Genomic DNA, 72,089 nt, shown 5'->3' with positions numbered 1-72,089 from the left:
AATAAATAATATTAATTTCATAATTTTAGGGCGAAAAATCGAAAATTTATTATTCAATTGATTTCCGATTAACATGGATTCAAGTCTAGGTCATAAAAAATTAAAAATTTATCATAAATTTACAATTTTTATGGTGGTTTTTAATCATAGGTATCTAATTAAATTATAATTAATTATGAAAATCAAATTAATTCTAAATTATTCTAATTTTCAACAAATTAATCATAATTACAAATTAGATTGCATAATTAACAAGGCTAGGCATTCAAACTTGTTAAACATATACAGTAGGTCAATCAAAAATTCAAGATTTATCAACAAGAATCGCAAATATTTAATTTAACATCTTAAATTTACGAAATTTTGCATTCGAAAAACTAAAACCTCCGTAAAGTCATAGTTAGGCTTCGAATTTGAGAATTCTGGGTTCGGCAGAAAAGCACTATTTTTGTCAAAATTTTAGAATGCCTTTTACATGCGGAATTGACACAAAAATCACTCGATTTGGATGAGTAACGAAGAAACTGCCGAAAAACTGCGTACGTATAATTAAATAAACGCAATTTGCAATTAATTAACAATTACGAAAATTAATCACCCCTTTTAATTCTTGCAAATTTGTAATATTTAACCATGTTCATGCAATTTAGATTATGAAAATAATAAGAGGCTCGTGATACCACTGTTAGGTTATGATACATATGACAATTCATAAATCATGCGGAAAAACCATAAAGCCAGGAAAACATATTATTTACACATAATCATTTAGCATAGTTTAGATGCATACTCTTTGTTGCGTGCCTTCCCTAGCTGCGCCCGAACCGAACAAGAACAAGTCTTTAGGACTCCAAGTGTCGTCCCTCCGTAGATAGTCCACAGCACGTCCGGATCCGCCTTAAGATTGACCAACTAGAATCGCCCTTAAGGTACTATTATTTTCGGCACTTTATAGGCAAATGTGTGACTGAATTTTTCTCTAAAAAACTCACTTTGAATACTTGAAAACTCGTTGTAAATATGTGACCCTAGGCACTTATTTATAGAGTTTATGGAAAGGAATTATAATCCTATTAGAATACAAATCTATTTAATTATAATCCTACTAGGACTCTAATTAAACAAACTTTATCTATTAGGATTAGATTTAATCATATTACGAATCCCGGTAGCCTTAGGATTCGAGTAGCACACACGAGTGGCACACAAGCACCGCACACCCGCACGCAGGCCTTGCGGCCCACGCCGAGCGCACAGCGCAAGGCCCACTATCGCAGCCTTGTCCGCGCGCGCGCCCAAGCTTCGGCTGGGCCTGGCTTTTGCGCTGGGCCTGGTCGTATGCTTGGCGTGTGGTTGTTGCGCTTGGCTTGCTGGGCGATGGCCCGGCTTCGTGCTGGGCCTTCGTCTGGCAGACCTCGTCCGATGCTAATTCGTACGATACGCTTCCGATTAAATTCTCGATTCCGGAATTCATTTCCGATACGAACAATATTCAATATTTCCGATTCCTGAATCAATTTCCGTTTCGAACAAATATTTAATATTTCCGTTTCCGGATTTATTTTCCGATTCCGATAATATTTCCGATTCTGACAATATTTCCGTTTCCGGCAATATTTCCGATTCCGGCAATATTTCCATTTCAAATAATATTTTCCGATACGTACCATGTTTCCGTTTCCGGCAACATCTACGACTTGGATAATATTTATATTTCCGATACGATCCATATTTCCGTTTCCGGCAATATCATCGTTTCCGGAGTATTCATTTCTTGCCTGTGACGATCTCAGCTCCCACTGAAACCAAGATCCGTCGATTCCGAATATCCATAGATGGAGTATTTAATGCCTTTAAATACTTGATCCGTTTACGTACTATTTGTGTGACCCTACGGGTTCAGTCAAGAGTAAGCTGTGGATTAATATCATTAATTCCACTTGAACTGAAGCGGCCTCTAGCTAGGCATTCAGCTCACTTGATCTCACTGAATTATTAACTTGTTAATTAATACTGAACCGCATTTATTAGACTTAACATTGAATGCATACTTGGACCAAGGGCATTATTTCCTTCAAGGTCGACGCGTCCACACCATCTGGACCGGCGGCGGCGGGCTTTGGGGCTGGCTGAGCAGAAGTTCCCTCCTCCTGGGCCGGTGGTTCACTTCCTCACTTTCGGCGTCAGAATCCTCGAACACGGGAGGAGGAAGACCTTGTCACTTAGTGACAATGATGGCACCTTGCTTCTCAATCTGCCGTTCAAACTAGGCAAAAGAGAAGTCCTCCATGCAGGCGTCCCAGGCTCGGCGAGTTCTCTCCCTCGTCTCATCTGCGGCCAGCTTAGCCTCAGCCCTGACCTTAGAAATCTCAATTTGAGAGGCCGAGACCATCTCCTCAAGGTTAGCCACCTGTTTCCGCAGGCCCACGGCTTCCTTCACCTTGGCTTTGGCTTCTTGGAGGAACGATTGGGCAGAAAGGGCTTCAGCATTGAGGGTTTCAATAGTAAGTACTTGCTCATTTATTTTGACCAAGCACTGCTTCTTGTCACTCCTCAGGACGGCCAGCTCTTTTCTATGAGCCTCAATGGTCTCCTGCATCTCCAGCCGAACCTTCTCCACCGTCGCCATGGCATAGTCGCCGGCATTGGTGGCCCGATAAACCTGCCGCTGAAGCTGACTGGTGACGTCAGCTCGCCAGCGCTTAAAGCCCTCAGCTTTAATAAGCAGCTGCGAGAAAAATATAAGTTAAGAAAGGATAATGACCACAAAGTACAAAGACGAAACGACAACAAAAGTTGGACGCATACATCCAGGAGAACCGCCTGCATGGCCCCAAACTGCGCATCTGCCGCCGCAGGAAACTGCTCCACATACTCCTTCGGCACAACCTTAATCACCAACGAGATAATCTTAGCCTTATCTCGGGATGAGAAATGCCGTGACGGAGGAATGTTGCGAATTTCCTCGTCCAGTGCCGCCTGCCTGCCAGAAGCTGCACAAAAAAGAGACAGGAGTTTACAAGAGTACTTAATTAAGAAACAACTAAACTCGAGAATCCTAACACCTACCTGGATCATCGCTCACCCGGTGACGAGGCGCTTCTGGAGTTTGGGCCGCCCGAGCCGTTGGCTGCTCGTCCTCACCATCAAGGATCTCAACCGGCGTAGGCGAAGGAGCTCTCTTGCTGGGCCCGGCTCCTCCTCTGGTGTCCCCCTTCTTGGTCGAACCCTCTGGAGGAGGAAGCTGCCGCAGAGGAGTCACGACCATGGGAACGACCTCGACAGGGGAATCAACCGATCTCTCAGCCACGTCCTCCTTCTTAGGATGCCTGATTCCCGCCTTAACCTTGGGACTCTTCCCCGCAGTAAAGGCGTCCTTGTCCTCAGCCTTGCGCTTCGGGCCGACCTGACTCTTCTCGCCCTTCTGCAATAACAGAACAGGTAACATAAAGGAAAATGCCGAGCTATATACCAAAGCTAATAAAAAATAAACAACTTACTTTTGCCGGGGCACCTCCAACGATCCCCTTCAGCTTCTGGTCAACCATTTGAGTCAACCACTCTTTGGTGCTAATTCCTCCTTTTTCCTAGGCCGAGAGCTTAGACATGGCAACGGCTGCAAAAAAGATTTTTATACCTTTGTCAGTTAGCAAATAATATCTAACACAAATAAGCAGTAATGCCTCGATACCTTGGTCTAACCCATGATCTAGACCAGCCGCTGCTAGAAACACTAGATCTTTGAAGTGAGAACATGACGGGAGCCAGGATTTAGGGATGTTCAAGTTCTTAGTCTGCACCGTCGCCAACTCAGCCTGAAAGTGGACAGCAATCTGATCCCACTCTTGTGCCGTTAAGGCCGGCAACTCCTCATTTCCCCCAGCAAAGCGTGGCTCCAACTGCCAATGGCTAAACTTCAGCTCCGCCACCTCGTCCGCGGTCCACATAACCACCCATCTCATTCTCCAAAAATGATGTTTTGACGGCTTGTCAAAGGTAGTAGCATACTCACCCTTGTTAGCCAATCGGAACCAACCTTCGGCTCCCTTTACCTTCCGAAAACGCACCAACCTAAGAAAAGTATTAAAAGACGGCCTCAGGCCCAACAACTCACACTTAGCAACGTACCCAAGTACGTTCGTCCAAGAATTGGGTGACAATTAGCAAAGTCCAATGCCGAACCCATCCAACACTTCCTCCACAAAAGGATGGACTGGAAATCGTAAACCACTCTTGAAAGCTCCAGCATACACAGAAACTCACCTGGGCCCACGTCAAAAATAGTGGACGCCTCGCTTTCAGGAAATCTCATCTCATAACCGGGGCCGGTATTCATGCCAGCGGCATAATTCTCCCCATGTTTCTCTAACCATTTTAACCACTTCGGATCAGCCCAATCTGATCCGCAGAAATTTGAGCATTCTCCCCCTGTACACCTCCAGCAACAACTTGAGGCACTCCAATTGCCTCCTCTTTGGCCTCTTCACCCACAACCTCGCCGTCGCTCTCATCTTGCTCCGACTCCTCGAACGAGTCGGCGGGTTGCCTTGATGGACCAGCATCTTCCATCTCCTCCATCCAAAACTCATCAAAGTATGTAACTCCTTGACGAGAGCTTTTAGCCTCGCCTGGCGGAGTCCGACTTATTTCCCCCTCCGGCACTCTGATGGATCTCCCCCCTGAGAAAGAAGGGTCCATCTGCTGACCCCTTAGCCGCAAGTCAGCAATGTTTGCCGTCTTTTTCTTCCTCGCCATCGTGTCCTGCATAAGACGCAATGGGAGGCCGAACTTAACGATGGGCTTAAAAAATGAGGGATATTGGTGCGGCGCAGATTAGACCACCATATCCAGAAGTTCTAACCTTAACGGCTCAAGAACCTTAAACACTGCCTAAAATAACGGACGGTGCAAAAATTGACGAATGACAAAGGTAATGCAAAAATTACTGACACAAATAAGATTACAGACGAGATAGTTAGGCAATTACCTTAAAAAATGTCGGAGATAATGGCGTCAAAATCAGGCGGCACATAAAGGAGACGGAGGGCTCGCACAATCCTTTTTCGTCCTAAGAAATCGGTGGAGTCAAAGAATTCGTCAGGAATCTCTCTGTAAATTCTCTCTCTAGAAATCAAGGAGGTTGATTTTTGGAAAGTAAAAATCGAAAATTTTACCCCTCTTCCATATATATAGGGAGGATAGAATTGGAAGAGTCGCCACTTGGCGCTCTCTCTTCGGTCCCAAGAACCTGATTGGGAAATCAATGGTCAAGAATGGGTACTATATAAGCTGTTTTACTCTACTACCCTTCTTGAGGGGCAAATGATGTGGTAAAAATACCCAGCCTGCGTGGCCCAATCACAGGGTGACACATGGCACATTTCAGCAAGCAAAATACCTAATTTGGCAGCCACTTAGGAATAAGCATTTGATGATGTATGACTGAAATAAAGAGTACAAACTTCTTAAAGGCCCATAGCCCAACATAGAGAATATTATGATAGTGACACTTGTCATATTATGGTAAACTAGCCAATCATGTGAAACCTTCCTAGGGTTTTCCCACAAAAGGGGGAGACTATAAATACACTCAATTCCCAAGGAATTGACACAAGTTCCTAGATAGAGAAACACCCTTCAATTTCATATAGTTAATGCTTTCTTTTTATTAAACACTTCTTCCTTAAAACCCTAATCTTACTTAAGCATCGGAGGGAATATTCCTCTGGGAATATTCTTGTTTTGAAGGAAAGCCGCCCGACGTGGACTGGACTCGACTCTAAGTGGAACTGGATACCTCCTCGTCATCAACCATTGAAAAAACTCCCACAACAGAATCAATACCTTTTGTTTCTATGAGTCGCTCATAAAGAAACATATATCTATTCTTGAGTTTGTTTGATGTAAACATTAACTCCCACTGGGTTTGACAACCCTAGATATATATGTACTGAAAAGATGTACTGAACCGAAGTTCAATCCTTATGACATCTTATCCTAAGCTTTGACAACTTTGTTTAGTGTGATAGTCATTTGAGAGTATCATTTAGAACCTATATAGGAAAATTGTCGTGATTATCGTTAATCGAATAGATTCCCATTTCTCCATTTGGACATACCATATTATTTTGGAGCTTCAATTGTCATATTGCCATATAAACAATCTAGATAATCTTTCTTGGCTTATGCAAACATCACCTTGACCCAGCCTAGATGTTCCAAAATTCTTGCCAAGTTGATTTTATACCCTTTTGTGAATCGCATTGAAGCATTTCACATATTTCACGTTGAGTAAATATAGCCATATTTTCTCAAATTCTTGTGAAATAGGTAAGTCATAAAATCTATCTTAGGCCCATGAACTTTATTGTCTAGAAAATTCTAACAATAGTCCATTTCTATGTCATGTTCAACAAGCAAGACCCACGTGTCTTAAATTAACCAACTTTCAGAAATCCATGCCATGGAATCTTAGAATGTTGTCTTGTTGATATGGTCATATGATATTGCCAAAGATATGTGGAACGCAAATCAAAATGTTTTATTTGAACCTTCTGAAATTTGAGTGTGAAGAGATTCGTTTGTTTATTAATCAATCATATGACTCAACCCTTAAATGACCATTTCATTCAAATAAACACTCAACGAATGTTTTTGTTTACTTTGAAAGTGAGTCTTTCCGTTGTCCAAACATAAATTGATTATGATGATTAATGGAACGTAATACCATTAAGTTCCAGCCTTTATAAGGACTTTAAAACAAACATGATGACCCTACAATTAATGTAGCACAACTTTGCTTCATTTCCCGCTTGTAGGTCAATAACCAGCCTTAGCTCCCGAAATTTGAGTTCTTAACAAGAGTTAGAACCTCAAGCGGTAATCTAATACCATGGGAGTTTATTTGCTAAGTCGTTTCTCTTTAACATAAACCTTTAGGTAGAAATATAATATCTAAATTCATTTCTTTTGTTCCATTTTCCTATCCTTTCTAGCACGTTTTCTTATAGTCCAAAAGATTTTACTCTTTGCTTGATCTTCTTACTCTGTTATGCTTACAAAGTCCCTTTCTTTTATTCACTTTGAATGACAACATCCAATGAGTCTAATTCATTATCGAATCAAAAGAAAATTGGTCGTTAACCATTGGTTATACATGAGTCTTTAACTCAATACTTCATTATTCCAAAACTACCCAGTATTCAGAATATATGAGGTCCAATTGGTCTACCATTCAAATTTTAGTTTGAAAACAACCATGAAGATCACTATAAGAAAATAGCATTCAAGATACGCTCTCACTCTCCTTTTCTTTGAGAATCACTCTCAAAATTAGTTACCAATTGATCGAGGAAATATCGCAGTTCTATTGTCCTAACGCAATAAAGTTGAAGATTTACAATTCTACAAAATGAACTAGCAAAGAAAACATTTATCATACTTTAATAACTTGAAATAAAAGCATTCATGCAATCATCAAAGCTATTAAACATTTCATTCATGCAAAAGCAAAACATGGTCCAAAATGAATGAAACGATTCCAAGACCCTAAAAGTCCTAAATCCTTAAGCAGCTTTGCCATGTCTTAAGTATTTTAATATTCTAGGTAAGCAAAACCTATTGCTAGTAATCTCCAAATTACTCTTGGTTAATAAATTAATACCATAATTTATCCCATTACCACAACATAATGCTATTGTTGTTTGAGTTGAAACCAAAATCAACGTGCTCCTTTGGGACGCCTTACCATCTAAGTCAACTAATATAGCACCTCGCTATAGCGTAAACCTACTACGTTAGATCCTTAGATTTTTGTAAGTGCTTGATTTAAGAGGCAACTTTTGAACTCAATATTACTTTGGACCTTGTTGTTTCTATGTTGGTTCGATTATTTAGTGAACTAAATCTAATCGAGCATAAAAACAATGCATTCATGCATAATATACATTCATTCAATATATAAAAGCATAAATAAAATTGGTGAACTAGTATGGCCCAAAACTCTTGTCTTAAAGCATCCAATCTTCTTCACCATCTTGTTAGCTTGGCATCGTCTTGAATCTTCATTCAACGCTAACTTAAAGTTCTAAACTAGAAATACTTGAAATAATAAAAATTACATCAAAATTTCAATGGTTCGCAGACCATATTTAAAACTTTACATTCAAAGATAAAACAGTTCGCAGACCGTATTTAACTATCCTAGAATGGCCATACTAGTCACTTGGAGTACCTGCATTAATTACATAAAATATACATTCTATGCATTCACCCATTCGTATGCTAAAACGAATGGACCATATTAATTATGCAAGTATTTACGTGAATTAATTAAAATTCACGTTCACATAAACGCGTCCTAAAAGATTAATCAATTTCCAAATTATTAATCCTTAGACTTTATTCTAATTAAAATTTAATTTAATTAAAATAATGCGACATACGAAAATAATTAAAATAATTATTTCATTTTTAATTTCATTTAGCGGCTCCCACTCAAACCAATAATTATTTCGGATAATTAATTATTTCAATATTAAATTAAACTCACGGCCCGGCCCAAGTTAAATAAAATAATTATTAATTATTCCGTTAGCCAATTTTATTGCAAACATAAATGTCAAGCCCAACGAAAAAATAATAATTTGTTTGAGTGCAATGCGGGCTAGGCTTGCGCCCAGCCCAGCAATGCACGCTTTGTGTGGCCTACGAGCCACACGAGCAGCTTCCCATGCCCCCGCAGCCAATGCCCCACATACCGCAACTCTCGCTGCCACGTGCTGCTGTATGTGTTCGACGCCGCGCAAGGCAAGGCAGCCCTTGCTTGCTCGCAGCTCGCAAGCCAAGGCCTGCCTGCCTTGCTCGCGCCCCTCCTGGCCCAGCGCGTTGCTGCGGCTCGGCACAGGTGTGGCAGCCCGCATGGCACGATGAGCCACACGTCCACCCCATCCTCGTGTTCGTGCCTTTGGTTCGTGCCTACGGACCAACTAATAAAAAAAAATTAATTTCACGAACATTTGCTTTAAGTTATTTTTCACAAAATTTACGATTTTTATTTTCGAAAAATAAAGACTTTACGATTTAATTAATTTTTAACAACAATCCAATTTTGTTAAATTCATTAAATCTAGGATAACTTAATTCAAATTTTAAGAACGAACAATTTCAACTAAAAATTTGAACTTTTAAATAATCGAATCTAAAACTTTAAATCGTTCTAAACATTTAAATTTCAGATATTTACGAATTTGGGTTAAGTGTTGATTAAAATTAACAAATCTAATCAAAATTTTAATCCAATAATTTTTAAAAACTGCCACTTTACATGAAATTATATTCCCTTTCCCAATGAACCAAATTCCTAGATCCAAATTATTTAAAAAATCAATTAGCGATATAAAATTTACGAATTTGGGGAAAGCAGAATTAGGGTTTATACTTATAAAAAATGGCCGAATTTTTACCATAATTATAGAATATACCCAACAGCATTGTGTCAAAATTTCAATCAATTTCGAGTAGCTTAGGTCGACCAATTAAATGAAAAACTTTCCGAATTTATTAATTTTAACACGAAAATTAACAAAAACGCCCAAAAACACATACTTTGAGGCCTGTTTGGTTAGAAAAGTCGAAAATACGAAATTTTTTGAAATCAGAACCTATTACGCGATTCATCCAATAATCCATAATAATTCGAAAAAGTTCAATAAAAATTCCAAAAAATTCGACAACAGAAAAAACAATAAATCATGCTAAAAAATTCTTTGAATACATAAAGGTGTGGGAAGACATGCACGCTTCTGCGAGCAATGCTCGTGTTGTAATGCATACGGGTTAGAGACGTGTACTCGAGCGATGCAACGACTGAGAGGGAGTCGAAAGACCGGTGTTTCCAATTAATAGTCCAATGACTTCCCTTTGCGGATGTGGAAATCAATATTAAGTAAAAGGGGACTAACTAGGTGGTCGTAGCTGCCTTTTTACTAGATCGTGGAGTCGCCGTTCAATTTTCAACGCCATTAAGGAAAACTGACAAAACCCGGTTATTGTGATACGCAAGTAGCAACCGACACTCAGGCTCACGTATTTCATCACAACGGCCTTAGGTTCCCTTGTGATACCTGGTTGGGAGATCGCTCAATATACATCCACAAAGTAGGGAATCAGGGTTGGGGGTATATTTACTAATACGGTGAGTGCCCAACAGTAGCCCATGTGACGATCCTTACTAGTTAATGCATAACAACGAAAGGGACATGCCTTATACTACATTACTAATCTGTATTGATTTTAATGCACAAATATTAACTACACAACGTCAAAAGAGTGATTTAGATTGGTTATAGGTGCTTAAAAATAATCATATTTGTGCAGAGATTATCTTATTAGGTGTGATTAATACAACATATTTATGTGAACAATTTATATGGAGAGGAAAGCAATAAAAATATAATTCACATTGCAATATAGATTAGCCTATATTGATGTTCTCAAGAACACTTACCGCTTGTCTTTTCTAGATCTCCTTTTGAGCTTAGATCTTCCTGGCAATTGACTGAATATTCCCGAATCTTGGTGCTATTCCTCCAGAATTTCCGCTTAGGTTTTCTTGGTTTAGACTAGGAATCCGGCTATAGCCTAGACTTTAAATGAGATGCTTTGAGTGTTCATGCGGACAAAGGTTTGGTTAAAAGAGTTAACAGGGCCATGCTATTACGCGTAGGGACGTGTTTAAGCTTCGGTTAATACTCAAACTTAGGGTTTGGTGACTATTTGGTCTGGAATTGGTACTGATTTTGCATAGGTTTTACGCCTCTATTTATATTGAAAATGGTGTGGTAAAGATAGAAATCTGAAGACTTAGAGGTTCGCTGAAAATGAAAACCCAGCGCAAGTATTTTCTTGTTCCTGCTTGGATAGCACTGGAATATATTGGTGTTGGCCATGCAGCGTCAGATAGGCTTTTATCCACGTCAGCTTTAGAATATTCTGGAACTTTATCTGTTACAGTGATTGGGTGGAAATCAACTAGCAGCGCCAAAAACGAATGGCGTTGGGGGTGTAGCGGTGGACATTAGTGGCGCTTTCCATCTGCGCGCTAAAAACTTATAGCGCTGGTAAATTATATTCACGCGCGTTCTAGATCCTTCCGGTTTATTCCGAAATTTACCTCTTTCTACGGACTTAACTCTTTTCTACGGATTAATCACTTTTAAGAGGGTTGGTTGGAATGCAATTCTACCCCTTAGTCAATATCTATCTTATTCAATTACTACATTTAGTAACAACTTGGAATGGCGGTTAGTATAAATTGTAGTTACTATAAATGAAAATTTCGATTCAAAGATCATTTCAGTCATCTTCAGGATGCTCGTTACTTACTCGGGAGAGTGTTGGCAAGTAGTCCCGATTTCATCATTGAACTTACCGCTTCTGGCCATGGGTCAAATGTAGACGTCTACATCGACACGTGCAACAATGATAAACAAAAATGCTTGTGGCACACAATTAAGGAGTGCGTAGTGAGCGAGAGGAAGGGCAAGACAACAACACATGTCGAGCGATCGTTGCTACGAGAAAGGACAAGGTGGCGATGCCTCGTGGCATGCTAGCAACTACTATGGGCGAGGACGGGTGCCATGGTGCGTGCAATATGTGCAGGTTGTTATACAGCGTTGTCCACACTGCGATGCCGTACAAGGCATGCGATGGCTAGAGGATTCTATGCAGATCCCATGGCCTAGCTCGCATAACCATGCACACACATGGTAGTGGCCTTTGATTTGCTGTGCATTTGGCTTATGGGTGAGCGACGAGCGGGGCTTGTGGGCTTACGATTAATTCTCATAATTTAATTTTAAGATTTTAATTATTACGGCGTAACGATTTCAAGGGAGAAACATAAAGTTTTATATAATTATAATATTAACATTAAAACTTTGAAATATTATTACCTAATATTAGTCAACCTAAAGTCCCCAATTTGGGGATTATATGAGCATTAAATTTTAATTAAATTTTGATCTAGAAAGACAATTTTGTTTTAAAATTAGTAAAGCATATAATGTTGGCTTGAGTGGGAGCATTTGAACATATATGAATTAAATAAATTAAGGATTACATGAATTAATTAATTTAATTAGGATTGACTACTCAATTAATTTTAATAAGGTCAAATAATTGGTAAACTGATTTGCCTTAGTTAGTTTGTGAAATTATTACGTGATGTGAAATATGTTCTTACTTGCTTTGGAATATCTCCTTGATAAATGAGCGGATGAATGATATATATTATATATATTGATATATTCTTTGCAGGTTTGTAAGTGATGACTAGTATGGCCCAAAATATCTAGGATAGTAAATATAGCTTGCGAACCATGAATTCGAATGTAAAATATGGTTAAAGTACCATTGTTTCTACTATGAATACGGTATGTGCATCGTTAGCATGTTTTGATAATTAGGCTATTTATTTCAATGCAAAGGAATATTTTGTTGAAGATGGCGCTTCCCATATTGAAATTCAAGAATGAATGTTCTATCCCATTTTCAAAAATGAGTTTAAAGTTGAAGTTTCAAGATGAAGTCGGGCCATATTGGATCACATTTAATCTTATGCATTTATTTATTTATTGTTTAAATGTTTGTATGCGTGAGATTGGTTTAATGTTGTTGATGCATGATTAATATACTTTGGTCAATTATCAAACACTTTAAATTAATTGAAACAAAATACTTTTTAATTCTTTATTATTATTCTTCCCAATATTACTCAGGTTTAATACCGTATCAAGCTTTCCAAAAATGTTAAACCCTAAGAATATATCATTTCCATAACAAAATGATTTACTCTATTACGTAATTATTTGTTGCCATTACTTAAATTGTGATTACGTCATCAAAAAGGATTCTAAAATATTATTTTTTTTAGCATAGTATTTTTATTTAAAACAAAAAAAATCATGCATAATTTATTCTTATAAATGCCCCTCCTTATGCCTAACCAAAACATCAATCATTTCAAAACTAACAAAATCTTTCAACCTACCTACCAAGTTTGAGAACAAAAATAAACCAAGTATTTTTCGTCCTCGAAATGGATAGAAAGAAGGTTAACCTAACATACATAGAAAATTACTTTGATAGGAGAGCCACATGCGCAAGGAGAGCGCAAGGATTGATAAAAAAGACACGAGAAATCAATGTCTTGTGTGGCATAGATGCTTGTGCCGTTGTTTATGGACAAGACGGTCAAAAACCTATTGTGTGGCCTTCATCAAAAGCGGAAGTTACAAGGATATTCTCCAATTATGAAAGAAAATCTAAAGTAAATCAATCTGAAAGGTTTTTGAATCAAAAAACATTTTCGGATCAAAGTGTTAAGAAGGAAGAGGAGAAGCTAAAGAAGATTCAAAAGAGTAAACGAGAGATTCAAACGGAGAATCTTGCGACTGATATTATGAATTGTAGATCTAGACTCGAGCAAGTCGCACCTAACGACTTGAAATACTTGATTTCGGTGATAGAGAATAGATCAAGGTGTATCCATAACCGTATAAGGGTCGTGGAAAGAGGAAATAACAATAACAATATTTCTCTTCCTCATAACCCAATTGCTAAAGATGTCGACACTTCCATTTTGAACCCCAATCAGTTTATTGGTAAAGAGGCGATGACTGGGATTTACGCTTTCATGAGGCAGGTGGATTCACATATGGGAGTTGTATTTTAGCGATTCACCTCATTCCTTGCTTGTTTAGTAGCTAAAATGAAGATCGTGGGATGATGCTTTGTGGGGTGTAGCATGTTGCAAGTTCTAACATTTTAACACAAACCTTTTGTTTGTTATGTATCTTTTCTCTTAGCCTTTTTAATTATTTCAAGCTGAATATTTTATTGTAGAATTATTAATACTTTTATTGTTTGGATTGTTATGGCAAGTGAAACAATAATTTTCTTCCTACTTTATGTAATTTGTTTAAATTATACATCTTTGAAAAAATATATATTTTCTTACAAAATTCAGTATATATATTTTCGTCATAAAGGAGCGACTATTTGAAAAGATGTTAAGACAATAGAAAGATATGTATAATATAAGAGGTACGATAAAATCCCTAGTTTTAGTAACCCATTGAAACAACCTATATATTCTTATTCCATAATTTTAAATTTTTTTACGTCCATGGCCTTAAAAGACAATCATATAATAAAGAAATTTGTTTTTCCTAAATATATGCAGTGTTCGATAGAGTATAAATCTTATAACATAATGTGGTGTATGATGGAGTATTTATTATTTGGAATGAATAGTACAATGGGGATGAATTCTAATATGGAACTTACCTGTCAATTATGTATATAATAAAATTAAACGGAACTTATAGCAATTAGAAATAAATATTTTGGGAGTGGGATGAGGCCACAACTGGAATGTACCCGGAACCGCCTCCTCGACTAAGAAGTTGTAGATATATAACTTCTATCTCTCCACAACTCCCTTATAAGTGGAAAGGAAATAAGGGGTATAAAAAGCAAGCAACATCAATCGAGTAAAGGAGACCCAAACAACACAACTTAGAAAATGTATAGTTTTTCTCTAGCTTTAGCCTAAGCCCGTAGAATTTCCCAAACTTTATAGCCTAGCTAGGTGTAGAGTATCATATATTAGCATTTTCATGTATTAAAGAACTCCAATTTCCAGCGCCACTTTTTCAAGCATTCAGCCATGGAGGTAACATCCTCGTGATTTAATGTTTGTTCAATGTTTCTTTACATATCAATGTATGAAACTTTTCATCTTTACGTATTTCATTTCTCATTAATTGTTACTTGTTAATTGATGGCTTCAAAGTGGTAATTTTCCTATGAACTTACTCGTTCACGGGCGAGGCCGCCAATATTAAGAGGTCAACCATCCCCAAGGGCATACCCTCAGGGACCTTAATCGCCCTACAAGAAAAGATGATATTGCTTGTTTGCTGTTAGCATCAACAATTATAAACCTATTATGCGTGAGCCTTTCTTGAGTTCCTATATGAAATCAAGTTCCCAACAATTATTCTCTAACTTCCCTCAAAGTTCTTTCTTTTACTTCTAGGCTTCACTAAAAGACTTTACTTTCTAACTCTTTTCTCAAGCTTCACTAATTATATGTTTTGTTATACACACAAGAACTTACTGACATTATTACATAAAATCCCCCTATATAATGTTTCACTCAAATTCTTAACTGTTAATTCCCAAATGCAGTTGACTCGATCCTGAAATACCTCCCAGTTACATAAAATAACGATAAAATTTATCACTCTGATATGTTGGACATTCGAGATTTGAAGAACTATTCCCTTGATTCTATTAGAGGGGAACACTTGAGGTTTTTGACTCTTTAGTTTCCCCTCTGTGAAATAACTCTACTACCCTTAATTATTTTTGTAACACCCCAAATTTCTCCTTTTTTTTAAAAAAAAACCACCATTTAATTAAATAAAACCAAACTTGAGAGAAACTTAGGAGTTTTACTGCCACGTGATTACATTAAAGGCTAACTAACTCAACTAATGCAGCGGAATAAATCAAAAATAGTTCTCTTTACTATATAATAATAATTGAAATAACAAAAATGTATTTTCGAATTAATTCAAAAACAAAACCCTAAAGAAACCAAATCTTTAAAAAAAAACCAACTTAAATAAAATCTTAACTAGGTGAAACTCTCCATTAATTCGGTATTTAAGCAAACCACATCGTCACATCAAGTTCCTGAAAACTGCTCACCAAAAACGTAAACAGGGCCAAGCCAAACCAAACAAGAAATACGGGTTATCGAAAGCTAAGTACGAATATATGCAAGACATGTAAAACATTTATTTATACTTGAACATACTTTCATAAACCAATTTGATTCAAACTTTCATAATTGAAATCGTAGGAGATTCATTTTTTTTAAATTAGAAACTTTCCTTAAATAGTAACTTTTCAAAAGTATAAAATTTTAAGAATACAAATTTTCAAAATAGAAACTTTCCAAAAGTGGAAACATTCCATGAATAGAAATATTCCAAATATATAAACTTTCCAAATATAATAATATTCCAAAAGTAGAAACTTTCCAAAAAAATAGAAACCTTTCAAAAATAGATTCCAATTAGAATATGGAAATCAAGCACCACTTCTTATCTCCCCTTCCTTCCTAAATGTGCACACTCCAAGCTAGTATTCCATCACAAATCTATGCATTGGGGTACTAACCAAATAATATCAACAAGTGACCCTAAGCTTACACAACAAGTGATGCGTATGAACAAAAAAGTTCCACGAAAATCCATTCCATTGTGAGACTTTATAAAAGTACAATGATGTCATGAAAGACCATACAATTCCAACCATATGATAAACCAATAATCATCCTTTTATTTAATCCAACATATTTTGAAATAAAGATTTAAAACTCAACAAAATCAAACCAAATATTTTGAAACCACTTGAACAAATACATCATCATTTGAAAATCAACCAAATTATTTAAAATTTTGAAAATCCTCAAACAATTCAAAATCGATGATTTACAATTTCAATTTGAAAAAAAAATTCGAAGTTAATAGTCAAACCATACTTAGATTTCAATCATATAATAATTTGGTCACATACATGTACCTTGATGAAGTAGCACCTCAGACAAAGAATAATTTGATCCTGCTACAGATCACTCACGAGTTCTTAACAATTAATAAATAAAAACCCTAATTAATTCCTGATTGAACAATTAAATTAATAAAAATAAATCTAATGGGCTTAAATTTAATTCATGAGTTATGCATGCATAATAAAAATATTATTAATCATAATTTCGAACTCATGGTTTAAAAATACACTTTTTAAAATTTCGGCATTAATTTAAAAGAGTTTAATTAGTAAAAACTGACCGTAAAGAGAGAAGGCTTTGATACCAATTGGGGTATGGAAGTCATGACACCAAGAGGTAGAATTAGGCAGCAAAGATTGCATGACGGGGGTTTGTGGTGGTGATATTAGGATTTTAGGTAAGAAGTTTTTGAACCAAAGAGGGAGAAGAAGTTTAAGAGTGGGCATGAAAAAACTTTCAACTTTTGGTCTGAATAACAATGAATGAGGGAGGGGTATTAATATTTGTAGGATTAGAGTTAGGGTCAGAATGGAACCCTAAGAGATAGAATCTAAGTTGGTGTTTAGGCTAGAATAGAATTTTGAATCTAGTCAGGATTGCGGTGATTTTTGGTTTAGAGTAGACTAATTGATTTTAAATATAAATACAAAAGATAAATTCACTAAATTTTACACAGAGTCTTGAATAATTATTTCAGATTTATCCTGAAAGTTTTAGAATTTAGCTTGAAGAATTCGGGTTTCTAGGGAATTTTGAATTGGTAAAACTCTTTAAATACAATTTTAAATAGAATTATCATTAATATCTTATCATATAAAATTAATTTTATAAAATAATAAAACATAATTTTCGGATTAGTAAAAGAATTTAAAGTTGAGTAAAACTCTTTTCTTCAAAATGAATTCCTAATAGAATTAGGAACTTAATACCAATTTAAAATTAAATAAAATATGAAAATAATATAATAAATATGATTTTTGAAAATAATATTTCCTCTAAAAATATTTGAATGTTTTCCTGCCAAAAATATTAAATACTTTCTCTCCAAAATAATTTAATTTCAAACATATGTTGAAAAATGCATAAAATGATTAATAAAAGTTCCTAAAAATATGGGATATTACAATTCTTTTGTCGCCTTAATTAATGTTAAATTAGTATTTGGGCCCAGACGATCGATGCCCCTGATTATTATTTGCACACCAATTTATTATTATACTCTTTGATGAAATTATGTTTGAATTTTTTTCAAAAGAAAATTATCCTATATTATATTAATATTAACTTTAAAAAGATAACATCTAAAAGGTTATAACTCAATTGGATAAGCTTTAGTGTTGAATGGAGGTAACAGTTTCGAATCTTACACAGGCCATATATTTTTATTTTGTAAATGAAAATAGATTGATAGCATGGACTTATGGATTGAGGAAGAGCACCATGATAGAGGTATTTTCCGTCGTTGAATGAAACACTCCTTTATCAAACAAAATTTATAAACTCCTAACTAACCGGCTATATTGACTATAGCGGCAAGCATAGGGATCGTCCCAAGAGAATGAATATGTTTCACTTTTCAATCTAATGCGTTCAAAAGCAAATTCGAATGGAAAATCAATTTGTGTATGAATTAATCTATTGAAATCAAACTAAAAGTATGAAAGATGAACAAGTAAAGAAATTCTAGAGATTTCGGGAATTGGCTATGGAACTTGAATTTGGGGAAGGACAAAGGCTAATCACACAATTACGATGCAATGACTTGACACATAGGGGAAAAACAACTATTGACACGCTCGCCACCTCTCGGATAGAGCGTGCTAAGTCCTCTAGTCTAGGAAAAGCTCTCGCATGATCCTAAAACTAGACAACTCGCAATTGAAACCAACTCTTCACATGCATCATAGAGATTCACAATGTCTTGCCAAATCAAAATGAAACACTCCAATCTAACTTAGTTGAACTAGCATTTGCAACTACTAATTCACTAATCATGGAATTCCTAGCATCAAATCATAATTTAATCACATCAATAATCATGAATCATCCTTCAATTTTCCCCAATTCAATCCCTAGTTTCATCCCAAATCTCTAGACTAGGACTACTCAATAAGCATGATTAATATCAAGATTAAACTAAAACTAATCCTAATCATGAAACTAATTACAACAATGAAACTAATTGAATCAACAAAATTCAGAAAATTCAAATACCAAAATTTGGGGAAACATCATCAACATTCAAAATATGAAACTAATTCTAGAATTCAATAATGAAATCAAAGCTTAAAGGAAATTAATGAAGCATTAAAAGAATGAAAGAACAAATTAAAGAGAAAAGTAAGAATTATACCTTGAATTATTGAAATTGCATCAAAATTGAAGAGCAAAATTGAAGAACAAAACTCAAATGAAAGAGAAAAGAAATCTGAAATTTAGTGTTTGAATCAACTAAGAATTGAACAATTTTAAGCTAAGAATCCGAATCCTAACCTCTAATCTAATCCCTAATCTAATTCTATGTCTAGAATTCTAATTATCAAAATCTACAAAAATGAAACTAACTAACTACGTGAAAAACCCCCCCGAAACAAAGCTGCGAATTCTCTTTTATAATAGCAAACCCGCGCATCTGTGCGATCGATCAGAGGGTATATTCTGTCGCACAACTTCTTGTTTGGTCGCACAACTTCTTGTTCGGTCGCACAACAAAAATCAGTATCTACTGTAAACATTCTGCCCATCTGTGCGCCCGAGTTCTGTACCACGACCGCATTGTAGCTGCCAGTTCTGTTGCGCGCTGCTGTGGTTGTTCTGATGTGGCTGCCTGCGCTGTTCTGCCGTGGCATAGCTGCTAGTCTGCTCGTGCACAACTGCTATTTTGCTCGTGCATAGCTGCTGTTCTTGTGATGCTCGAGTGCTGCTGTCAAGATACTTCAAAGGGTCGTGTACAACAGCCTAAGGACTGCTGCAAAGCGTGTACAAGGCTGCTGTTTGTGTTCGTGTACATCAGCTATTCGTGTGCACTGGAGCTGCTGTTGTTGTGGCTTGTTGTTGTTGTTCGTATGCAGCAACTTATGGCCTACAAGGCTGATGGGCAGCACACACATACAAGGCTCGTGGGCAGCACACACACACAAGGCTCGCTGCAGATTTGCAAAGTCTCGTAGAGCAAATTAGCAAATCGCAAAGCACGTTATTAAAAATCGAAAATCGTATTATTAATTCGTTTAATATTTTTACAAATCGTAAAGCATATAATTCGTCGACAATCATAATGACACATTATTTAACACGTTAATACTCGAAACGACCCTTACGCAACGAGAATGCGCACAAAAGGCACGTTTAGAGCAAAAACGACTCAAACATGCGCAAGACGTGAAAATGTTACGATTAATGCAAAAATGCGATAAACGAACTAAAAACGATAAAACTAAGTAAAAATAATAATAAAATGCTAATAAAATGAACTAAAATCCTAAGCTAAGAGCGACATAAATGTCGCTCATCAAACTCCCCCAAGCTAAACCTTTGCTTGTCCTCAAGCAAAGCTAGAATGAGAAACGGGAAGGAGAATGAGCTTAATTATTCAAAATCGAAATTACGAAAATAAGAACTACAATAATGCACACTAACTCACTTTCGTAGGAATCACGGTTGCATTTAAGCACATGCAACAAGCTCTTTAAACCCCACAATCGCTCATGAGGGCGAGTGGGATCTTGCAAGGGTTTCCAAAGAGAATCACCCATAACTCTTCCAAAAACACAATCAAGGCAAGACCTCACTAGTAGAAAAACATTTATTAGCGACTATGTCTTTGCGGCGTTATTTTGCATACGCCTCAAAATAATATCGTGTATTAGCAATTAGGTGTATATGACCATTAATTGACGGTGTTAGTTTTAAAGAAAACGCCTCGAACCAATATTAAGCATTAATCTGCGGCGTTACTTTCCTAAACGCCTAAAACTTGTTAGCTTTTGTTTGGGAAAACAAAACCTAGGTCTTATATTTTCTGATTCAATATCCCTTCTTTCATCTCCCAAACCCTCTTCTTCACTACCTTTTCGCCGCCCTCTTCACTCCCTTCGTCCACCGTCCCCGCACCAGACAACCACCACACTATCTCCTCCAATTCCCCCTCTCCCCTCGCTGCAAAAGTACAAAATCCTTTTTCTTCCTCCTCCAAACTTTGAACCTCCAAACTTTCTTCACCATCGTTTGGCGGCAAAAATGAACTTGAGATTGATCTCCACCGCCACCGTCTGCCCTTCAATCTCATCTCCACCACCGCCGTTCTTACTTAGGTAAGTAACACTCCCACTTAATCCTTCTTCTCCTTGCCGTATTTTTCTTTCAATTACTTTGTCCCCGTCTTTTCATTCTCTTAATTTATATAAATTATGTCTGAATTATCGAATTATTTTTACTTGTAATTCAGGGTTTTGATTTCTAGTGTTCGAATTATTTTTCTTTCAATTATTTTTACTTATAATTCTGGGTTTTAATTTCTAGGGTTTTAGTTGTCATTGTTCTTTTGTTTTGGACGAAATTGTGGTAGTCTCTATTGTAAAAGAAAATGCTTCATTATCAGGTTAAATTCTTCGCTAAGAAAAACCTTCAAAATGGCATTAAAAAAACTTCAGATAATTTCTTCCCCAAACACGTATTGTAAATTTTCCATTGATATAGATAATTTATTCTGCGAAATTGATGTCTAGGTCAGAATTTTCGTAGAAAGCCGAGCAAATTTGAGAAGAAACTTGAGTTTAATCCGGTATGAAGTCTTTTCACTTGCTAAAAATCTAATTTTTTCTTCAATTGTTTAATTGGTTATTTAATTTTTTGGGTTTGGTTTGAAATGAGTGCAGAAATCAGGGAGACTATTGCAACCTGAAGTGCTAAAAAGACAATTCAGAAGGTGAATTTTCAAATTGAACGCATCTTTGATGTCCATTATAAATTGTCTCTGTGTTAATATACAATATACTGCCAAAATTGTATTGAAATCCAAAACAAGTACTGCATAACTACTTTGTGTAGTTGGAATGATGAAAACTTCTAATTTGTTCATTACCTGTGCCAATGACTGCGGCATAAATGTTTTTTTTTATTAAATATGGTTTGATGTTTGATAGGGTTGTTAGTTTAATAAGAATTTTGATTCATTGGTATATGTGTAATTGATGATACTGAGTTGAAATTTGAAACATTATATTCTTATGCCATGGATAAATAGTTCGACAATATTGACCAATACAACATTTATGCACCACCTTGTAATAATTCTGACGGTTTTGCTGCTTGTTCAACACGTAGGAGCATGAATTTGCCTCATCATGTATGCTTGAGTATTAGTCTCTTGTATTACGGAGTATTAATTAGATCAATATATGTCTGATGTCTGGATGCTGATGCCCTTTTTTCTGGCCTGTCGGATATTCAGAAAGTTATTTTGGTATGATCCATGTACCAAAATGTGTGTTGAGAGGTCCTACAATAGGCTAGACGTGCAGAAGGCTCTTCACGCTAATACCACTTAGATTCCTGATATTTGTGATTGAAGTCAGTTTTGCTAGATCTAGTTTGAGTTAGGTTAAGTTATTGTGTCAGTTGACATGCGTTTGTGATTGGTAATTTTAACCCTTTATTTTTTAGTTAGTGGATCTTCAATAATAGAAACTTTTGAGTGGATTATGCTCTTTAGTTTGATTAAATGGATTGAAAAAAAATCTCAATTTTGCTAACCAGAGTGTCCCTTATGGACTCTCTTTTTTGTGCCCTTAGTTTCTGATTCTTAATCTCTTGGGAAACTAGGTTTTTTGTTCCTTTGTTTTTGTTGTTTAATTTTGCTGCTTATTTTCATTGATGCACTAATTATGTTAACTCATTTAATTACTCTTGTTGTTGTACAAAAATGGTTAGAAATAAAGTTTTATGTCTAGTTCTTTCAGCATTTCCCAGCTTTTTTATGCATTAGAGTAGTAGAGTCCTATGTAATAGTAATATTGGTGATATATCTCTTAACACAGGGTGTACTACACCATGTTTTGAGCTACGGTGCTTAATGCACGAATCAGGAGTCTACAAGACCGACTAAACAGAATCGGTAAATCATTGAGAGGTAGCTCAACATCTGCAACTCTTTTCAACTACAGTGTGGTAAAATAATCTAAACCACCAATCCCTTCATTTTTCCAGCTTCTATCTTGTTGTTTTTATTCTAACTAGAGAATTTACTATAAGATATGATGAGATATTGGATGTAAATATGTTAAATTATTTGGATGAGTGATGTCTTTGGTTTATTTATATGCTTGCTTCTAACAGCAATAAGTGCCTCTACTGTTACTAGATGCATGTATGGCTCTACATAGCCCATGTGAATAATAGGTAATGACTTTTGGATTAATTCAACTAGGGTGTATGTGTCTTAATATACAACATCCGCAACTGGTCTTGTCTCATAAAAATTGCACATAAGATTCTCCATGTCTTATTCGTTTGATTCAAAACCTCTTGTGTTTGTAATGTAATAGTTTCCTCTTTTAAATTAATCTTTCCTCCTTTCCTGTAGGAAAGGGGCAAAGTTTCTTCTCTGATAATCTTGTTAATAAAACTCATATAGTATGCAGTTTGCTTGTGTTCGATCAAGTCTCGTTTGGAACTTTGTGTCATATAATGTTGGTGATTGTTCCTTATGTGCATGGTCTTATTAAAGTCTCATTCACTTCTCTTAGAAAAGAACCTCAACAAGTAACAATGTTGTTTTCTTCTCAAGGATTCTGAAGCTCGTTCCATTTTTTTGATTTGTTCTCTTAAGTGTTGTCAAGCTGGAGTATGACATCTTTTATTTTTAGTTAATAAGACAATGGTATTGCAGATTTGCAGAGAGCAAGAGCAGTTGGTAAATCTCGTCATCGCAGAAATCATACCATTCAGATAGATGATAATGCACTCTAAGAAAAACAAGGTCAAAATAATGAGTCTTATGGGAATACAAATGTAAGGCTAGCTTCTGATACTGCGGCCTCCCGCTATAACTTCTATCCAAATACCGTATGAAGCTGAAGAACAACATAGAGTATTTGTGTTGTGTAAATTCTAAGTGAATATATGATTGCAACAAAACAAGGAGATGAAATTGCCATTTCTTTTTTGTTGTACGTACATAAATTAGGTTTATTGTAGTTGTAATATTCTTTCTGTTTTCAAAACAATTAGAATATGTATTAGATTTAGTTATAGCATTGGTGGCAATGGCTTGTAGTATATGATAGTGGCATGGTGTTAATGGAAGTTATATTGTGGTATGCTAGCTTTGTTGATCGTGGTATAGCTAGTATTGCATTTAATTTATTTATTTTAATTTTTTTTGTTAATTTGAGGCGTTTTTTGTTTAAATAGCCCAAAAAAATCATTGATTTTAGGCGTTTTCCACACAATAATGTGGAAAAAAGATGATTGATTTGAGGCGTTTAAACAAAAAACGCCGCAAATAAATCATTTATTAGCAGCGTTATCATACGCCGCAAATGAATACCCATTGATTTGCGGCCCCTCCATTTGCGGCTACGCCAAAAACGCAGCAAATGAATATAAAAGTGACGCCTCAAATAAATGTTTTTCTACTAGTGCCTAAAAGGAAAACAAACCAAGAAAAAGGGAAGAAAAGAAAAAGAAAGGAAAAGAAAAGAAAGGAAAAGAATAGAAAAGAAAGTAAAATAAAACTACAAAATTCAAGAAAAGGGCCTTTATTATGGAACGAGCACAACAGAATGCTAATATTACTAACCAATAAATGAATGCACGCTAACCAATGTCCTAAGTCGAGTGAAGGATTCAAGTGTATAGCAAAGAGAACTAAGGATTTGCACTTATCTATTCCCCTTCAACCGATCTTACCGCGTCAACTCTCTAGATCCCATCCACCCTCAAAGATATTCTCGTGGCGCCGCGAAGGCGCAGGAAAAGACAAGAATTGCAAGAAAGGAGAGAAGGTTACTTGACATCTTAGCATGACAATCCCATTCCATAAATTTGACCAAATCCTCCCTCCACCGACAATAACTCAACTCAAAAGGGTCAAGAGGGCTTTTATGGTGTAACGTATAGGCTAGGGGTAAGGGTGTGGAACAAATTTGGAAATTGGTGCTCAATCCTAAGATGAAGCTCAACATGAACTTACTCAAGCAAATCGAACCACAACAAACTCGTACCACTTATTTGGGGTACCCCCAAGCTTATTCAACAACAAAACTAAACTAAAACTCTTTTTGAACTTTTCTTGATTTGATTTTTTTTTTCGCGTTTCAAGCGAAACTTTTCTCATTGCCTTGTTTTTCTCTATTTTTGGCTTTTTCAAAACTTTCCTTTCTCTTTTTGCTTTTGCTTCTATATACAACATATTTTCCAAAATTTTCCATTCAAACCAACTACTATCATTCCTCATTATTGCATAATCATTCAAAACCATCAAGCACAATTGCATAAAGCTTCACTATTACTTCTAAGGGTGAAAAAAAACAAAGGCTATTAGGCTTGTAATGAGCTTATAATAAATGAAGGGGCAAGGCTCAAATGGCTATCTAGGGGGGAAAATGCAAACAAAAATATCAATGAAAAATAAAAATAAAAATGTCCTAATCTAAAAAGAAAAATGGTCACCGAAACAAATGCCTCTATCGTCCCCTAAAGTAGTTCGGTCGCGATCTCGGGAAGGAAGAAGTCAAATTCGGGATATAAGAAAGTCAATGCCAAGGATCCATGCCACCCAATATATGTATACATGTGTTTGGGATAATATGAACATGATCCTCACAAATGGGAGCAAATACTACCCTCTCCGGTTTCAAGTCACTAGAGAGATCGACTCCGTCTTACCACAAACCAAGGGTTCAAGACTCGTGCTACCCAAAGTTCTAACCGACTTTCTTAACACCTAAATCCTAGACTCGAACCAAGACATTGAAAACCGTGCACACATCTACCACTTAGGAATAAAAGCATTCTAGCCTTTAAGTTCCATTTTTATTATGCCTGAATCAAGAATAATGCCTAAAAGCTAGAAAAACTTTCCTTGATAAAGATCGAAAAGGGAAAAAGAAAGAAAAGAAATGAACAAAAAATAAGGAAAGGAAAAGGAAGTAAAAAGAAAAAGAAAATAAAGAAAATCAATGAAACTAATCAAGAAATATGCACAAAATCCAAAATATTCACAAAATCAAGCAATCCATCACATGGAGATCAAAGTAGCAATCCAAACAATAAAATCTCCCCACAAGCTTGAATTAGGCCATGTCCTCAAGGCCTAAAACGAAAATAGGAGGGCACAACTACCCATCCAAACAATGCCCCACATGAATAATGCCCGATCCTAAAGAATGCATGTGAGTTAGAAGGATATTACCGGTGATGACGTGGGAGCAAGTCCCGCAAAGAACCGTAATAACGAATGAACTCATCAATAAGAATAGCCGGACAAGGCAAAGGTGAATGCAAAGATTTCCACATTAAGAAAGCTTGAGGCACAAAAACTTCAAAAATCAAGAAAAATTAGTATACATGGGCCAAATGGCCAAAACCCACGGGTTGCTACCCGAGAAGCGCTCTTTTTACGTCATTAACTTGACGCCCTTTACCTCTAGTAAATACCCCGACAACTATCGCAATAGTTTGTCATATGCAATGGCAAACATATCCAAGAATAACAAGTAGGCAAGAGTCAAATGAGAAGCATGCACAAAGTAAAATGCAACTCTATGCCTTTGGGGGGTGGGGTGCCAAGAGTAAGAAGAATCTAAAGGAAAAATAAGAAAATAAGAAGAAGAATCAAAAGAAGAAAGAGAAAAAGGGAAAAGAGAAGGCTCACGATCCTCAACGAACTCTTTTTGGGTGGCAAGGGAACCAATTTCCTCAATATTGTTCAAATATGGCATATGGGGATGAATGGAGGGGGGAGAATCCCCAGGAGGTGGGGCTCGGAGAAAAGAAGGAAGTGAGATGGGAAAGGAAGGATAAATTTCGAGTTTCTTGAGGCGGAAAGGGGGATGAGGGAAGGGAGTGGGAACAAAAGTTTCACAAGCAACTTCACTCTCACATCACAAAGAGAACAAGAAATATCAACAAAAGAACCTTCAATCAAATTCACACCAACAACTTCATTACAATTCTCGGAATCATCAAAAACCACCAAATTCGGTGCTTCACACTCAATTACATCCTCAATAGAACTATCACATCCCAAATGAACCAAATCGTTCTCAAAATCCAATGGGCAATCATCAATGGGGTGAGAGTCACTTTCGCTCAAGGGAGGGGAGGTGGGAGAAAGAGGAACAACCTCTAAGTTCAATACCTCTCCCTTTTCAACAACATTCCCTTCACTAGATCGATTATCATCCTTAGCATAATATGAATCATAATCATCATCTTCAATATAATTGCGACACAGACAAGATTTTGAAAATTCACAATGCAAGGAGTTTTGAAAATCAACATGGGGAGAATGGTTGTCATCAAGCTCATGAGAATTAACATTAGAAACATGAGGGAGATCATTGACATTCATGCAAGGATGCGAACAATTATGAGAATAAGCAAGAGAATCAAAATATTGAACTCTAACAAACCACGAAAAGAAAGACATGGCATCTCTCGAATCCATTACAATTGGATTGAAGAATCTCACATGTTTTCCTATTCACTCCATAATATATGGCCTTACAAGCGTCCCATCCCTTTAAACCATTAAGAGTTCCATGGGTGCGACGATATTCAAGCTCCGCATGTACTCTATTAGAATACATTAAAAATGGTTCATGAACAAATTGAGAAATTGAGAACACTCTTGACATTTTTTTTTGATTTTATTTGAAAACTAAAAGAAAAAGAAAAATGAACTAGACTAGTGAACTAGAGAAAAAAATCAAACAATGATGCCATTCCCCGGCAACGACGCCATTTTGATAGAGGTATTTTCCGTCATTGAATGAAACACACCTTTATCAAACAAAATTTATAAACTCCTAACTAACCGGCTATATTGACTATAGCGGCAAGCATATGGATCGTCCCAAGAGAATGAATATGTTTGACTTTTCAATCTAATGCGTTCAAAAGCTAATTCGAATGGAAAATGAATTTGTGTGTGAATTAATCTATTGAAATCAAACTAAAAGTATGAAATATGAACAAGTAAATAAATTCTACAGATTTCGTGAATTGGCTATGGAACTTGAATTTGGGGAAGGACAAAGGCTAATCACACAATTACGATGCAATGAATTGACACATAGGGGAAAAGAAATTATTGGCACGCTCGCCACCTCTCGGATAGAGCGTGCTAAGTCCTCTAGTCTAGGAAAAGCTCTCGCATGATCCTAAAACTAGACAACTCGCAATTGAAACCAACTCTTCACATGCATCATAGAGATTCACAATGTCTTGCCAAATCAAAATGAAACACTCCAATCTAACTTAGTTGAACTAGCATTTGAAATTACTAATTCACTAATCATGGAATTCCTAGCATCAAATCAGAATTTAATCACATCAATAATCATGAATCATCCTTCAATTTCCCCCCAATTCAATCCCTAGTTTCATCCCAAATCTCTAGACTATGACTACTCAATAAGCATGATTAATATCAAGATTAAACTAAAACTAATCCTAATCATGAAACTAATTACAACAATGAAACTAATTGAATCAACAAAATTCAGAAAATTAAAATACCAAAATTTGGGGAAAAATCATCAACATTCAAAATATGAAACTAATAACAATGAAATCAAAGCTTAAAGGAAATTAATGAAGCATTAAAAGAATGAAAGAACAAATTAAAGAGAAAAGTAAGAATTATACCTTGAATTGTTGAAATTGCATCAAAATTGAAGAGAAAAATTGAAGAACAAACCTCAAATGAAAGAGAAAAGAAATCTGAAATTTAGTTGTTGAATCAACTAAGAATTGAACAATTTTAAGCTAAGAATCCTAATCCTAACCTCTAATCTAAGCCCTAACCTAATTCTCTGTCTAGAATTCTAATTTTAAAATCTACAAAAATGAAACTAACTAACTACGTAAAAAACCCCCCCGAAACAAAGATGCAAATTCTCTTTCATAATAGCAAACCAGCGCAGCTGTGCGATCGAATAGAGGGTATGTTCAGTCGCACAACTTCTTGTTTGGTCGCACAACTTCTTGTTTGGTCGCACAACTTCTTGTTCGGTCGCACAACAAAAATCAGTAGATAATGTAAACATTCTGCCCATCTGTGCGCCCGAGTTCTATACCACGACCGCACAGCAGGCCATTGCGACCGCACAGCCTGGCTGCTCGACCGCACAGAGCTGTAGCTGCCAGTTCTGTTGCGCGCTGCTGTGGCTGTTCTGCTGTGGCTGCCTGCGCTGTTCTGCCATGGCATAGCTGCTAGTCTACTCGTGCACAACTGCTATTCTGCTCGTGCATAGCTGTTGTTCTTGTGATGCTCGAGTGTTGCTGTCAAGATACTTCAAAGGGTCGTGTACAACAGCCTAAGGACTGCTGCAAAGCGTGTACAAGGCTGTTGTTTGTGTTCGTGTACAACAGCTATTCGTGTGCACTGGAGCTGCTGTTGTTGTGGCTTGTTGTTGTTGTTCGTATGCAGCAACTTATGGCCTGCAAGGCTGATGGGTAGCACACACACATAAGGCTCGCTGCACATTTGCAAAGTATCGTAGAGAAAATTAGCAAATCGCAAAGCACGTTATTAAAAATCAAAAATCGTATTATTAATTCATTTAACATTTTTACAAATCGTAAAGCATATAATTCGTCGAAAAGCATAATGACACATTATTTAACACGTTAATACTCGAAACGACCCTTACGCAATGAGAATACGCACAAAAGGCACGTTTAGAGAAAAAACGACTAAAACATGCGCACGACGAAAAAATGTTACGATTAATGCAAAAATGCGATAAACGAACTAAAAACGATAAAACTAAGCAAAAATAATAATAAAATGCTAATAAAATGAACTAAAATCCTAACCTAAGAGCGACATAAATGTCGCTCATCACGCCACGTGACATGTAGACGTTTGTTGAAACAACTTTTAATATATAACTAATTTTTAGGCCCGACCAATGCTCCGGTTTACTATATTATTAACATTCACATTTACTTGTAATAACATGAAACATGTAACAACTTAGTGGTAAAAGCTTTATTGTTTAAACTTAAGGTTAGAATGTGGCAATCATATTAAGTAAAACGGGACTAACTGTGGGCATTAACCTCTTTTTACTAGACTTTCCAAATTAAATATATAATCTCCATTTTGTTTTCAACGACATTGAGGAAAATTGACAAAACTCGGTTCTTGTGATTCGCAAGTAAAGCCGAAACCCATGCGAAAGTATTTGACCACAACGGCCTTAGGTTCCCTTGTGATCCCTGAAGTGGAGATCGCTCAACGTACATCCGGCGGAGTAGAGATTGAGAGTTCGGGGGACGTTTACTAATACGGGGATTTCGCAACATTAGCTCACGCGGCGATCATTACTAGTTCAATGCGACGATGAAAGGGACATACGTTAGACTACATTACTAATGAGTCGATTTTAATGCACAGGTAATAACTAACAACGTCAAAATAATAATTTAGCTTAATTTAAGGAGCTTAACTTTCTAGAGATTATCTTATTAGGCGTGCTCGGTACAACAAATTTATATGAACAGATTTATATGGTGACGAAAGCAGTAAAATATAATTTCAAGTTAGATGCAGTATAGCTTAGGCTATACTACGGTTCTCAAGAACACTAACCACCTGTCTTTACTGGATTTCCTTTTCTGCTTCGAACTTACCGTAACTGATTAACTGTTCTCAGTTCATTGTACAATTTCTCCAGAGTTTCCCCTTAGATTTTTCCGTTTAGGCTTATGATTTGACTATATTTTCGGCAGTAATTGGGACGATTTTGACTATTTAGACAGACACAGTTTTTGGTTAACAAGAGTTAATACGGCAGAATGATCAAAGATACAAGACGAGTTTAAAGCTTCGGTCAATACTCAAGCTTAAGAGGGTATTTGGCTGATATTTAGTATTGATTTCCGGATTCTAGAGGGCTGTATTTATAGTGTAATCGGTCGAATTAAGATAGACTTTTGCAGAGATTGAGTTTTTATGAAACTCAAATGGCAACGCCAGATATTTCCAGCGCTAGCATAGTTAGTGTTGGAAATAACCAGCGCTTGCCAGGCAGCGCCAGACCTGGTGTTTGCGGAGTCAACGACAACCCATTCGAAAAGTTTATTCGTGTCGTGATTGGCTGAGAACCAAACTGTAGCGCCAGTAATTAATAGCGCTGGTGTCTGGGTGCTAGAAATTAGCGGTGCGTGTATGCTATGGGCTAGAAAATCCTAGCGCTGGTAAAACCTGTATGCGGGTTTTTCCAGATTCTCCGGGTTTATTCCGGACTATTATCTCTTTCACAGTTTTATCTCTTAGTGATATCGCTTGGGGTGAAACTCTTATCTTTTTCAAGGATCAATTGAAGTGCAATGTAATCACTTTGAATAACTATCTTATACGATTACTATATCTGGTAGCTGTTAAGCATATCAGTTACTGTAAATGGGAATATAAAAATGGAAATATAGGTTTCGGGATTAAGTTAGTAAGTCACAAGTCCTTCCTTGTGTACTTAGGAAAGTGTTGAAAAGTAGTGTTTGGTTTCATCATTAAACTCACCGCTTCAGTCCAGGGGACAAATGCAGGTGCCTACAATTAGCCCTCCACTTTAATTGAGTCGCATTAAGACGATGATCAAAGTATTGGTAGACGAAGTGCGTTCGGAAATTCAGTCTGGAATGGACCAAATTTGGAAGAGGGTCTCACGAGCCCCCGAGTGATAGCATGTGACTTAAGGGTTATCACTAGGAATGTCAACAATTTCCCTCAAGAGTCATTGGGAATTTTTTTAACCAGAACTTATACTTCTCACAGAGTCATTGAAGATGTTCAGAGGGTGAATGGAGAATTTCGAATCAGGAATTTGATCAAATCTTGGATAACGCTTGTGACATTTTTAAAGAGGAATGCACAAACCTCAAAATAGGAACGAAAACGGAGTAAAGACATTTTATTAACGAGGAATGAATATACCTCGAAAAAAGGGTAAGAGTTCAGAGCTTGGAGTTCGAAATTCAGAGTTCGAAGTTCGGAGTAATGACATTTTTATTAAGGAGGAATGAATAAACCTCGAAAAGGATTCGGAGTTCGGAATTCGAAGTTTAGAGTAATGAAGTTTTTATTAATGAGGAACTAATAAACCTTGAAAGGGGTTCGGGAATGAGGCGGAAACAAAAACGGAAATGGAAACTGGAAATGGAAACGGGAATCGGAGTAAAACTGATAAACTTTTATTTCAGAAAACTGAGTTTAAACTTATTTCAGTAAATGGAAATGTAACTTAGAACTTTTAAAATTAATAATTATTTTTGAAAATAAAGAATAAAAAAATTAACAAGAAAATCATTTTTTCAAGTCGTTACCTGAACGGGTCACGATTTTTCCCGGAATGCCGTCGTCTGTAAATGGATTAGGTAAATAAATTATTAATTTTCAAAAATAATTTGAAAAACTGTTGCTTTTTCCGCGGGAAAGAAATTTAGTAAAACCTGACGGTTATTTGCGGTGTACGAAAGGCGAGGTGGCCCGACAATTTCTGCCTGCAAAATCTTCGTGCGCTAGGAAAATCAAGCGCTTGTAAATGTAGCACCAAAAATTGCTAGCGCAAACCTGGAATACGCTTAAATTACCCAGCGCTAGTTTTTGTTATATACGGGTTCCAGATTTTTTTCTTCTCCCTTGTTTCGCTGCTTCTCTCGTGATTTTCTTGTTTTCTCTCAACACATACTACCCGTTTTTGCTCGGATTTTGCCAATTTCTTCACCAAGTTTGTTCCTAACTCACCCTAGATCAAAAATATGAAAGTAATTTTGGATTTTACTTGCATTTTGGCTTAATTTTGAGTAAAATTCGTTTAGAAATGTATGCTCAAATTAATTTGGGGGTTTTTTTAATTTTATTTTCGCCCAATTTCTTTCAAATGATTGCTTATATGTGATGTTTGTAACATATATAAGCATTCTAGATTGTTAATTTTTGCAATTATGTTGATTTTGGGAAATTTTGAGGTTGCTCAAAATTAGCCCCCAAGTGTGCTTACGAATTGATGTTGGGATGCAATCTAAGTGTTCTTGGCTTGTTGCTTGCAGTTAACATGGTTTATTAGGGGTTGTTTTAATCAATTTTGTCATGTACGGGCTTGCTACAAATTTCGAACTTAATTAGCAGCATGTTCATACGTAGGGAACAAAATTGTGTGACTCCACCAAGTAAGGAAAACTTGTTATGAATTTGGATACTTGGAATTTAGAAATAGCATGTGCTAATTGTTGGGTTAAGGAATATAGAAATAGTTTTTGCGTTTTGTGAAATTAGCATGTCGGATGGATATACGACCACTTTTGAGGAGGAGGATGCCTCGGACTACGTGGTGGAGCCCCGGGTGCATACTATGTGTCCTTTGAGACGTGAGAGCACTGGCCGAGTCGCGCATGCATCGCGGGAATCTATTGTTAGTCCCTCCACTTTGCGTCCTTCTACTTTGCGCCCTTCTAATTTGGGCCCTTCTACTTCGCGGGAGCGAACTACTGGAAGGAGGGAGCGGGATCCTGAGGATGAGCCTTCTTGGTTGGGCCCGCTTGAATTTGACGGGGAGGACTTGCACCACGATCTGGGACATCATGTGGTGTCCGATTTTTGGGCCAGTGTGGCTAGTTCAGACACTGCTTTCGGGCCTTACGGTGGGTCCGTGTTTGCGGCTTGTCTTGATGCGCTAGATCTGTGGAAGCTAGAGGTAGTGCAGGCTTGTCCCATTTATCAGACCGTGCTTATTATTAGAGAGGTGGTGTGCCCTAATGCGTCCAGGAGGTTTCTAGGCTCGATTCTTGTGTGGTGGTGGGATACCCCCAACACTCTCCAATTTCCTTGGGGTGACATGACTATCACTCCTGAGGATTATAATTCCCTCATTGGTATTTCTTTCACTGGTACTTCGATCTTCCTCTTCCGGAGACCGAGTTGCCTACGGATAAGGTGGTTATGGATTGCATAGGTGTTGATCTGACAGCTAAGGTGAAGAGGTTCATGGGGAATGGGATGCCTTACTCCTTGTTGGTTACAGTCTTAGAGGAGGGTCGTGACCCTGATGCTGATGCGGAGGTATATTCCCGCATATTCTATTTGCCATTTCTGAGTTTGACTATCTTGTCAAACTATTCTAAGAAGGTTGACCCCTAGATGATCCCGTTAGTGCGGGATCTTTTGGTGATGGATTCGTGCTGCTGGGGCGAGCCAGCTTATGCAAACTTCATCAGCCACATGAGCAGGGTTGTGAGAGTTCAGGACGGTCGTGATTGGAGGATGACCTCTATTTTTTGTGTGCTCTGCCACAGCTCATTGAGGTATGTGCCTCTCTACTTTTAGGAATGCTAATTCGTACACACATACATACACACACACACACACACACACAAATATATACATATATATAATTACAATTATATATATATATATATGATCAGCCGAAACCTGAAACCGAGAAATACCACTGGACATAGTAAGGATGACTAGTCCTACCTTATGTTCATGAGTAGGCATCAAGCGACAAAGGAATAAGGAAATGCACTCTTATCTCTAAGGAAGAGTGGGAGATTGAAGGAAATATGTCCTTGCTCAAAATTTGCATTTAATTCATTTAATGCGAAGTCTAATAATTGCGGATCAAATTAATTAAACAAGTTAGTTATTCAGTGAGATCAAGTGCTCTGAATGCCTAGTTAGACGCCGCTTCAAATAAAATGGAATTTATATTATTAATGTCACAACTTACTCATGACTGAACCCGTAGGGTCACAGAAAGTGTATGTGAACGGATCAAGTATTTAGCTGATTATAATATCCAATAAACACTCTAATATATGGATTTTCGGAATTGATGGATGTTAGTTTCAGTGGGAACTAAGCAAACCTTCAAAAAGAAAAGACGATAATATTTGCCGGGAACGAAGATATTGCCGAAAACGGAAATGTGGTTCGTATAGGAAATGTTTTCGGAAATAGAAATATTACCGGAATCGGAAATATTTTTGGAAACTGAAATATTTTTCGTATCCGAAATATTGTTGGAATTGGAAATATTACCGGAAACGCAAATCTTGTTCGAATTGGAAATATTAGCGAAATCGGAAATCGAATCGGAAACACGAAGCTCGATCCATGAGACAGAAGCACGGGCCAAAGGGCCGCGTGCAACATGGTCCATGGGACGCACGAAGACCGTCCAAGCGCCAATGCGTGGGCCACTGCAAGCTAGGCCACCACCCCGGAGGCAGCACGCAAGCTAGCGCCCATGGGGCAGCACGCAAGCAATTAAGCAGCACCAGCCCGAAAGCAGGGCAGCGCGCACAAGCGCGCATGGGCTAACCTAGTGAAATGCAGTCATGTGGCTTGACATTGGCGCCAACATAATTTGAAGATAGAGTTACTTGGGCCACAAGTCTTCCACACATGTCCAGTTAAGTCCTTGATGGACTATTGGCTTCGTTTCCTATATTTACCCTAATTCTAGTTTCCTATTCTAGTAGTGTAAGGGATTGCGGAAAGTCTTGAATATTCTGATCACTAGAAATAAGGGCTTTAGGCCAAATTATTTATACACACAAAATCACATGTAACTTATAATTAAAGGGATAATTATAATTTTGTCTATCACCTAAAATTGAGATCTCGATAATCATAAAAACCTTACACTGAGATTCTACTTGGTCGAATTTAAAGCGGATCCGAACATGTTGTGGACTCTGTACGGAGGGTCGACATTTGTAGTCCTAAAATTGTTCTTGTTCGGTTTTGGAGTAGGTAGGGAAGGCACGCATGATTAATTGTATGTATACTCAATCATGCTAATTGATTATGTGATTTACTTGGATTGTGATTATAGTTTTTCCACATGTCAATTAGATTTTTCATAACCTAACTGTCGAAAACGATTGAAATCTTATAAATAATATTGAATTTTGCATGTAAACGACATTCTAAAAAAGACTTTAAGTTGGCCACCTTAAATCGTCAAATTCTAACCAGAGGTATGTTTTTTTGAGCGTTTATGTTTTCCATTTTTTTTCTTAATTATGTAAAAATTAATAATTGCGTTTCTCTTTTTGTAAAATCTAATTATATATTTGATCTACTGCATATGTTTAATGATTTTGGGGATTAAATCGTTAATTATGCAAACTAACATGTTGAAAAATTTAAGAAATTAGATTTGTTTCGAATTTTTCCTAATTAAACATGAATTTAATTAGGATATATGTTCGAAAATGACCTAGAAATTCCCATTGAATAAATTGTGAACTTGTGGCTTAAATTTTTAATTTTATGAATCTTAATTTTATCCCCAAATTAAAATAATTCAATTTTTTAAATTATCAATTTTTTCCCTAAATTCACGAAATTAACATGTTGTATGAGTTTGTCATGAATCTTGAAAAATATATATTTTTTACATTAAAATCATATGACCCTGGATAGCGTAGGCACGAGGCAAGGCACGAAGCCGAGCTAAGTTTTGTGGCCATGCGGCCACTGACGCGCCTATGCGCGTACAAGCTCGAGCAAGGAATCTCTGCCAGTGTGGCACTTGTATATTTATGCGTGGGAAGACATGTGCGCTTGATCAAGCAATGCTCGTGATGGAATCATGCGGGTTAGAGACGTGCACTCGAGTGATGCGGCGATTGTGAGGGGGTCGAAAGATTGGTGTTTCCAATTAATAGTCCAACAATTTTCCATCGCGGATGTGGCAATCAATATTAAGTAAAAGATGACTAACTGGGTGGTCGTAGCCTCTTTTTTACTATATTGTAGAGTCACCATTCAGTTTTCAACGACATTTAGGAAAACTTATGAAACCCGGTTATTGTGATAAACAAGTAGCAGCCGAAACTCAAGCTCACGTATTTTACCATAATGCCCTTATATTCGCTTGTGATCCCTGGTTTTGATATTGATCAATGTACATCCGCATATGAGAGATTCAGTATTCGGGGGACATTTAATAATACCGGGAGTGCCCAACATTAGCCCATGTGACAGTCCCTACTAGTTAACACATCGCAACGAAAGGGACATGCGTTATACTAAATTACTAATTTGTATTGATTTTAATGCAAAAATATTAACGAAACAACGTCAACAGAGTGATTCAGATTGATGAAAGGTTCTTAACATTAATTAGATTTGTCTAGCGATTATCTTATTAGGCGTGATTAATAAAGCAGATTTATGTGAACAGTTTTTATGGTGAGGGAAATGATAAAATAAAATTCACGTAACAGTATAGCGTAGGCTATACTGCGGGTCTCAGGAACACTTACCATTTGTCTTTTCTAGATCTCCTTTGTGCTTTGAGCTTCTTGGCAATTGACTGAATGTTCCCGAATCTTGGTGTGTTTCCTCCAGAGTTTCCCTTTAGATTTTATTGGTTTAGACTAGAAATATGGCTATAGTCTAGAATAGAAATGAGATGCTTTGTGTGTTTATACAGAAAGAGGTTTTGTAACAAGAGTTAATAGGGGTAGGCTTTTGCTAATGTTGGGACGTATTTAAACTTAGGTTAATACTCAAGCTTAGGGTGTGGTCACTATTTGTTCGGGAATTGGTACCGATTTCTAGAGGTTTTAGGCCCCTTTTTTGTAGTGAAAATGGCCTGGTAAAGATAGAAATCTGAAGACTTAGAAGTTGGATGAAAATGAAAAGCCATCACAAGTCTTTTCTTGAGCCTGCCAGGATAGCATTAGAATTTATTGGCGCTGGCTAGGGAGCGTCAGATCTTCTTTTATCCACGTCATCTTTATAATATTCGCGAAGTTTATCAGTTACTATGATTGGGTGAAACTCAACCAGCAGCGCCAGGAAATAATGGCTATTGGGGGTGAAACGCTGGACATTAGTGGCGCGTGCCATCTAAGCGCTAGAAAATTCTAGCACTGGAAATTATATCTACGCGCGTTCTAGATCTTTCATGGTTTTTCCGGAATCTATCTCTTTTCTACGAACTTAGCTCTTTTCTACGGATTTATCTCTTTTTGGAGGGTTGGTTTGAGTGCAACTCTAACCTTTAGTCAATATCTATCTTATTCGATTACTAAATTAATTAGCTACTTGGAATTGCAGTTACTATAAATAGCAACTATAAATGGAAATGTCGATTCCGAGATCATTTCAGCCAGCTTCAGGATGCTCATTTCTTACTTGGGATAGCGTTGATAAGTAGGTCTGATTTCATCATTGAACTTACCGCATCTGACCAGAGGTCAAATATAGGCGTCTATAGCGACGCATACAACGATGCTCGTGGCTCGCAAGGAGCGCGTGCGTGGGCGAGAGGAAGGGCAAAACAATAACACACATCGAGCGATCAGTGCTATGAGAAAGGACGAGGTAGGGATCCCTCGTGGCATGCTAGCAGCTACTATGGGCGAGGGCGGGTGCCATGGTGCGTGCATTATGTGCAGGTTGCTATGCATCACTGTGCACACTGCGATGCCGCACAAGGCATGCGATGTCTAGAGGATTCTATGAAGCTCCCATGCCCTAGATCACACAACCATGCGCACACATGGCAGTGGCCTTCGGATTGTTGTGCGTTGGGCTTTCAGGTGAGCGATGAGCTGGGCTTGTGGGCTTACGATTAATTCTCGAAATTGAATTTTAAGATTTTAATTTTTACGACATAACAATATTTTAAGGGAGAAACATGACATTTTATATAATTATAAATAATAACATTAAAACTTTGAATTAATTTTAACTAATTATGTTAGTCAACCTAAAGTCCCCGATTTTGGGATTATATAAGAATAAATTTTTTATTAAATATTGAGCTAGAAAGACAATGTTGTTTTAAAATTAGTAAAGTATATAATGTTGGTCTGAATGGGGGATTTTGAACATATATGAATTAAATACATTAAGGATTAGATCAATTAATTAATTTAATTAGGATTGACTACTCGATTAATTTTAATAAGGTCAAATAATTGGTAAACGGATTTGCCTTAGTTAGTTTGTGCAATTAGTACGTGATGTGAAATATGTTCTTACTTGCTTTGGAAGATCTCCTTGATAAATGCGCAGATGAATGGTATATATTGGATACATCGATATATTTTTTGGCAGGTTTCCAAGTGATGACTAGTATGGCCCAAAATAGTATAGTAAATATGGCTTGCGAACCATGAATTTGAATGTATAATATGGCTAAAATACCATTGTTTCTAATATCAATAAGGTATGTGCACCGTTAGCATGTTTTAATATTTAGGCTATTTATTTTAATGCAAAGGCATATTTTGTTGAAGATGGCGAAGTTCAAGAATGAAGGTTCTATCCCATTTTCAAGACGGAGTTTAAAGTTGAAGTTTTAAGATGAAGTCGGACCATATTTAATCACATTTAATATTATGCATTTATTTACTTATTGCTTTAAATATTTAAATGCGTGAGATAAGTTTAATATTGTTGATGCATGATTAATATACTTAGGTTTATCAAACACTTTACATTAATGATACAAAATACTATTTTATTTCTTGATTATTATTCTTTCCAATATTACTCAAGTTTAGTATCGTAGCAAGCTTTCCAAAAATGTCAAACCCTAAGAATATATCATTTCCATAACAAAATGATTTGTTCTATTACGTAATTATTTGTTGCCATTACTTAAATTGTGATTCCATTATCAATAACGATTCTAAAATGTTATTATTGCTAGCATATTATTTTTATTTTAAACAAAAAAGCATGCTTAATTTATTCTTATAAATGCCTCTCCTTATGCCTAAAACAATTAACCATCCATCTTTTCAAAAGTAACAAAATTCTTTTAACCTACCTACCAAGTTTGAGAACAAAAATAAACCAAGTTTCTGTCGTCCTCGAAATGGATAGAAAGAAGGTTAACATAACATACATAGAAAATTACTTTGATAGGAGAGCCACATGCGCAAGGAGAGCGCAAGGATTGATAAAAAAGACACGAGAAATCAGTGTCTTGTGTGGCATAGATGCTTGTGCCATTGTTTATGGACAAGATGGTAAAAAACCCATTGTGTGGCCTTCATCAAAAGCGGAAGTGACAAGGATCTTCTCCAATTATGAAAGAAAATCTCAGGTAAATCAATCTGAAAGGTTTTTGAATCAAAAAACATTTTTGGATCAAAGTGTTAAGAAGGCAGAAGAGAAGCTAAAGAAGATTCAAAAGAGTAAACGAGAGATTAAAATGGAGAATCTTGCGACTGATATTATGAATTGTAGATCTACACTCGAGCAAGTCCCACCTAATGACTTGAAATACTTGATTTTGGTGATAGAGAATAGATTAAGGTGTATCGAACACCGTATAAGGGTCATGGAAAGAGGAAATAACAATAACAATATTTCTCTTCCTACGAACTCAATTGCAAAAGATGTCGACACTTCCATTTTGAACCCCAACCAGTTTCTTGGTAATGAGGCGATGACTGGGATTGACGATTTCATGAGTCAGGTGGATTCATATATGGAATCTGCATTTTAGCGATTCGCCTCATCCCTTGCTTGTTTAGTAGCTAAAATGAAGATTTTGGGATGATTCTTTGTGGGGTGTAGCATGTTGCAAGTTCTCATATTTAAACACAATCTTTTTGTTTGTTATTTATCTTTTTTTTAAAAAAAATTATTGCAAGCCTAATATTTTATTGGAGAATTATTAATACTTTTAATGTTTGGATTTATTTGGAAAGTGAAACTATAATTTTCTTCCTACATTATGTAATTTGTTTAAACCATGCTTCTTTGAAAAAATATATATTTTCTTCCCAAATTGAGTATTTATATTTCCTCATAAAGAAGCGACTATTTGTATAGATGTTAAAACCAGAGAAAGATATGTATAATATAAGAGTATAAGAGGTACGGTAAAATCCCTAGTTTTAGTAACCCATTAAGAGTCGGCATGTAAATGGTGTAAAATAACCTATATTTTCTTATTCCTTAATTTTAATATTTCTTTGATGTCCATGGCCTTAAAAGACAATCATATATTAAAGAAATTGGTTTTTCCAAAATATAAGCAGTGTTCATTATAAATAATCTTATAACGTAATGTGGTGTTTGATGGAGTATTTATTATTTGGATTGAATAGTACAATGCGGGATGAATTGTAATATGGAACTTGCGGTCAATTTTGTATAATAATCAAATTAAACGGAATACAAAGCAATTAGAAAGAAAGATTTTGGGAGATTATACAAGTAAAACATTGTAGCCCGACCAATAGGAAATGAAAAACCCCGACAAAAGGATTTTGATTTAAACTTCTCCACTATATATAACAGGAAAAGAACTTTGTTACTTGATTATTATACACATTTTTAGTTATGCTTTTAAGAAGGGTACATGGATTCTCTAAAGGTCCAACAAATAAGGACCGAAGCTCAATAAAACGTGTCAAGATCAAACCCACGATAGCCTAGAAGAAAAAGTCAAGGTCTGCCCAAGAAGAACCATGGAATCATTGAAATTATGAGCCCAAAACCAGCCAAAATACGGAAGCCGCGAGACAATGGTTGAAGAAGGCGAAGTGGGTGATGTGGCCACAACTGCCATGTGTCCGGAACCGCCTCGTGAACTAAGAAGTTGTAGAGAGATAAATTTTATCTCTCCACAACTCCCATATAAGCGGCAAGGAAGGAAGAAGTATAAAAAGCAAGCAACGACGATCAAGTAAGGGAGACCCAAAAAACACAGCTTAGAAAATTTATAGTTTTTTTCTAGCTTTAGCCTTAGCCCGTAGCATAACCCTAGGCTTTGTATCCTAGTAGTAGAATATCGTTGTTCTAAGAATATTCATGTATTGAAGAACTCTAGTTTCCAACGTCATTCTACTTTTTCAAGCATTCAACCACGTAGGTAACATTCTCGTGATTTAATGTTTGTTCAATTTTCTTTACATATCAATGTATGATATTTTTCATCTTTATTTACTGTTTAGCTTACGTATTTCATTTCTCATTAATTTTTAATTGATGGGTTCAAAGTGGTATTTTCCTAAGAAATTACTCGTTCACAGGCGAGACCTCCAATCGTAGGAGGTCAGCCATCCCCCAAGGGATACCCTTAGGGACCTTAATCTCCCGACAAGAGAAGGTGATATTTCTTGTTTGCGGTTAGCATCAACAGTGAAAACCCTATTATGCGTGAGTCTTTCTTGAGTTCCTCTACGAAATCAAGTTCCCAACAACTATTATCTCATTAGTTAATTATGATACTCTAACTTTCCTCAAAGTTATTTCTCTTACTTCTATGCTTCACTAAAAGACTTTACTTTCTAACTCTTTTCTCAAGCTTCACTAATTATACGTTTTATTATACACACAAGAAATTAATCATACTCTTACATAAAATACCCCTATATAATGTTTCACTCAAATTCTTAACTGCTAATTCCCAAATGCAGTTCTCTTAATCCTGAAATACCTCCCAAATACACACAAAAATGATGAAATGTATTACTATTATATGTTGGACATTCGAATTTGAAGGACCATTCACTGTAGTCTATTAGAAAGGAACACTTGAGGTTTTTGACTCTTTAGTGTCCCTCTATGAAATAACTCTACTACCCTTAATGATTTTTGTGCCTCCTTTATTGATGTTAAACTAGTATTTAGGCCCAGGCGATCGATGCCCCTGATTATTATTTGCATAAAAATTAATTATTATATTCTTTCAAAATAAGGCAACCTACATCTTTTGTACTACGTAATATTATTTTTTTAGAATTTTTCTTTGAACAATATATCAATAAATAACTACTCCCTCCATTCCGGAATACTCGAAACGCATTGAGCGGCACAAAATTTGATACATTGTAATTGACTTATTATTTAATTAGATGGTAGTTGGTAATGGTATATTATTTTAATATAGATAGTGAGATGTGTGTCAAACATTGAAAGGGGTAGGGGGTGGGGGGTTTCATGGGACCATAGAAGCATCTAAACCTAAAATTTCCTATAAATCCCACGTCACTTTATGCCCCAAATTTTGCTGGTTCACAATTCCAGCAAAATTTGTTGGCAGCAATCATTCAACATTTATGCGCCATTTTGCAACATACATTCAACTTTAAATTTAAATTAATGTTATATTAAATTAAAAAAATAAATTTACACCAATGTTAAAATTAAATTAAATTTACACTTTCCCTCTCAAAACTTACACCAAAAAATTTCCAGCATATATTTTCCCTCTCAAATTTGGGAAATATTACAAAAATGTAAAACTTAAATTAATGAAAAATTTACACACTTTCCCTCCTACCTTTTGGTGAAAATTTAACCCTAATATAAAAGCCTACAAATGCACCACCATAAATACTGCTCCAACTTTTCCTCCACAATTGTAAACTTGAAAAAAAAAACCAAAGGAAAAAAGAGAGAAAAAAAACAGCGAAAACATAGGGGAAGAAACCAGACATTAAATATGGGGGGTGGGTGGGAGGGGGGTGGGTAGGGGTTGTAAGGTTATGAACTATATATTTATGTGGAAAAACCATAAAGTCAAGAATCCAAATTAATTGAGACATAGTCCATTAACACAAATATAATTTTGTATACATACTATGTGATGCGTGCCTTCCCTAGCTACTCCCGAACCGAACAAGAACAAGTAAATGACTCCATATGTCGCTCCTCCGTAGATAGTCCACAGTACGTCCGGATCCGCCTTAGATTCAACCAACTAGAATATTCACTAAAGTTTTATGCACTCGGGAAACTCACAAAGGTGATAAGCAAATATTAAACTGTCCCTTGAATTTAATGTATTGTGTGTTATATAAATTGTGATCATGAACCACATATTTATAGGGTGGATATATAGAAGTTAAATCCTACTAGGAATCAAATAACTAAACCCATTAGGATTCTTTTTAATTATATTTATTAGAACTCTAGGAATAATCAAACACTAAGTATTTACATCTATCCTAGAAGTCTAATTATTGTGGGATTAGGAAAACGAACGGCTTATGGCCCAAGTAACTTGGCGCCTAAGCTATGCGTGTGGGCCTTGAGCCTTGGAGGGCAAGGCTTGCTTGCCGCCAACACAGCCTTGCAGGCCACACTACCTTGGCGCGCGCTGCAGCCCTTGCTCGGTCTCTGGTCCATCGTTGTTACTTTGCTGCCTACGCTAGGCGCTGGGCTTCGCGCTCGGTGTCGGCGCTGGGCCTTGTGCCTAGCGTTGGCTTGTCGAGCTCGCGGGCATTTCTCGTCTTGCGATGGGCTGGCTCGCTTGCCGGCCTGTCGCTCTTCGTGCTTCCGATTAGTTTTCCGATTCGAACAATATTTAAGTTTCCGATAATATTTCTTATTCCGACAATATTTTCTGATTTTGACAATATTTACGATTCCGAGAATATTTCCGTTTCCGGCAATATTTCCAATTTCGGCAATATTTCTATTTTCGATAATATTTTCCGATACAACCCATATTTCCGTTTCCTGTGATATCTTCGTCTTGGATAATATTTATATTTCCGTTATGTACCATATTTCCATTTTCCGTAATATCTTCAATTCCGGAAAATATTCTTTCTTTGGATTAAGATGATTTTAGCTCTCACTGGAACTAAGATCCATCATTTTCGAATGACCATAAATGGAATAATTAATGAATAATATATTCACTTAAATACTTGATCTGTTTACGCTACGGGTTCAGCCAAGAGTAAGCTGTGGATTAATATTATTAATTCCACTTGAACTGAAGCGGCCTCTAGCTAGGCATTCAAATCACTTGATCTCATTGAATTATTAATTTGTTAATTAATACTGAACCGCATTTATTAGACTTAGCATAAAATTCATTAAATGTAAACTTGGACCAAGGGACAAGTGTGCATTTCCTAATTCCCACTTTTCCTTAGGGACAAGTATGCATTTCCTAATTCCTTTGTCGCTTGATGACCGCTTATGATCATAAGGTAAGAGTAGTCATCCTTATTATGTCCAGAGATATTTCTTGGTGTCAGATTTCAACTGATCAAATAAACAGATAATCATAGCCTATGATTCATCTGAGCATGGTCATGCATTTTACAGTTTCTAGTTCTCCGAGTGGCCTAGTACAACTTTCGGCATCTCATCCCGATTTATGGGAGGACAATCCCAATATTGTGATCTTGAGGTTAGACTTTGTTGATAGGTTATTACCTGAGCATTGACGTTATAGTCTCCTTTTACGATGCAACGCTTGACAACGTCAAAGTAACCAGTTCTCAAACAAGTAATCTAAAATCACTTAGGTATTGAGGATTAGTGTCGAATAATATAATGAAAGTTAGTTATGACAGATTTTCATCTCTTACAGTAAAGTTTCATAGGTCTGTCCGATACTAATCTTATCAAGTAAGTATCTATGGAAATGATTGCGACATGGCCATGTCCACATAGTTCAAGAAACATAACTACTAGTCATCTTGCATTCTAGTCGTCTAGTGTTTTCTATGCCTCTACCTTTATTGAAAACTTCCGAATAGGGACCATTTTAAACTTTTGACATTCTAGTTCACTTGATAGACATTTCTTAGTCACTGGACTGGTCCTGACAGTTTATCTTAAATATTTGTCAAATTGAAAAGACTCATCATTTAATAAACCATACAATTAAATGAAAAAAATTAATGTATTCATTTCTTTACAAAGTATTAAACTCTAAAACTTTAAAACATTTCATTAAGGACATCAAATCCATTCTCCAACATGCTTGATTTCCATAGCTGTAGTGTGCAAGTTGTGCTTTGCTTACGTCAGAGGTTAAGTTAATGGATCTGAGATGTTGTCATCAGTTCCAATCTTGATTATCTCGACTTCTTTTCTCTCCACGGATTTGACTCTCTGGTGGTGTATATGCTCTTTTGCCTGTGCAGTAGCCCTGTTATTGTCACAATATAGAGCTATTGGTTCTTTAATGGAGGGGACTATACCAAGTTCTCAATGAACTTCCTTAGCCAAATAGCTTCCTTTGTTGCTTCATGTGCAACAATGTACTCCGCTTCAGTTGTAGAATCTGCAATACTGCTTTGCTTAGCACTTTTCCAGCTTACTGCACCTCCGTTAAGGCAGAAGACAAACCCAGACTGTGATCGGAAATCATCTTTGTTGGTTTGGAAACTTGCGTCCGTATAGACTTTAACAATTAATTCATCATCTCCACCATAAAACAAGAAATCATCTTTGTGTCTTTTCAGGTACTTCAAAATTTTCTTGGCAGCAGTCCACTGTGCCTCTCCTAGGTCTGACTGCTATCTACTTATGGCACTGAGTGCGTATGAAACATCCGAGCGTGTACATATCATAGCATACATTATTGAACAATCAATGATACATATGGATTCCCACTCATTCGTCTTCGCTCATCTAGTGTTTTTGGACACTGAGTCTTGCTTAGAGTCATTTCATGAGACATGGGTAGGTAGCCTCGCTTGGAGTCAGCCATCTTGAACCTATCAAGCACCTTATTGACATAGGTTCTTTGACTAAGTCCAATCATCATCTTAGATCCATCTCTGTAGATCTTGATGCCCAATATGTATTGTGCTTCTCCTATATCCTTCATCGAAAAACATTTCCCAAGCCAAATCTTGACAGAGTTTAAGATAGGAATGTCATTTCCGATAAGTAATATGTCGTCGACATACAATACTAGGAAAGCAATTTGTCTCCCACTGACTTTCTAGCTAGTATACACAAGATCCCTCTGCGAACTTGACAAAGCCAAAGTCACTGATTGCTTCATCAAAACATATATTCCAGCTCCTTGATGTTTGCTTCAATCCATAAATGGATTTCTTAATCTTGCATACCTTTTTAGCATTCTTTGGATCATCAAAACCCTCAGGATGTGTCATAAACACATTCTCTTTTAAAACGCCATTTAAGAAAGCGGTTTTGACATACCACATTGCGTAATCGTAATATGCAGCGATTTCTAACATTATCCTAATAGACTTTAGCATTGCAACTGGTGAAAAGGTTTAATCGTAATTTACACCGTAGACTTGCATGTATCCTTTCGCAACTAATATAGCTTTGAAACCTTCTAGTTTCCATCCTTGTCCTTTTTCAACTTGAAACCCTATTTTCTTCCTATGGCTTGGTAGCCATCTGGAAAATCCACCAAATCCAAAACTTGGTTTTCATACATGGAGTGTAATTCAGATTGCATGGCTTCTTGCCATTGCTTGGAGCTAGGGCTCATCATAGCTTGTTTGTAAGTCGCAGGTTCATCGCTTTCTAGCAATAGAACTTCATGGCTCTCATTCATCAAAGTACCTACCTATCTTTCTGGTTGAGATCTTTATCTATGCGATCTACGCGGGGTTACATTTCTAGTCGGTTCTTGATTCTCACCAGATACATCTAAAGATCTCTGAGTTTCAACCTGAATGTCATCTTGATCATTCTCTAAATTTTGTTGTTCGACTCGAATTTCTTCGAGGTGTACTTTTCTCCCACTTGTCATTTTGAAAATGTGATTTCTTTCCAAAATGACATCTCGAGTACCAAACACCTTGTTCTCAGATGTATTGTAGAAGTAATACCCCTTTGTTTCCTTTAGGTAGCCCACAATGATACATTTGTCAGATTTTGGTTGAAGTTTGTCAGAAATTAATTGTTTGACGTATACTACAAAACCCCAAATCTTAAGAAAAGACACTTTTAGAGGCTTTCCAAACCATAACTCATATGAAGTCTTTTCGAAATCTTTAGACGGATCTCTATTTAGTGTGAGTGCAGCTGTATTTAGTGCATGTCCCCAAAATTTTATTGGAAGTTCGGCCTGACCCATCATTGGTCGCACCATGTCTAGCAAGGTCCTATTTCTCCATTCCGATAAACCGTTCCATTGAGGTGTTCCTGGAGGAGTCAATTCTGACAAGATTCCACAATCTTTCAGATGGTCATCAAATTCGTTGCTCAGATATTCACCGCCTCTATCAGACCGCAGTGCTTTAATCTTCTTGCATAGAGTATTCTCTAAGAGGAGTCAATTCTGACAAGATTCCACAATCTTTCAGATGGTCATCAAATTCGTAGCTCAGATATTCACCGCCTCTATCAGACCGTAGTGCTTTAATTTTCTTGCCTAGAGCATTCTCTAATTCACTCTGATATTCCTTGAACTTGTCAAAGGATTCAGACTTATGCTTCATTAGGTAGACATAACCATATCTACTAAAGTCATCAATGCAAGTGATAAAGTGGCTGAAACCACCTCTAGCATTTGAACTCATTGGTCCACATACATCTGTATGGATTAATCCCAATAGATCATTTGCTCTTTCTCCAACTTTAGAGAAAGGATGCTTTGTCATTTTGCCAAGTAAGCATGATTCGCATTTAACAAAATCCTCTAAGTCAAATGGCTCTAGAATTCCTTCTTTCTGAAGATTTTCCATGTGTTTCTTGTTAATATAGCCTAATTGACAATGCCACAGATAGGTGTGTTATGAATCATTTATTTTGGCCTTTTTAGTATTTATGTTATAAACTTGTTTATCGTGATCTAGCACATAAAGTCCAATGACAAATTTACCAGATCCAAAAAACATCTCTTTAAAATAAAACAAGCAACTATTGTCTTTTATTTCAAAGTTAAATCCCTTAGCATCTAAGCAAGAAACAAAAATGATGTTTTTAGTAATACTTGGAACATGGAAACATTCTTCCAGTTCCAAAACTAACCCAGAAGGCTACGACAAATAATAAGTCCCTACAGCTAATGAAACAATCCTTGCTCCATTTCCGACTCGTAGGTCGACTTCACCCTTCCTTAATCTTCTTCTTCTTATTAGTCCCTGTGGATTGGAACATAAGTGTGAGCCACAATCTGTATCTAATACCCAAGAAGTTGAAATAGCAAGTTTACAGTCTATAACAAAAATACCTGAAGATGAAACGGAAATAGCAAGTTTACAGTTTGCTTAGACGGGCTGACTTTCTTGCCACCTTTCTTAGCATTCCTCTTCTTACCAGATTTCTTGAACTTGCCCCCACGCACCATAAGCACATCTTGCTTATCACTTTTGAGCGTTTTTTCAGCGGTCTTCAGCATACCGTGAAGCTCAGTAAGCGTTTTGTCCAGACAATTCATTCTGTAATTCAGTTTAAACTGATCATACCCGCTATGAAGAGAGTGGAGGATGGTGCCTACAACCATTTCTTGAGCGAACTGCTGATCCATCCGACTCATATTCTCAATTAATCCAATCATCTTGAGAACATGTGGACTTATGGGCTCTCCCTTCTTGAGCTTGGTGTCAAGAATTTTCCTATGAGTCTCGAATCTTTCGACTCGAGCCAGATCTTGGAACATGTTCTTCAACTCACTGATGATTGTGAAAGCATCTGAGTTGATGAACGTTTTCTGTAGATCTGCACTCATGGTTGAAGCATTAGACATTTTACATCCTTATTGGCATCAATCCAACGATTGAGGGCTGCCTGAGTGACCCCGTCGCCTACGGCTTCGGGCATCGCCTCTTCTAGGACATACTCCTTTTCTTCCTGCACAAGAACTATTTGCAAGTTCCTTTTAAAGTCAAGGAAGTTTTGCCCGTTCAACTTCTCCTTTTCAAGAATTGATCGAATGTTAAATGAATTGTTGTTTGCCATAATTAAAACTACAATTGAAAAGAATAAACAAATAAATAACCATTCACACATGCTCTTAATAAATTTAAATTTTAGTAAACATGCATAATTCAATATTTATTAAGCATTTTATCGGGTTTTTGTGTTCCATCAGGTGTGAATAAAATGAATCCAAGATCCTCAAAATCATTAAAGAATTAAGCACATTATTTTTTTGAATTAATTGTAAAAAATTTTAGGTAAGCAAACCCTTTGCTAATAGTCTAGAAACTACTCTTGGTTGATAGGTACGTCTAAGAACTTATTAGGTAAACCTATCTCATTTGCCACGACATAAAAGGACTCCTTACTTATATCGTTGAGTTCAACCATAATCAACATGTACTCACAACTAATGTGTACCTTACCCATTTAAAATCAATAAGTAACACCTCGCTATGGCGGAAAACTATTACTAGATTGATGTAAAGGTGAGAAGTAAGTGTTATCTTGGAATGTCACCTTTTAACTCAATTTTAAAGTTTGGAAGTTAAGGCTCTTACTATGTTGGTTAGATTTTAAGTGAACTAAAATGCTTAATCATGCAACATAATCAAGACACAATCTCATGCATAATATCAAGACATATTTAAGGCAAAAAATATCTTAAAATTAAACATGCATAAGATTTAAATGTGATCTAGTATGGCCTGACTTCATCTTGAAGCTTCAACTTCAAACTCCGTCTTGAAAATAGATTGGAAACTCAATCTTGAAGTTCACCAAGGGAGGCGCCATTTTTTATCAAATTGGACTTGCAATAATTAAACTAATTACAACAAATTGATGGTACGCAGACCATATTTAAATAAAAACTATGGTGCATTTGATCATATTTACATTCAAATTAATGTTACGCATACCATATTTACTATCCTATGTGGGCCATACTAGTCACTTTCCACTACCGGCAAAACAGTACGTTTGCAATATACCATTCATCCATTCATTTATCAATGAATGACCCACTTAACAAGTTAGAAGAAAAATATGCATCACATAAATTCGCAACAACTAATCAAGGTTTCAACAATCTACAAATTATTCAACCTTATTAGTTCTAATCGAGTTGTTTAACTCAAAGGAATAAGAACCTGATTAAGAGTTTAGAGTTTATGAATAAAAGCTCCCACTTAAACCAAGAATTTACATCCTTTACTAAGTTTAAACATAAAATGTATTTTCTAGTCCAACCGGAAACTACAAATTTAATTAAAATTTAAAGCTCACATAAAACGATTTTAAATCCCTTAATTATTTTTCACTTGATTAAAATTAATTAATTATAATTTTATCAAGGTTTTAATTTTAGTAAATAATTAGTATAAAATTAATTATAATAATTAAACTAAAAAAAATTAAATTCCGAGAAAAATTATAAGCACGAATTTTCAAACAATTAAATTCGTCGCTCAAAGAAAATTTTAAAACGAACCATTGGGCCAAGGCAAGGCACATGGGCGCAATGCCCATGCCTCGCAAAGGCTGTCGCAACAGCAGCCCCATGGGCCGCGTGCACGAGTGCAGCGCCCATTGCCTGTTTGCTCGCTTGGTCGTGTGGTGCATCGCAGCAGGCAGCGATCGCTGGCCCGCCCCTGCCCGCACTGGGCAGTGAGGCTAGGCGCAGCGTGCACGCGAGCTCCTTGGCTCAGCGTGCTGGTCGCCCTGCCTCTCGCTTTATGCTTGATGCTCGTCGAATCTAGAGATTAGGGTTGACGCTTTGGATGTAGAGTTGGGGATTTTAGAGATTACTTTGTGATTTTTTGTGTGATTAAATTGATTAAATGATGTTTGATTAAATGTTTAGTTTTTTTAGGATTAGCTAACTTAAATATCTAGAATGTTGGAGTGTTTGGTTTCGAATTGGCGCGAGAGCGTGATTTGTTGCTTGCATTACTTTGGCTTGTTTGTTCATGAGTTCCTCTACGAATCTTGATTATAGCGAGATCTAGATTAGGATTAGTTGAGTAGTATATTAGTAATTGCATTCATTCATTTGGTCGTTGCATGTCATGAGCATTTAGGATCTCCGGAACTCTAGATTCGAACCCCTTTTCTAATTCCCGAAATCTCTAGAGTGTCTTTACTTGTGCATATTACATACATTTCGATTTCAATAGATAAATACACATATACATACTTTTCCGCTTGAGCTAGCTTGTGAATACAATTAGTTTGAAAAATCAAAACATCTATTCTCTTGGGACGATCCTTGTGCTTACCACTATAGTCAATATAGTTAGTTCGTTTAGGAGTTTATAAACTTTGTTTGATTGAGTGGTGTTCGTCAACGACGCGAAAATCACTTATCAAAGTGGCGTCGTTGCCAGGGAATGACATCATTGCTTGATTTTCCATTCTAGTTCACTATCTAGTTCATTTTCTTTTATTTTCATTTTTAATTAAAAAAAAATGGCAAAGTTCTCATTTCCTCAAGGTGTTCATGAACCTTTTTTGAGATATTTTAATAGGTTGACTTTCTTAATTGAGTATTGTCGCAGCCATGGAACTCTTAATGGTTTGAAAGTATGGGATACTTGTAATGTCATATATGAGGGTGTAGATAGGGAAACATTGGAGATTCTAGAATCCATTTGTAATGAAAGGCTTCTAGAAATGTGTTGGAATGATGCTTGGTGATTCTTTTTGTGGTTTGCTAGGGATACATATGAGCGTGATATGTCGAATAATGATTCTTGTGATATTCCAAGCATTGAACCAATTTTGCATGATAATTTTCCCCTCCCTTGGATTTTCATTCTAATAAGGTGCGTTCACATGATAAAGACACTCGTCCTTACTCTCATGATTTTTTTCATCCTTGCATGAATGTGAATGATCTTCCTCATGTCTCCAATGTTAATATTCATAAGTTTTATTATAACGCTTCCCCCCATGTCGAATTTCAAAACTCCTTGCATTGTTAATTTTCAAAATCTTGTCCGAAATCTCCTAAAGCTCAAATCGATGACAATTGCCAACAAATTAATCAATTCATGTGTTAAAATGTTATTGATGATGATGATGATTATAATTCATATTATGCTACGGATGAAGATCGAATTAGTGAAGGGAGTGATTTTGAGGAGGTTGAGGAGTTGAATTTGGGGTTTCTCCTTTTTCTTCCACCTCCCCTCCCTTGAGCGAAGGTAAAGGCAAGTTTGTGGGAGACATAGATGCGAATGTGAATTTAGAGCTCCCTCCCCAATTTGACCTTCACCCCATTGATGATTGCCCATTGGATTTCGAAAAAGTCTCTGTTTGTTAAGAGTTCATTTGGGATGTGATACCTCGTTTGAGGATGTCATGGAGAATGAGGCACCCCATTTGGTGGATTTCGATGCTTTTGAGAATATTAAAGAAGTTGATGATGTGAATTTGAATGATGGATCCTTGGTTGAGAGTTCTTGTACTCTTTGTGATGTAAGGGAAGTTGGTTGTGCAACTTTTGTTCCCACTCCCGTTCCTTATATCCCTTTTCGAATTAAGAAACTCGACATTGATCCTTCCTTTCCCATCTCTCTTGCTTATTTTCTCCGAGAACCACTACTTGAGGATTTTCACCCCTTCATTCATCTCTGAATCCCCCATTCGACCAATATTGAGAAAATAGGTGCGATTGCCACCCAAAAAGATCTTTTTGAGGAGCATGATCCTTCTCTTTTTCCTTTTTCTCTCTCTCCTTTTGATTCTTCTTCTTATTTTCTCATGTTTCCTTTTGGCACCCCCACCCCCCATGGGCATAGAGTTGCATTTAACTTTGTGCATGCTTCTCACTGTACTCTTGCCTATTTGATGTTTTGGGATATGTTTGCCAATGCATTTGACAAACTATTGCAATCATTGTCGAGTACTTACTAAAGGTAAAGGTCGTCAAGGTAATGACGTAAAAGAAGCGCTTCTTGTGAGGCAACCCGTGGTTTTTGCCAAAGTGGCCTATGTATACTTATTTTGGTTTTTTTGAGTTTGTGTGCCTCACGCTTCCTTGATTTGGAGGTTATTTCATCTACCATTGCCATGCCCGATGATCCTTATGGTGAGTCCGTTTGTTATTTCGGTTCTTTGCGGGAAATGCTCCCACGATACTTCCGGTAATATCATTGTAAATCTTTGCATCCTTTTGGGAATAGGCATACTTCATGTTGGGGCATTGGTTGGACGGGTAGTTGTGCCTCCCCCTGTTTTGTCTTTAGTCCTTGAGGACATGGTCTAATTAAAGCTTAGGGGGATGAGATTTGATTGTATCATTGCCATGATGACCTCCATATGATAGATTGCGATTTTATGAATATTTCTTGTTGGTTTTCGTTGATTTCATTTGATTTGATTTTCTTTTATTTTCATTTTATTTTTCTTTATTTCTTATTTCTTTGAAAATTCATCAAAAATCCAAAAATATTTTCCTTTTCCCTTTTAGTCAAGGCAAGTTTTTCTAGCTTTTTAGGTTTCGTTCTTGATTTGGGCATAATAAATGTGAACTTGCATGCTTGAATGCTTTCATTCCTAATTGGTAGAGGTGTGCACGGTGATATGTGTGTTTTATATAGAGTTTTACCCCCGTCCCTTAGTACTTGTATAAGTTAAATGAGCTCTTAGGAGCCGCTTTTAGTACTAATCTGTGTTATTGAGTGTGCCTTGAGTTAGGCTCGTTTCATGATGATATGGGCCACTACACGATCCCGAGGGAGTTCGGGACGACTATCGTCGACTTTCAGGAGCCTTAGATGCTTATGGTTAAGCCTCAGAAGTTAGATTCGATGTTATGGGCGAAGAATGATGCTTTTTGAAAATCTCCCTTTGAGCGGAGGGCGGAATGAGAAGACCGGGCGAAGAAAAAGAATTCTAGAACTTTCAACGCACGCCCGATCAGGATCGGGCGGTCATTTTGGGAGCTGTTCAAGGCGTTTCTCATCTGCCCGATCGGGCGGAATTTCGCCCGATCGACCTGCTTGTCGAGCAGAATGCCCGATCGGGCGACGCCAACCCCCTGCACTTATGCGCGTATTTATTTTCGATTTTTGGGTTGTATTTTGGGCAAACTATAAATACTAGGCCCTTTTATTTTTAGTGACATCTTATATTTTAGGTTTCAACACTTAGTTTATTTTCCTTAGCTTAGCTTAGAGGGCCGACACTATCTCGAGGAGGTATGAGATGCCAAAGAACGGGATTCTTGAGGTCGAGGTCTTTGATGTGTGGGGGATAGTCTACATGGGACCATTCCCATCGTCCAGGGGTAATATGTATATCCTTGTTGCTGTAGATTATGTGTCCAAGTGGGTGGAAGCCGTTGCCTCGCCTACTAACGATGCTAAGACAGTCATATCCCTATTCAAGAAAATCATCTTCCCCAGGTCTGGAGTTCCAAGGGCCTTGATCAGTGATGGGGGTTCACACTTCCATTAGAAGCACCTGGATGCGCTCCTGCCTAAATATGGGGTCTACCATCGTACCGGACTAGCCTACCACCTTCAGACGAGTGGCAAGTTGAGGTCTCCAACCGGGAGATCAAATCTATACTTGAGAAAATGGTGGCAAAGTCTAGGAAGGATTGGAGCGACAAGCTTGATGATACTCTATGGGCGTACAGAACTGCCTTCAAGACAGCTATTGGTACTTCTCTGTATCGGTTGGTGTATGGTAAGGCATGGCATTTGCCGGTAGAAATTGAGTAAAAAGCATATTGGGCAATCAAACAACTCAACATGGATGCTAAGTTAGCCGGTGAGAAGCGGCTACTACAGTTGAGTGACCTAGATGAGTTTCGGTTACAAGCCTATGACAGTGCCCGTATCTACAAGGGAAAGACTAAGCGATGGAACGATAGTCGCATCCTTCATAGCGAGTTCCCGTTGGGCGACAAGGTTCTATTGTTCAATTCTAGGCTTAAGCAATTTCCTGGAAAACTTAAGTCTAGATGGTCTGGGCCGTTCACCGTAACTATGGTTAGCAAGTTTGGATCCGTTGAGGTAGAGAACAAAAATGGTGAGCATTTCAAAGTAAATGGGCAACGTCTGAGGTTGTACCATGCAGGGGCTACTTTAGGAATGGTTCAGGTTCAACACCTCAATCCTTCCGCCCCATGACATGCATATTTGAGGTAATGAGGTCGAGCGGGACCTAGAAATAAACCAGCGCTTTGCGGGAGGCAACCCGTATTTTATCGCTTTTAGTAGTGTAATTTTTCCTTTTTTTTCTTTTCTTTTGTGTGTTTTTAATGTAATTCTTTTCTTTGGTGTGTTTTTAGTGTAGTTTTTGGTATTGGAGGGGTGAGAAGAGGGAATTTTACTGTTTGGGTGTTTAGTAGTGTGCAGGTCTAAGGCTCCAAGTTCGAAAAAGCCAAAAAATAGCTGAAACGGAGTACTTTGCAAACCGCCCGGTGGCGACCGAGCGAGGTCTGCCCGATCGGGCGCGTACCGAAAATAGCAGAACTGTTGAATTTTGCCCGACCGGGCAAAAGTTGTCCAATCGGCCCGAATGGCGAGTAGAATGCCTGATCGGGAAAAGCTCTGCCCGATCGGGAGCGCACTGAAATTAGAAAAGAGGTCATTTTTGCCCGACATGGCGAATGTTGCCCGATCGACCTGTTTGGCGAGTAAAATGCCCGATCGGGCGAATTTCCGTCCGATCGGGCGGATGATGATGACGTCACCATGGAGTCTAGGGACGTAATATGGGTCAAAGAGGAAGTTCTGGAAGTAGATTGCAATCGCCCGATTCGGATCGGGCGAGTTGCGCCGGATCGGGCGCGTGTCAATTGAAGCAAAAAGTTTTAATTTCGCCCGATCGGGCGAGCTGCTGCCCGATCAGGCGGAATGCGATTTACACGATTAAACCCACGGATCTCCTCTTTCCCTCATTCTATTCTTCATCTTCATCCTCCAATCTCTCTCTTCCTCCATTAAACCCCAAACTCCATAAACTTAAAATCTTCATAACTCCTTCATTCCTCCACCAAATTCATTACACCTTACATCAAATTCATCCTCTCACCACCCTCTACAACCTCCACCCATTTAATTTTATCTTCCTCCACTCTCCACAAAAACCCCAATTTCCCCCCCAAAAAACCCAAAAACCGCAAAAAAAAAAATCAGATTTTCACCTCCAACAATGACAAACCGACCTAAGAGGACATGAACCATCACTTCAAGGAATCAACAAGAGGCTTCCACAAGCCGGCTCGTGAGCCAACACCACCACCGCCGCCACCAAGTTTCGAATCCGATCCGGATTTTCCGGAAATCATCATTACTACGGAGTGGCAACGGGATCAGCTCGCCCACCTCAAATTGAGGGAGGTAATTCCTACGCGCTTTATAGGTCAAAAATCATTGAATGGTATGAGAATCGAAAATGATGTTAAGAGGGTGTTTTATGGTGTTGGCATGAAGGACATGTATAGTATGATGCGTCTAACTTTTAGGAGGTTAACACTTGAGTTCTTGAGTTCTTTGTGGATGGAAAGGAATGGTTATAGGGATGTCACTAGTGTGCATTTTTGTTTGTTGAATCATGATGTCCATTTAAGCATTCGTGATTTTGGTAGGATATTTGGTTTATCAACTGAGCATAGTAGGAACGCCGGGAGTGCCCATAATAATTGTGAGATGTGGGAAAAATTAACCGGGAATAGCTCACCCCCTAGCATGCAACACTTGCATGCTTCCCGGATACAACACCCCGTCCCCATTGTGTTTTACAAGTTTTTGGGATTCACTATCTTTGGGAGGGAGGAGAACCAAAACATTAGGAGTAATGAGTTGGAAATCCTAGGTGGTTTTGTGCTGGAGGGGGAGGGGAGATACCGGATGAATTTAGCCCACCGCATGGTTTCCCACCTCTATTCCGTGGCCACTAGTACACACAAGACCCGCATTACAATTGGTGGGTTAATCACCCACATTGCTATGGCCACAGTGGGCTTTGTTGAGGCCAACCAGACACCGGTGTTGGGTAGTAACTTGCTGGACTTGAGTTATTTTGCTGGTCTCCGCCGCCTTCAAGGCGAGCATGGGTTATTCCGGCTGGGTGCCATGTATTGGATGTTTAATGGGGATAGGCTTTTTACTTTGGCTAACTCACAGGGCCGCACCAGCTTTAGACCCGGCCAGGCACACTACCTATTTGTAGGAGAGCACATAGAGCAGCAACAGGAACCCGAACCCCAACCCGAGCTACAGCCAGAGCCCCATCAGTTTGAGCCCGAGCCCCGCACCTACTTTCGGAGGGGGCGTCGTGAGAGTGAGGGGAGGCTATAGGGTGGCCCGACTCCAGAGGGGGAGCAGCGCTCTATTCAGGAGCGTTTGGACAGGCTCGAGATCAGATTTGATCACTTTGAGAGTGATCACCAGCGAGCCATGTTCCCCATCTATGATCATTACGCCAGGCAGAGCTATGTGCCTCAGGATGCCCAGCACCCTTCCTAGTTCAGCTATCCGGCGGAGGGATATGGAGCTCCTTGTGCCATGTGCACTTTCACACCCACCCACTACTACGGTGGGTATGGAGAGGGCCCCAGCGGTCACATTGGTCGTGGTGGTGATATGGATGATGATGATGGCCAAGGCCATCAATGATGCTGAGGTTGATGGAGATGGTTCGGTACCCCTTTAGCCAATCAGGACATTGTCTGATTTAGCTTGGGGGGGTGTTTCACTTCCCTGTACATATTGGGTACGTTCTCTTTTTCTTTTTGTTTTGAATTTTTCTTATTTTGGTGTGTTTATTTTGGTGTGTTATTGCGCTCTAGATTAGTTTATCGCTTTGAAAAAAAATATACGTTCCGATGAATGCAAAATCATGCTTCCCTGTGCCCCTTTGATTGAAAATTGTTTTAAATCTTGGTATTTGATGACGAGCAATGTGGATATGTTAGCCATGATTTGATATTTGATTACTTTGATGCCTTGACATGAGTCAACTCTGACCAACTATTTGTGGACTTGATGCTTGGCTAGTTGACTTGGTTAGGAATGTGTGATAGTTTCGTGGTGTGTCGTTGATTTTGAGTATTGGTTTGCAACTGTTAGTAGCGTTTTATGATTATACATGCACATTGTGGAGGACTAAGGCATTTTTTCTATTTAGGTAGCCTTCAGATGAATTTAGTTACATTTGTTCCCTCCTTTTCTACCCATGTTGTTGCTTGTGCCCTGTATTCGGTGACTAGCCATATTACAAGCCCGTGAAAGCCCCATTGGTTACTAGTCCCAAGCCTAGCTTGGGGGAGCTAATAGTAGCGAGGTGAGGGAGTTATAGTGTGCTACATTTCAAGCACAAAGTGAGTATTGGAAAAGGGGAGTTCTTCTTATCATGTTTGTTGTTTGAAAAGAAAAAAAATAATGAAGAGTGAAAGAGAAAAGAAGAATAGAAAATGTGAAGGTATCCAAGAGAAAGAAAGAAAAAAAAGAGATTGAGCAAAAAGAGAAAATTTCATTACTCTCAGAAAAAACTCAAAGCATTGTTTCACTGAAATATTGTAATTTCTTATCTTTATGAGTGATTGGTTATAATTGTGAAAAAAGGGGAAGTAAGTATGGTGTGGTTTGTTTGTTGTTTCATCATGTGTTGAGTGGGAGAGTTGTGGTCATCATTTGTGGTTGATCATGGGTTTTATTAGGATTTATGCTCCCCAAAGTCAAGGCTTCAAGCTCACATTTTATCCAAATTTACCGCACCCTTATCTAAGCCTATCATTACAAGCTTTGAAGATCTTTCGACCTTTGTCCATAGAGTCGTACTAATATGAAAGTAGTTGTTTACCAATGCAAGTTATGACATGACACATTTCGAGTCGATTACTAGGTTGAGTGCATGTTCTTTTAGACACACGAGTGTTGTGAGTTTGGGAGGGCATTGTTCACATATATGTTGGGATGAGAGCAAACGGGTACATCTTTTACCATCCACATAAATGAGTGACGAGTGTGTGAGCGCTAGTCCTGTATTCCATTGTGCACTTTTGGTTCGCTTTGCGTGACGATTGTTAAGGAGGATTTGTGGTTGGATAGATTTGATTGCTTGATATTGATGCATGCTCGTTGAATTTTTCCTTGAATTGTATCCATTGTTTTTAAATATGTTTGGGGTGAAGTTGATTCTTGTATTCATCGATTATATCTTTGCGTAGGGACAAGCAAAGATCTAGCTTGGGGGAGTTTGATATGTGTGTTTTATATAGAGTTTTACCCCCGTCCCTTAGTACTTTTATGCGTTAAATGAGCTCTTAGGACCCGTTTTTAGTACTAATCTGTGTTATTGAGTGTGCCTTGAGTTTCAGGATTACTTAGTAAGAAATTGGCCTTTTTAGGCTCATTTCATGGTGATATGGGCCACTACACGATCCAGAGGGAGTTCGGGACGACTATCGTCGACTTTCGGGAGCCTTAGATGCTAATGGTTGAGCCCCGGAAGTTAGACTCGGTGTTGATTGTTGATTGTTGATGGTTGGTATTAGCTGTTAATTCCTATTGACTGGTTTCATTTACTGTGTGTGGACACCTACTTTTGTCCCCATTCCCGAAAGGGAAGGTTCGATGATGAGAACATAAATCTCCACTTGGCAACGCATCTCCTATAAAATAACGAATCTCAATCACCCTTTTCATTTCACCCGAAACCTGCTATTTATAGAAAACTGCTATTTATGGAAACCTGCTAAAAATAGTAACTGCCGTAATGGGTAGTTGTTAAAAGTGGCAAGTCATAAAAGATAGAAACCTGTCAGAATTAGGTGTTGCACTCCAACATAAATCCTAAATGAGATAGAAATTGTGAGAGGAATTCTATTCCTAATATGATTCGAAAATAAGAGTTACGTATTAATTAAAATCCTAACGAGCCTAGAGTTCGTAACGGGCCAAGACGCATCCCGTCATAAAGTTAATACGCACTAAAAGACTCGAACAAGTCTCGAACACTCCGGATTCTAAAAGTCCGAATCTGACAAAGAAAACGGCCCAGACCCTATTTTCAACGCCTAGCTCTGGGCGCCAAAATCTTCGGCGCCCAGCCCTGGGCGCTGAAATTACCTGGGACGTGCTCTTTCCTAATTCCTCGTGGATTAGAGCTCTAAAATTCTATCTTTCCACGAACTCTTTTCTATAAATATAGCCCCAAGTTCGACGTGAACACACACAATTATTATTCTGAGTATTGACTCCAACCCCTAAGCCTAAGCCTCACGATGCGAAGTTGATCACGCGTTCTGTCGCAATTGATCCAAAAATCGAACAGAACGTATCCTGTCCCGTATCTTGAGATTCGTTAAATAAAAGGAGAAATAGCAAAGTCAAAGTGGTTAGTTTTCTGAGAACCTTGACGCACCTCTCAAGGGTGCGTCGTAATGTGTCCCTTTTCCATGATTTAATTGCTTTCCTCGCCCTTTTATGAACTGTTAAACTAATTAAATATGATTGTTCTATCACGCCTAATAAAGATAATATTTTTGGGAAATTGGATTATCATGCTAGGTCCCTTAATATAATCTAAATCAGATAATCGCGCTCGATCTAGTATTATATGTTGCATATTGTTAAAATCAACTCAGATTAGTTTAATAGTTAACACATGTCCCTTCAATTATTTATGCTGAGCTAGTAAGGATATCCTGCCTCTGGAGTTATCGACGAGCGAGTACTCCTCTCGGTAGTTACAGTCCCCCGAACACTCAATCTCTACCCTGCGGGTGTACGTTGAGAGATCCCCACACCAGGGATCACAAGGGAACCTATGGCCGTCGTGGTCAAACATAATTGCACTCCCTTTATGTCACGATAACCGGGTTTTGTCAGTTTTTCTCATTGTCGTTAAAAACTGAATGACGACTCCTATATTACTAGTCAATTGGGTGTAAACTCACAGGAAATCCAATTACACTTGATTTGACAAAAAGAAGCGTCACACCACGAGGGACGAGGTCACGCATTAGCCTCGTTCTTTTTCGACCCCCTCACACTGTGCGATTAGATTTGCTCAGGTTTAATTGTATTAGTCTAGCAATACCAAGTTAATATTCGAGAGATGCAATTTGATGTTTAGGCTTGTTTCAATAGGTACAATTGGAATTAATACGTAGCGAGAGCCCGTTAATTCTAAGTCTATGATTAGTATCGATTCGAGAGAGCATGCTAGTCTAATTAATTGCTTTATTGATTATTATTGATTGTTTATCATCCTGGATTGTTGTTCATTGGTGAACCTATGCCCTAGACCTTTTTATATCTGAATTATCCCTATTTTATTATTGTCGTAGTTTTAGTATCAAAACCTGAAGGAAATATGTCCTTCACCCAAGTGCATTAAGCCTAATACCAAGGTTCAGATTAATTGCGAACAATTAATTCAGTGAGATCAAGTGATCGGAACAGCTAGCTGAAGCAATGCTTCCGATCAGTGAGTTCTAATGAATATTAAACTCACAACTTACTCTTGACTAAACCTACAAGGTCACACCAATGACACGTAACAGATCACCGGATTAAATGAATCGAAAATTCATTTAATAGCTTTTCGGGAATTAGTTGTGGAAAACGTATTATACGATACGACCTTGCATCGGAATGGTATATCGTATCGCGAATATTCGTAAGCTGGGCGAAAAGAATAAATCGTATCGTGCGACGGTGATTTGTCGTATACGAAACGATAAATAATATCCGGAACGATATTAAGTCGTGAATACGAAGAGCAGCCCACGAGCCGAATGCACGAAGCATTCACGGCCCATGGGCGCTTGGTACGCAAGAAACACGAGCACAGCAGCGCTGGCCCAAAGCCAAGCGGCTGCGTGTGGGCGCGCGGGCCAAGACCACAACGCAGCAGCAGCAGCGCGGGACCCACGGACCAGCTGGCTGCGTGCTCGCGTGTGTGTGTGTCGCGTGGGCTTGCTGGCCGGTCGTGGCCTTATTTGCTTGGCTGGTTAGTAGGTTATTCTAATAACCTACACACCCTAGTTTTCCTTACACAATTCAATCATACTCAAACACTAGAGACTCAGAGAACTCTAATTCTCTCTATGCCTCCAAAGTGAGTTCTTCCCAAAAGCAAACACTCTTGATCGATTGTCTAAGCTACGATTATCAAGACGGTTCTAATCGTTTCGGTGAACCAAGTAGAGGAACGACAAGTGCAGTTCTAAGTTCGTGTTCGTTGACAAATTACTGAGGCAAATGTAGGGGAATACAGTTAAACATAATAACATGTGCGGAAACAATCCCCAAAGCCATGAAGCATGTATAAAGCACAGATTAAGCATACTTACGTTTGAAGCGTGTTTTCCACAAATTGTCAACGAACACAAACTTAGAATTCCACTTGTCGTTCCTCTACTTGGTTCACCGACACGATCAGATCCGTCTTGATTATCGTAGCTTAGACAATTGATCAAGATACTTTGCTTTTGGGAAGAACACACTTTGGAGGCACAGAGAGAATTAGGATTCTCTGTGTCTCTAGGGTATTGAGTATGACTGAATTGTTATGTTGGAAAATAGGGTTAGAAGGTTATTAACATAACCTTACTAACCGACCAAGCCACAAGGAGCAAGGCCGGCCAGTAAGCCCGCACACACGAGCACAGCGCGCTGGGCCGTGGGCCGCGCTGCTGTTGCTATGTCCCTGCTTCGGCCCGCGCGCACACACGTGCAGCTCGCTTGGCCATGGGCCAGCGCTGCCGTGTTGTTGCGGCCTTGCTTGCTTGCCCAGCGCCCATGGGCCTTGAGTGCTTCGCGCACTCGGCTCGTGGGCTGCTCCTCGTAGTCGCGATTTAATATCGTTCCGGATATGATTTATTGTTTCGTATACGACGAATCACCGTCGTACGATACGATTTTTTCGTGTCGCCCAGCTTACAAATATTCGTGATGCGATATACGATTCCGATGCAAGGTCGTATCGTATAATACATTTTCCAACTAATTCCTGAAAAGCTATTAAATGAATTTCCGATTCATTTAATCTGGTGATCTGTTACGTGCCATTGGTGTGACCTTGTAGGTTCAGTCAAGAGTAAGCTATGAACTTAATATTCATTAGAACTCACTGATCGGAAGCATTGCTCCAGCTAGCTATTCCGATCACTTTATCTCACTGAATTAATTGTTCCCAATTAATTTGAACCTTGGTATTAGACTTAATACACCTTGGGTGAAGGACATATTTCCTTTAGTCTCCCACTTGTCATTCAGAAAAGTGTGCATTCACATTTCTTTGTCACTTAGTGTTACTTACTGAAGATAAGGTAAGATCCAAGCCATCCTTATTAGGTCCAGAAGTGTTTCTCGGATTACAGAGCTCAACTGTTAAACTTTTGCAGAAGGTTACGCCTTAACCATTCTGAGCACGACCATGCATTTTACATTATCTAACTCTCCGAGAGGCCTTGTTACACAACAACACTATTTACTATCAAATATAGGAGGACAATCCATTCTTGCAATCTATGAACACTCACTTTGATTCATAGTACGCCCAATAATTGCTTTTATAGCCTCCTTTTACGGTGCGACGTTTAGCGAGCATCAAAGCGAACTAATTCTCAAACGAGCAAACATAATCGCTCATGTTCTGAGGAACGGTTTCTAATCACCATTAATGAGAACTACCTATGACATTACTTTAATCTCTTAAAGTGTTCTCATGGTCAATCCGATACAAGATCCAATAAGTATCTATGCAAAAGATTCTGACATCCAGTCACTCTAGTTCAAGAAACAGAACTAAGTAATCTACTTGCAATCTAATCTTCATTAGTCATCGGTCGTCCACCTTTCAATGACCTGGATTAGGTATCCTTTGTGACTTCAATATTCTAGTTCAGTTATGGGTGTTTCTTTGTCGAAGAATCCATCTTGACATCCCATTTGAATGATTTAAATCACATGGACTTATCATTTAATACTAAACCAAAATTAAATGAATATGAAATAATAAATTTCATAAATATGAAATGGTTAAACCAATTGTTTCAAACATAGATCTAACAGATGTTCTAAAACAATACTTTGAAAATCAAAGCCATTCACCAACATGCTTGATTCCTATGGTTGCTACATGTGCGTTGTGTTTCACTTGTGGAAACGGTATAGTCAATGGATCCGCGACGTTGTCGTCAGTTCCAACTTTGCAAATCTTGATTTCCTTTCTTTCAACGATCTCTCGAAGTATATGAAATCGCCGCAGTACATGCATGGACTTCTGGTGGCTCCTAAGCTCCTTTGCCTGGACAATGGCTCCGCTATTATTGCAATGCAATGCCACTGGTCCTTTAATGGAGGGGAAAACCCCAAGTTCTTCAATGAACTTCCGAATCCAAACAGCTTCTTTTGCTGCTTCAGAGGCAGCAATGTACTCGGCTTCAGTTCTAGAATCCGTAATAGTGCTTTGCTTAGCACTTTTCCAGCTTACTGCTCCGCCGTTGAGGCAGAACACAAACCCAGACTGTGATCTGAAATCATCTCTGTCGGTTTGAAAGCTTGCGTCTGTATAGCCCTTAAAAATAAACTCATATGTACCACCATAAACCAGATACTGATCCTTAGTCCTTTTCAGGTACTTTAGGATGTTCTTGGCAGCAGTCCAATGTGCCTAACCTGGTTCTGACTGGTACCTGTAAAAACCTAATTTGTGTCTCCCCTTTGGGATGATGACGATACCATTATCCTTGTTAGGTGATTGGAGTAACACCAGGCGGAAATCCCAATTGCTAAGAATACCTCCGAAATCCAAGGTCCAAAATCCAATTCCCGTGACCGTTCCCCTCCCGGAACTCGGTACAAAATATAACTTCCAAAATCCAATTTCAATATCCAAGTACAATCTCAACTAGTGGACCATCCCATTGGTATTACTAGGCCTTTTCCACTCAAAATCATATAAGGCAAGTCAAATTCGGGCGCCGACCCACAAAACCGAGCATGCCGGGCATCGCCCCGTAAAACCGGAATTCAAAATCCCGAGAAAGGTTTGTTTTTAGAGGCAAATTCAAGCCTTAACCTCCAAGAAAACACTACGTGCCAAACATCGTACTATTCGTACGAAGGTACACCCATACAAGACAAATCAAGGACAGCATCTTTCCGTTCTTTTTTGCGGCATTCAGCCCACGTCGGCAGCGCCCAGCGCTGGCCTGGCGTGTGCTGGCGTTTTGCACCATTTCCCTCCTATAAATACCCCTCATTTCCATCGAAAAAGGGGGAGCACAACACATACAACGTCGTAATTTCGACATTACTCCTCACAATACAAACTTCAAAACTCTTCAAAACACATACAAAAATTCCAAAATTCAAGAGCAATTGGGAGCTCGTGCCTAAGCCTAACTAGGTAAATCCGAATCCCATTTCAATCAATTATGCTATTTTGATTTCAAATGATTAGAAAGTTGGTGTTTTTTTGCCATAAAAAACACCACTTGCAACAATCATATGCTTTTTCAAAAATACAAACCTTTTTCAAAATACAAAATACAAATTTTCAAGATTCAAGGATGTTCAAAGTTGTTTGCATTCATCTCTTTGGACTAGAATCACCCTCAAGTGTGGAGTAATCAAGGATTACACCTTTTAGCATTTAAAGGTTTAATCTTTTGAGATTCAAAACTCCATTTTTCAATACACAAGTTCAAGTCTTCAAATTTCAATATACAAGTTCAAGTTTTCGAATTTCAATCATTTCAAGTTCAAGATTCAATCTTTTCAAGTTCAAACCTTTCAATATTCAAGCTTTCAATTTTAAGTTCAATATGCAAAATCTAGGACATTTGGGTTGAGCAACCTCTCCCAAGTTGAGATTTTTGGCTTTGAATTCGTATCGGGCGCACTTATTTTTAAGGAGCCGCTTGGCGTTCGAATCTCATGTGCCCAAGTACAAATTTCAATTATGCACCTTTCAATATCGCAATTTCAATATCGCACTTTCAATATCGCACTTTCAATACCGCAATTTCAATACCGCAATTTCAATATCGCAATTTCAATTTCGCACTTTCAATTCCGCACCTTTACTTGCCTAGTCCATTTCTAGGCAATGTGGACCTACTCCCTAGTCCTTTTGTAGGGGGTCTTGTATTTACTAATTCCGCACTTTATTTAGTATTGTGATGTTGCTTTATGTGCTTTATTGCTTTCATCACCAACATGCTAAATACAACAAAATGCAAAGGTTACATCACGCTTAACGAAGATATTTTTGGACAAACCGACCTTAGGTTCCTTAAATCAATCTTTAAAGCAAAGTGACCACCGTACAATTAGAAATTCTATTTTGTTCTAATTTGCAAACCCACATAGTCTAATCTTAGGGTTTATTTTCGAAACATTGTTGTGCCAACGTACTTGAATATTTCTAAAGCTCGCCAAAAAGCATTTTCGTTCCCGAGCCCGGATCTCACCCATCCGTTTCAAGGATTCAAGGCCTTATCCAAAAATAGAGTCATTTTGCGGTCTTCCCAAACGAGACCTAAAGTAAGTTTGGTGGCGACTCCTTCGAGGTGCAAAAACAATTCAACGGTTCTCTAAACGAACCGCCGCGTGACAACCCCCCTTATTGTAGGAAACGGGGAAAACCCCACTACAGTAATTGGCGACTCCGCTGGGGAATTTTCTAATTTCTATTTCGAAAATGAGAGCAGATTTCGAGCAACCAGCCACTGATCCGCCGAAGTACTGGATGCCAGCATTGGCGCCAGGCGCAGCCCCTGCGCCCAACGCCTCTGCCTGCATCCAGGACAGTGGCTCACAGTGGCTTGTCACCCACTTTAGCTCAACTTTTCGTGTTGGGAGTTAGTCTGTTTTTGCATCTGGAAGGAGGCTCCCAAGCCTCGTGAACGAGTGCCGAAAAACGGGCTTTACAAATATAAGTTCAAGTACGATTTCAATTTCAATTTCTAGGCATTTCATGCATTTTTCGAAAACCATATTGTGCAAAATGAATTTCTACCCCTGCCCAAACGGATGTGTTCTACATTCGGGCTAGCCCCGGGGGCAACGAAATTGTGACTCTCCATACGGTTCCCGACCAAAGTGTGTGACCATTTTCGCGCCTACCGAAACTTGGCATTTGCTTGACATTCCCGATGTCAAGTATGGAGGTCGTCTGCCGACACACACTTCCCTTAGGCGGAACGTGAAAGCTTGTCGCCGGATCCGTCTCTTAGCCGAGTAACTCTTTGACACCCAAAGCCGACCACTTGCATCATACAAAACTTAGACCGACCTTAGGTTGAGAACTTTGCATGTCGCATTCATATTCATGATTAGTGTGACAACGTGGTACTTGTGCATTGTGTGGGCGTCTTTGCACGCGTGAATGGCTAACCTCGAGTTCTAGCTTGCCAAAACCAATTAGCCTCCAACTAGGAAACCAAACCCCTAGGAGCATCATTCAAACCTCATGCATCTAAATCGCCGATTTTAGGGTCTTTAGGAGTGTCACTCCATTTGATTCAAAACCCTTAAACACGCCTCACGCACAAATGCCAAATTCAAGTTCAATCCAACGGCGTCATAATGCCGAATTTTCGAGTCCAAATTCCAAGCTACAAATTCAAAATCAATCCAATGGCGTCATAATGCCGGATTTTCCATTTCAAAATTCCAACTTTCAAATTCAAAATTCAATCCAACGGCGTCATAATGCCGGATTTTCAAGTCCAAGCCACAAATTCAAAATTCAATCCAACGACGTCATAATGCCGGATTTTCCATTTCGAATTCCAATTTTCAAGTTCAAAATTTAATCCAACGGCGTCATAATGCCGGATTTTCGAGTCAAAAATCCAAGTTCCAAGTTCAAAATGCAATCCAACGGCGTCGTAATGCCGGACTTTCTATTTTCAAAACCTCAAGTTTCCAAGTCAAAATGCAATCCAACGGCGTCATAATGCCGGATTTTCTAGTCCAAATTCCGAGTTTCAAAGTTCAAACCAAATTTTCTAGTCCAAAACCTCAATTTTCAAGTCCAAATCCAACGGCGTCATAATGCCGGATTTCCTAGTCTTCAAGCTTCAAGTTCAAATTCAAACTTTCTAGTCCAAAACTTCAATTTTCAAATACAACCCAACAGCGCCATAATGCCGGATTTTCTAGTCCAAATTTCGAGTTTCAAGTTCCAAGTCAAGACTCAATCCAACGGCGCCTTAATGCCGGATTTTCTAGTCCAAACTTCAAGCTTTAAACTTCAAAGTCAAAAACCACAAATCCAACGGCGTCGTGCCGGATTTCCTATTTCAAACATTCAAGTCTTCAAGCATCGAAGTCAAGTTTCCAATTCCAAACCTCAAAGTTCAAATGCCAAAGTTCATGACCGGCGTAATGCCAACTTTTCAACCCCAACTTTCAAACCTCAAATTCCATGTCAATCTTTCGAATTTTAAATCCTATGCTCAAAATTTCAAATTCCAAATACATGCCGTTGTAATGCCGATTTTCCATTCCGCATTTCAAACCTCAAGCTCGAAGTTCAAAAATTCCAAACCTTCAAATTTCAAAGCCTACACTTCAAATCCACGGCGGCATAATGCCGGACTTTCAAGTTCCCAAATTCAATGTCTCAAATCCACGGCGACATAATGCCGGATTTTCCAAATACGAAGCTTCATGTTCTACATACAAACTGCATCCCTTTCCATTTCAAAATTCAAACTTCGAGTCAAACTCCAATTTCAATCGGGTTGAAAATCCCCTGAAATAATACAAGTTCAAATTCGACGGGTTGAAACTCCCCAGAAATAATACAAGTTCAAGATTCCATCTACGGGTTGAAAATCCCCTGAAATAATACAAACTTTAATTGGGTTGAAATTCCCTTCAAATACTTCAATTCCAATGGTTTGAAATTCCCTTCAAATACTCCAATTTCAATGGGTTGAAATTCCCCTAAAATATTGATGGGTTGAAATTCCCCTAAAATAATACAAACCCCATTCCAAACATTTCCAATGGGTTGAAAATCCCTAGAAATAATAAAAGTCCAATTGTTCAATCGGGTTGAAATTCCCTTCAAATATTCCGATGGGTTGAAACTCCCCTAAAATATTGACGGGTTGAAATTCCCTTTAAATAATACAAAATCAATCTCTTTCAATCGGGTTGAAATTCCCTTCAAATATTCCAAGTCCAATGGGTCGAAACTCCCTTGAAGATTCAATTTCCTAGTACAAGTCCAATTTCAAAATCCTAGAGCGGGTTGAAATCCCCTTCAAATAAGTCCAATTTCCAATAGGTCGAAATATTCTTTTTCGATCTCCCAAATTCTAGTACAAAGAGCCAACTTTCACAAAAGAATGAATGCTCCTCTCAAACATTTCCAACGGGTTGCAAATCCCGAATACAAGTACAAAATCCAAAATCCCGAATCTTCGGAGTGACATTTAGAGTCAAGTCTAGGTCTCATTCATTGCATGCATATCATATCATGTGTCGGGAAGTTCAAGTTCTAAAGTTCAAAATCATGTCCAAACTAGGTGCTCAAATTCCTCTTCTCAAGATCCTACACAAGATGACTTCACTAGCAGCAGCTGTAGCAGAGCTCTATGAACGTGTCGAGGAAGCCGAGGCTCGCATAAGGGCTCTCGAAGACAATCAAGAAACTCTTTTCCATGTTGTTGGCCCATTCGAGGTAGAGGAAATATTTCATAATCTACCACACTTTGTGCAGCCAAGTGAAAACTCAGAATCTGGGTTACCTCAAGGAGACATTTGCGGGATCTGGGCCAGCGATGATGAAGACACATATCAGGACCCTCCTGTTGAAAACATCAATGACGATGAATTCCGAGAAATTGTGAGCGCCGACTGGTATTTGGACCCTAAGGCAGAAAACAGTGTTCAAGTCATGACTAGGTCTGGTCGAATTCAAGAGCCAGCCAACTGAACGGCACCAGCAACAGATGTTCCTCTACCCACCGAGGAGAACCCTCTAATCAAGCAATTGAAGCGCACTAAGGCAGAGGTTAATATTTGGAAACTCATGGCTTCCTGTGTGGAGCACCGCACTGCTCTTATCAATGCTCTGGTCAAACTAAATGTCACCCCAGAAGTCACTCCTGACGAATTGATCGGGTTGCTTACAAATCTGGAAGAAGGAATCACCTTTACTAATGAAGACCTCCCACCCGAGGGGGCGGGCTATCACAAGGCTCTCTATCTGACTGTTGAATACAAAGACAAGATCATCCCCATGACTCTAGTGGACAATGGATCGGCCATCAATGTGTGTCCTCTCCGCACTGCCGAAAATCTGGGTTTCACTCCTAGTGACTTTTCTAGTTCCACCCAAGGTGTTCGCCTATGACAACACTCGTCGGGAAGCAATGGGAACTCTCACTCTACTACTCCGCACAGGGCCAATCGAGCGGAAAGTGAGCTTTCAAGTGCTCAACATCAAAGCAAGTTTCAATCTCATACTGGGAAGACCTTGGATCCATGACCTCAAAGCAGTGCCATCTTCACTTCACTAGAAAGTCCGAATGGAGGTCCAAGGAAATGTCATTACCCTGCACGCCTCTTGTCCAAGGACCAAGATAGCCGACAAGGCTTTGATATTAATCGAACATGATGACAGGGACGATGACCTCTGGGGATTCAGTGCTGAAGTTGGGGCCATCGAATCCCGAATGAATCCCATGGCAAAGCGCATGATGATCAAGCGTGGGCGTTTCTTGGGCACTACTCTACCACCACCCACCGAATCTCCTTTCAAAGCCCAAGAACAGACCAACTTTTGCGGTCTGGGATACAAGCCTACTAAGTTCGATGACAAGCAGCAAAAGGCAAAGCTAAAGGCCCGTCGAGCTGGCAAAGATCAATTCAAAATACCTCCTCATCAACTCACACTCAATGGGCAATTCGTGAAAGAAGGAGAGGATGACTTATACTTCGAATTCCCAGAACCATTCTATGACTCTTCAAAGGGGGTTCTCTACCCCAGATTCGAGATCTTTCAAGACTGTCACTTTCTAGAGGATGCTCCTCCAATACAAGACAAGGCCTCCCCTGAATGCCTTGATTCATCAGCTTTCGGTCTATTGTTTGGCCAGGAGATGACCCCTACCATCTCCAATGACACCATGGTTCAAATGATCACTCAAATCGAAGACTTCGACCCGTCTAAGCTGATTACTCCAAGTGAGAAGATGGTCAATGGCCGGAGAAAATCTCTCAAGATAACAGCTCCGAATGGCAAAATGTTCAAGATTACTGTCGGCGAAGGATCTATGATGAGCGAGTCCGAGTCAGAGGATGAGTCTGGATCTGAGTCTAGCAATGAGTCTAAGTGTCTAGAACTAGAGTCTTGCATCAATCAAGTGCCTCAAAAGGCCGAGCTTCAAGTCAAAACAGTCAATGTAATGATTGCTGATTTCAATAACACTTCAATTTCTACTTACTCTTCGAGTCCTAATTCAAAATCAAATCCTAATCCACACAACTTGGCTTCACAAGAAACTGACTTTGAATTTCTAAAAACTATCGAAAATCATGAAAACAGGACGCCCATATTTCAGGAAACAGAAAAAAATCAACCTTTCTAACAGCAGTGATTCAAAACTAGTTCAGATTG

The 72,089-nt window shown here is 38.1% G+C and overlaps 3 protein-coding genes across 3 annotated transcripts; all 3 read left to right on the top strand.

The window, feature by feature from the left end:
- The first annotated feature begins 13,102 nt into the window (after positions 1–13,102).
- LOC110784051 (agamous-like MADS-box protein AGL80) lies at positions 13,103–13,844 on the top strand. Its single transcript, XM_021988455.2, has one exon. The coding sequence runs from the start codon at positions 13,103–13,105 to the stop codon at positions 13,736–13,738; it is 636 nt and encodes a 211-aa protein (XP_021844147.1). The 3' UTR covers positions 13,739–13,844.
- Positions 13,845–39,700: 25,856 nt separating this feature from the next.
- Positions 39,701–40,368, top strand: LOC110784050 (agamous-like MADS-box protein AGL80). The gene has a single exon (XM_021988453.2). It carries the CDS (start codon positions 39,733–39,735, stop codon positions 40,366–40,368), a length of 636 nt encoding a protein of 211 aa, XP_021844145.1. The 5' UTR covers positions 39,701–39,732.
- A 14,689-nt stretch (positions 40,369–55,057) lies between these two features.
- On the top strand, positions 55,058–55,615 carry LOC130471837 (uncharacterized). Its single transcript, XM_056842164.1, has 2 exons — positions 55,058–55,169; positions 55,251–55,615. The coding sequence occupies exons 1-2, from the start codon at positions 55,058–55,060 to the stop codon at positions 55,613–55,615; spliced, it is 477 nt and encodes a 158-aa protein (XP_056698142.1).
- The last annotated feature ends 16,474 nt before the right edge of the window (positions 55,616–72,089 follow it).

This window comes from Spinacia oleracea, chromosome 4, assembly GCF_020520425.1.
Source record: "Spinacia oleracea cultivar Varoflay chromosome 4, BTI_SOV_V1, whole genome shotgun sequence".
Classification (NCBI taxonomy): domain Eukaryota; kingdom Viridiplantae; phylum Streptophyta; class Magnoliopsida; order Caryophyllales; family Amaranthaceae; genus Spinacia; species Spinacia oleracea.
This window is presented reverse-complemented; position numbering and strand designations above follow the sequence as displayed.

Bases quoted from the DNA above. Each gene is read 5' to 3' on its own strand.
- LOC110784051 (XM_021988455.2), top strand. From the start codon at position 13,103: ATGGATAGAAAGAAGGTTAACCTAACATACATAGAAAATTACTTTGAT.
- LOC110784050 (XM_021988453.2), top strand. From the start codon at position 39,733: ATGGATAGAAAGAAGGTTAACATAACATACATAGAAAATTACTTTGAT.
- LOC130471837 (XM_056842164.1), top strand. From the start codon at position 55,058: ATGGTGGCAAAGTCTAGGAAGGATTGGAGCGACAAGCTTGATGATACT. The intron at 55,170-55,250 runs GTAAGGCATGGC...ATGCTAAGTTAG, and splicing joins TCTGTATCGGTTGGTGTATG to CCGGTGAGAAGCGGCTACTA.